We start from the raw sequence: 72,089 nt of genomic DNA on the forward strand, positions 1-72,089 counted from the left end.
GACTGCTGCCCTGGCCAGCACATTCTCCAGATCTCTCACCATTTGAAAACGTCTGGTCAATGGTGGCAGAGCAACAGACTCGTCACAATACACCAGTCACAACTCTTGATGAACTGTGGTATCGTGTTGAAGCTGCATGGGCAGCTGTACCTGTACACGCCATCCAAGTTGTGCCAAGTTTGCCATTCAATGCCCAGGCGTATCAAGGCCGTTATTGCGGCCAGAGGTGGTTGTTCTGGATACTGGTTTCTCAGGATCTATGCACCCAAACTGCGTGAAAATGTATTCGCATGTCAGTTCTAGTATAATATATTTGTCCAATGAATACCCGTTTATGATCTGCATTTCTTATTGGTGTAGCAATTTTAACGGCCAGTAGTGTACTTCCTTAAAACAGTGGCTTTGTGTGATACATTCACAATATAGCTTTCCAGAAATGTATAGTGTCCACTGTTCACATCCGATCGCGGTTCAGAAATTATACTATGCCCACACCAGTCCTATACAAAATGATCATTAGTAAACGAGAATACCTCTTACAAGGAGACAGATAAACACATAGCAGTGGTATCCGACATGTAAAATTACAAGTCATACCGCCACTAACTCTGTAAACAGCACATCTGTCAATACAGATGTCTACACAGGGATTGCAGAGTCTCACAAACATCTATCGCTAGAATGATATTTTCACTCTGCAGCGGAGTGTGCGCTGATATGAAACTTTCTGCCAGATTAAAACTGTGTGCCCGACCGAGACTCGAACTCGGAACCTTTGTCTTTCGCGGGCAAGTGCTCTACCATCTGAGCTACCGAAGCACGACTCACGCCCGGTCCGCACAGCTTTACTTCTCCCATTATCTCGTCTCCTACCTTCCAAACTTTACAGAAGCTCTCCTGCGAGGAGAGGTTCGCAGGAGAGCTTCTGTAAAGTTTGGAAGGTAGGAGACGAGATACTGGCAGAAGTAAAGCTGTGAGGACCGGGCGTGAGTTGTGCTTGGGTAGCTCAGATGGTAGAGCATTTGCCCGCGAAAGGCAAAGGCCCCGAGTTCGAGTCTCGGTCGGGCACACAGTTTTAATCTGCCAGGAAGTTTCGTTATCTATCGCTAACTTAGAATCATCTTAGTTATGAAACTGAAGTATCGATTTTTCACCCCAGATGCGACAGCGGAATGGAGTACATGGCACAAATCACGTTTCATCACACGTGAGATGGATGTCCTCTGATGACCAAGAGGTTTACTGCTAATGATCTCCAGTAGACACTGCTCTAAACCCACACAAAACAAGCGGTTGTATACGAGTCGAACGCAGGTTATGTCACACAACTGATGCATCCTGACGGAACATCAGGAGAAAGTGGCCAACTGATCAGCAGCAACTTCTCTCTCTCTCTCTCTCTCTCTCTCTCTCTCTCTCTCTCTCTCTCTCTCTCTTCCTCTCTAGAATGCATCATCAGTGTACCATTAAATCGTACGTCGTTACAAGTCCATGTGAACCGACCAGTCCATCCATCCATCCATTAGCGCAGATGCAAGTAAAATTAGAGGCAGATGGGTCTCTGTCTTCCTGAAAAGCGTCAAATACAGTAGCCAACTCTTGTGTATCATTGTTGCCTCAGTAGACATGTAGTAGAATGCTGCCTCGACGGAAAAAAGTGACTGTTTCCCTGGTTCCCTTCGCTTCCATGTCCACGTTTTCTCGAATTCCTCTTGCTGTCGCGTACTTGTTCCCATGTACAAATTGTTCCGCGCCGAGCAGAAGAAACGCAAATACTTCCTTAATTTCCCCGCATTTCAGTGTATATTCCATCAATATATACGTATTTTACGCAATTCTATCGATTTCTTGTGTCAGTTCTACCCATGCGATCTTGACACAACCGCTCGCCTGACAGTGTATAAAGCTTTTGATAAAATTTGCTATTAGTACGAAGAACAGTGTAGGTGAGCAACTGATTTTGCATGGCTCTTCAGTGTCTTGTGGATGCAATTTTACTCTTACTAACGCAGACGCTAGTGGACATGGTAACGGTTGGGTTACTCTGGCTGTACTACATGGTGGTAAAGTAGAGACTGTAGCAGGCCTGGAGACTTTTAACAGTCGAGAAATTATTGCTTAGCGGACATTTCAAAGTTGTGATGTGTACAACAGAGATAGGGATACATCTTATTATATGCCCACAATGCCTTTGGTTCTTAGACGGGGAACCATCTCCAAATTAGTGAGTCAGAGTTTGTGTCTGTGTGAATGAAAGGACCTCTTAATTGCAGCAAGATTAAACTATAAAATTACCAAATATGCAGCAACCACTCGCAAAATCATGCTTTATTTATTCGCTTTTGCAAATAGATTTCAACTGATTGACAGCCATCATCGGTGCTCCAAATACAAGAATAAAAATAATTGATAACAGTGACCAAATGAATAAATGTACATAAAGCAACATAAACCGGTTAAATGAATATAGACGTATGAAACCATTTAAAATGAACATACAAATTTACCTTTCAACCAATATATGCCCTGAGTAGTAAATCTGTCTTAAGCAGAGGTCAAACATAAAGTGATACATCGAGAATTGACTATGTCAACGAGAAACCACAATGGGGCGCTGCAAAGCAAACCCGCCCCCTATGCAAAAAGATACAGCTAAAATAAAAATGAGAAGAAGAAGAAAGAGGTATGACATGCAGAGTGAGGTAAAATGTAATGACAAAGATTTTGTCAGCCACATAGTACAGTTATATACGCCAAAAAGCGATTGTACAAATTGCACGGCTTGATGTAGCTCGCATGACCCATTAGGATGGCTGGGGAGAAAGCAGCCTGTGCTATTCTGGGAAGCAATGGAACGGATTTGTGCAGGGTCTCTGAGGGTGAGTAACTAGGCAGTTAGGTCTTCGCAGAGAGAGGGATCACGCCAGCAGTGGTGAACATGTGTGTGTGGTCCAGAGGATGACTTGGCGATTATTGTGACATCAGTATGACACTCGAAGAACTCTTAACGGTAGACGCGACTTTCACATGCCGTTGGCAGCAGTGCAGGAGCAAATGGCTAGCGTTCTGGCACTGGCTTGCATCTGGCTGGCCCTGCAAAGCACGTGCATCCGTTGGAGCCTATAATAGTTGCGGTCGATGATAGATCGCAGGCGTTTTATACACGCACTGAGTGTTTGTGCACTGGGTTATTTTCGGCTGTTTAAGGGTTGTGAGCATTACACATGAATTATCTTTTGACAATTTACGAGTTGTTTTGGTGTCTGTTGCACATTTTTGTGAACAGGTGTGCAGTGCGTGATTTCGACAGTTGACGATTAGCAAGCGTGTTTGCAGAGTCTTCTAGAAGCATTATTTTGAAAATTTACGAGTTGTTTGCCTCTCTGCACATCAATGTACTGACTGCATTATTTCGGTGATTTACGAGTAGTTTGCGGGTTTGTAGGCTGTGCAATGCATTATTTAGACAGTTTACAATTAGCAAGCCTTTTTGCAGAGTGTTCTACATGCATTATTTCGTTGACATAGCTATAGGGAGAGACGGGTAATATACAGTGTGTACAAGGGCGTAGAGGGAATAATAAGAGTGGACGACCAAGAACAAGAATTAGAGCACAGTTAGCTTAATAGCTCATGGATCCAAGTTGCTAACAAGGATAATATACAGAAGAATAGTAAAGAAAATTGAGGATGTGCTGAATGACGATCTGTTTGTCTTCAGAAAAGTTAAAGGCACCCGAGAGGCAATTGTGATGTTTTGACTGGTAATGAAAGCAAGACTACAGAAGAATCAAGACAGGTTCATAGGATTTGTCAACCTGCAAGGATCATTTGTCAGTGTAAAATGGAGCAAGCTGTTTGAAATCCAGAGTGAGCTATAGGGAGAGACAGGTAATATCCAATGTATACAAGGGCGTAGAGGGAATAATAAGAGTGGACGACCAAGAACGAAGTGGTCGGTTTAAAGAGGGTGTAAGACAGGAATGTAGTCTTTCGTATCTACTGTTCAACCTGTACATCGAAGAAGCAATGATGGAAACAATAGAAAGTTTCAAGAGTGGGATTAAAATTCAAGAAGAAATGATATCAATAGTACAATTTTACAATTTGCTGATAGCATTGCTATCCTCAGTGAAAGTGAAGAAGAATTACAGGATGTGCTGAATCGAGTGAACAGTCTAATTAGTACAGAATGTGGATTGTGAGTAAATCGAAGGAGGACGAGAGTAATGAGAAGTAGCAAAAACGAGAACAACGATTAACTTAACATCAGGACTGGTGGTCACGAAGTAGATGGAGTTAACGAATTCTGGTACCTAGGCAGCAAGGAGCAAGGAGGACATCAAAAGCAGACTAGCAGCGGCAAAAAGGCTGTCCCTGGCTGAGAGAAGTCTACTAGTATCAAACATGGGCGTTAATTTGAGGAAGAAATTTCTGAGACTGTACGTTTGGAGCACAGCATTATACATGTGATAATATCCTTTACCACGGTTGTATGATCACCACCCTAGAAATAATACCAAGCAACGGTAATCGAGTCTTTCTGGACAGCACAGCATCTCACTCTCTCTGACGGAGTAAAACCAAGAATTGTAAACGTCACCTGGTAGAGAAGTCAATAAGATTTTACCGATCAATAAGATTTTCCGATATGTCAGGAAATAAATACCGTCTGCATGTTAACATTGGCTATATATGATGATCCCATTAAATATAGATGGGAGTAGGCAGCCAGTGATCAATATTGCTTCCACGAGCCTGCACTGGAGGAAGATTATACTGAATATCAGTCACAAGGGTGGCGTTCTTCTGTTGTTGTTTGATACATTTTGTTTTTGCTATAACACACCCAAGCAGTGTATGACTGCAAATGTGTACATTCTGGTTTTCTACCATGGCTTCGAGGTCCATGTCAGCTGCTAAAATGACAATTAACACGTTTCGATCCACTGGCTTTGACTGAAAGCTGGTCATCACATGGAATAAATTATGCTGCTGCAGCTTTTACAACACCCAGAATGATTCAAATAAAAGACAGAGGCTGTGTTTCATAATGACAAAAAGTGTGCAAGACATCACACGATGTTGATGCTAGGAAAGTCTGCGGCATTGTGGAGCGTTTCCAGTCAGCTGTCCATAAGTCATGACCTCTACATTTAATGTCATCTTCGACAGTGATGGGGCAGCACATGTCTTGAGGTCCTGTTTCGATTGATTCCTCATATTGCAGTCATATACATGATCGCTGTCTGGTTGTTGGGCATCACCGGAAGGTATTGCTCCCACCGAGACTTTCTCTCCACCTCAAACAACAGAAGTCAATGAATCATTACACGGTAATCAACAGTGTACCAGTGGATGAATGGGATGCAAAACACAGCGTCGACATAGGGCGATGTACTGTATAAAGCACCTTAGAGGATAGTGCGATCAGTTTTAACAATTTTATTAGCTGACACGTCTGCATTTTTCCCAATTTCTATATCATCGCTTCTCCCTGCCAATTTGCGAGTAACATGTACTGGATTGCGAATGTAGACAGATGACTATGCAGTAATCCATTCATTGTTAATTCTCGAACATATACACTAAAATATACCAGACAGTTATGCAGTTATGAAACTGAAGTCTCAGTTTCTGGTTGGGCACTATGTAAATGATCTATTGCGTAGTTGTCATGGCTCCATGTCGGAGACCACAGAGATCGCGGAGTCACAGGACCTGACCGGTTCGTGGTAGCCCGGCAGCGGGCTGCGCCTTAATCCGGAAATGGCCTTTCATTCCGCTTGCGCCACGACTCAACCTCTATCGTCATCTTTAACGCACGTGGTAATGACCTTCATTCTACACTTATTATCAATCATTTCATACTGACCATTGTTCAACTACACAGACGTCACACTTAAAATAGTTCTTCAGACTCAGATTGTTACTACGATTCCAAATTCGCACGTGGTGTACGATGTTAACAATACGTCTCGTGGTCCCATCTGATCTGGCGAGTCGGCTGTGAGACACACTAGTCGTCTCAATATGTATGCCCCCTCAATGTAGGTGAAATTGTCTCGCAAACTCAGTAACTCAATAGTGTCGCCTGTAACGTCGCGGAATGATCTGACAGGACAACATGGAACAAGTGTCAGTACAATTGTACGCGAGTAATTCAATATAGATGGAAAACTGAGTGAATATAAACCACTACCTTTAAAACTACATAGACAATCTGTGCAATTAAGAGTCATCTAAACCTAGTTTCCTTAGTGATTATTCCCTCTCAACGTAGGAGGGAGTTTCTCACAAACTCTATCCACCGTAGACCACAAGTCCCTTACACGATAATACTCAGAAAATATCTCTCAACAGCTTCCGAAATTTTGTCGGTCAAGTTCTGATTCACCACGTATACATCGAAGTTCGTCAATCAAACCTCTTTATAGTACGTACTCCAACGTATAACCGCGTACAATGCTTATTAACAGTAAATGCCAGTATCTTACCACTCTGTTTAAAGCAATACATGGATCTTACTGGTATATCTGCAATAGCTTCTTCTCTTTCCAGTTTCTGGTCTATACGAGTATTCATTCGTAATGGCTGTTATTTTCACAATATACCACTGTTTTCGTTCCTTGCGCCGGCCGCGGTGGCCGTGCGGTTCTAGGCGCTCCAGTCCGGAGCCGCGCTGCTGCTACGGTCGCAGGTTCGAATCCTGCCTCGGGCATGGGTGTGTGTGATGTCCTTAGGTTAGTTAGGTTTAAGTAGTTCTAAGTTCTAGGGGACTGATGACCACAGCAGTTGAGTCCCATAGTGCTCAGAGCCTTTTTTTTTTTCGTTCCCTGACGTCAGCGTCATACATTTCCTGTTTTCTTTCTACGTGCACTTAAAGGATAGACAGTTTGCTTAATGGGCGATTATGGAGAACAGAATAGGAAAAAATATGTTTCTCCAGCTTTAATATAGCTCTTTTTGGTAACAGTGTTAAGAATCTCCATGTAGTTTACAGGTTGAAGTGGTATGCAGACAAAACGTAGCTTACAAGCTTTTATGAGTCGGGTGATGGTTTGATGGTTTGCACAGATATCATGCCTTGTAACCACCACATCTAGAAAGGGTAGTCGCCTACTCCTTTCAACCTCCTTTGTAAATTTTTATACAGGTGTAGCAGATGGTAACAGCTGATTCACAATGTGAAAGTATCGGTAAGAGAGCAACTAGAACTATGTCACTTTCTGAGTCGTAAATTTAATGTTCTGTCTCAAATCTTTGATTTCATAGTTCTTTTAAGTCGGGAATCAACACACCAACAATCACAGTTCCCGTGTCGACAGTGCTTAGTAGTTGTAGTACTAGGAGTGTTGTTGGTTTTGACTAGTATCACCCTTATCTACTATTAAACAGAGCAATGGAAAACGATGGTGGCATAATAGAAATATTTTCGATCGAGAGCTCGTCTGGGAAGATGTCAAAGCAGTTTTCTCATGTTACAGATATAAGTTTTCAGTACAATTGGCAATACAATTGTCCATTAGCTCCATTTTATTTCATTTACTGTACATTGCAAAGGATCTGACTGAACACATATCTAGCATAAAATAATTTTAATGAATTTCATCCGATGTCTGTCGATTCATATACTACTCTTCCATCATCATCATCCTCATAATAATAAAAAAATAAAAAAAATCATATGTCCCTGGGGTGTCGTTTCTTCTTCTATGTCTCACGAAATAAGCGTCAAACGAAAAAACTACAAAGAACGAAACTTGTCTATCTTGAAGGGGGAAACCAGATGGCGCTATGGTTGTCCCGCTAGATGGCGCTGCCACAGGCCAAACGGATCTCAACTGCGTTTTTTAAAATAGGAACCAACATTTTTTATTACATATTCGTTTAGTACGTAAAGAAATATGAATGTTTTAGTTGGAACACTTTTTCGCTTTGTGATAGGTGGCGCTGTAATAGTCACAAACATATGGCTCAGAATTTTAGATGAACAGTTGGTAACATGTAGGTTTTTTAAATTAAAATACAGAACGTAGGTACGTTTGAACATTTTATTTCGGTTGTTCCAATGTGATACATGTACCTTTGTGAACTTATTAGGTCTCAGACCGCATGCTGTTACAGCCTGATTACCTGTAAATACCACATTAATGCAATAAATGCTCAAAATGATGTCTGTCAACCTCAATGCATTTGGCAATACGTGTAACGATATTCCTCTCAACAGCGAGTAGTTCGCCTTCCGTAATGTTCGCACATGCACTGATAATGCGCTGACACAGGTTGTCAGGTGTTGTCGGTGGATCTTGATGGCAAATATCCTTCAACTTTCCCCACAGAAAGAAATCCAGGGACGTCAGATCCGGTGAACGTGCGGCCCAATTCACCTATCTTGAAATATAGTATTCAATACCCCTTCAACCGCACGCGAGCTATGTGCCGGACATCCATCATGTTGGAAGTACATCGCCATTCTGTCATGCAGTGAAACATCGTGTAGTAACATCGGTAGAACATTACATAGAAAATCAGCATACATTGCACCATTTAGATTGCTATCGATAAAATGGGGGCCAATTATCCTTCCTCCCATAATGCCGCACCATACATTAGCTGCGACAGTAGCTAAACCACCTACTTGGGCATCATAATTTGTTGCAGGTCGTGGTTGACGTTTCACATGTGGCTGAACACTTCTTGTTTCCTTAAATAACTATCCGGCGAACGGTCTGGACACTTGGATGATGTCTTCAGGATAACGAGCAGCATACATAGCATACGCCCGTTGGGCATTTTGATCACAGTAGCCATACATCAACACGATATTGACCTTTTCCGCAATTGGCAAAAGGTCTGTTTTAACATGGGTAATGTATCACGAAGCAAATATCGTCCGCACTAGCGGAATGTTACGTGATACCACATACTTATACGTTTGCGACTATTACAGCACCATCTAGCACAAAGCGAAAAAAGTGGTCCAACTAAAACAATCATATTTCTTTACGTACTACACTCCAATCTTTGTACTGAAGACCGCAGCAACAACAGTGGTTGTAATCATTAAAAGACTTCTCTACAGGATGCAACGCAGGTATGTGTTTGAATGGAAAGAGTTGATTCCAGATCATAGATAGCATTTTTACTGGAAAGCGTAGCACTAGAGATTTGAAAAGCTAGAGTACATTTCTTACGACCTTAATCAAGAAACCATCTACCACATGTGATCATTCTCAATCAACCGTCATCTATAACCCAGTGGATATATCGCAGAACCTCCAATGTGGCTTCGAGACAGAATGTATTACAAATACAGGAGAAATATCTAGTGGTGGCATGAGGGAGATGCAAATACCGGGTTCATACTGTGTTCCTTAGCCGAATCACTTTCTACATTTGGTGATTTTATTACCAGCTTACACAGTCGGTGACATGTAACCACGATGTTGGTCTGTTAATATACACTCAGCGTATCACTGTCTACATTCAGTGTCGCGGTATTTGTGTGGAAGAAGCACTTCATTCAGAGGTAACGCTGTACCTCGATTCATGAAGCCAGTATAGCTTTCAACATGGATACTTGTGTGCACCGGTACAATTAAGACCGATTGTGACATAGTCGTTGCGATCGTGTTTTTAACACTTGTCGGGTTGTAAGACGATTACGCCTCCCTTTCTAAGACACAGTGGTACAATTCACAGGAAAAAGTATGAGACATGTCCATCCAACACTGATTTTCGCTCAGTATTGTTTAGTATTGCCAGCAATGTTACTGGCGAAGTATTATACTTAGTAGTAGAGGATGTGTGATAGGTTCGTCTTGAGGATCAGGCTTGTAAAGTATTTGTGTGTGTGTGTATGTGTGTGTGTGTTCTGACATGTGCAAAGAAATTGATTATGTTCAGTCCTAAGGAAGGTATGGATTTGACGGAGAATACTGTGATAGAGGCAATGGGATTGAAAGATTTTTTTTTTACTTGGAAAAGTATATCAAGACATAACAATGGTACAGATATTTCTATTTCCAGAGCCACACCCATCAGCAGGGGCTATTTCCTATACTTCGCTTATTGTCAAATGTTGTCCAGTTGAGACCACAGTCGTAATATTTAATTATAAGTCTAGCGAGCAAATATATATGTGGTCGGTTTCCTAGGACGATTCTGTCTGGTGTGCGAGGAGTACGTGACAGCGGCGGCCTGTGGCGGGAATGGTTCACGTTTCCAGCTAACGGCAGGAGCAGTCCGTATCGAAAGACCAGTTGGGGTATAGGAATGTAGCTGACTTAACTGTGTCACTCTCTAGACGGCTGAATAGTGAACTAATACTCAGAATGTGGAGGACAGCCTTGGTGATCGCGTGTGTTCTCTGTAGAATATTGAGAAGTTTCAATATGGACGAATGTTTGTGCTGGAGCATTATTCTCTCCTATGTAAATTGTCCAGTTGACTGCTTCTGCACATTTTCCGCCTTTATTTGATTGAGAGAACATCGATTTTGGTGTGCACATCTAGCAGGTCAAAGACAGATGGAAGACACGTTTGCTGGTTCTCTAGACATGAGAAACACATTAGCTGAGTTTATAAGGATGATGTGGAGTCTGTTATATCACCTACATCAGTATTCACAAGTTTCCTCTTTGTTTTCTTCGAGTTTTCACTTAAAGGTCTTCGCAGACGTGGTAAGTTTTAGTTACTCAGTGGTTTACAGCATGCTGCACATAGCTAAAGTTTCAGGTTACTAGGCAAATAATTTCCAGTCTCTATCTTTGGAATTATACTGTGCAAGCGATACTGCTGTGCAAGTGACATTGCTGTGTGCTTGATATCGAGAAGTGTTGCGTAAATGGTGTGATATTCTGGCAAACCATGTGAAAATTCATATGTTCTTGTAATCCCAGAGTCTGGAGATGGCTGTAGAAAGCAACCAGAAACAGTAGCGCCTTTGTGCCAAGGGGAACCGACCTAGCCTTTATACAACAGTTCAGAGAGTGACCTCGGTCCGCTGAGGGTGCTCTGGTCACGCATCAGGCCAGTGTGTATGTGCAGGGGCAGATGACTTGTGGCCACTGGCTGTGGTGGATGACCTACCGAGCTCTCAGGAAATATCTAGTGCTGCGAGGACCATATATGGTCTATGTGCTTATGCTGCCTCTCTTCATGTTATACATATGAGTTTCTGAGGGTCGATAGCTGTACGGAGGATGCAGAAGTGGTGATTTTGTATTGTGCAGCATACAAATTGTGTGTGTACATCGATACGGTATTTGGTGATATGTAGCTGGATTGGAGATCGATTTCATACTGAAATATTCAAGCTTCCGTTGCCAGTGGCAGAGCAGTGTAATTGAGGAAGTGTCTTACTGTATTTGATATTCTGTAGACCACTTTTGCTGTGTTTAAAAGTCAGAGCAATATGGCGATCTGTACAAAATAGTTTTGTTGCTGAAAGTCGCATCTGCAAAAAAGAAAGACAGACAGTGGTGCCACACCAGCAGCAGTTTGGCAGGTAAATTCAGCAAGAGCCAATCAGAATGCTTCATTTAATCACAAGACTTCTGGTCAAAGACAAGTTGAAGCAGACCATGCATCTCTGTCCCTCATCTGCCATTGTAGCGTTAGGACATCTCCACACCAGCAGCGGTAGGACACCGAAAATTCCAGCCATTTTTCTCTTCTGCAGGACAGTGCTTCGAATTCTGTTTGCATAATTGTTCTTATTTTCCCGTCTGTGCTTAGACAGTGTTCTCTTTCCAAACTACAAGAAAGCATTGTTTCCAGGGCTCTCAGGTCCAGCCTGATGCGATCGTTGAAGTCCCACGATATTTCAGCGAATAACCTTTCCGCCATCATCAGGTAGTTCTGATGGAATGAGCACTACCCCTGCTAGCCTTAGCCGGACATTAGTGGACAGTATTCGCAAAGTACTAGCTCGGCCTAGCAGAGAGTGCTACGAGAAGAGTTAGTAGTGACCCATATCCATTGATTGATTTGTCATTATCTATCGGCAAGAATATTACTGTCTGCATGTCACCCATTGCATGCAACACTTGTTCTAAATACAAAGTTAAGTATTGTCAATCTGGTTTATTGAAATAAAACTATTAATATTATTTGCTTGAAATATTGCATAGCATTTCGAGAATGCAGCATCCTTTAGCCACCCTACAAGAGATGAGTGGGCAGGACTCCACAAAATCCATCTCTAGACAAATTGTTTCAACTTCCCAGTGAAAATAAATGAAGTACACTCCATCTTCTCCAGCAGCTGGACCCTGATTGAGTCCTTTTCCTGCCATTTTCCCCAGACAACCATCTTGAACTATGTCACTGCAGGGATGGCAGTGCCCACTGGTGGCGGTACTGTGTACTAGGCCAGTTGGACTCTAGACCTTGTGGTGATGCACTCGATGGAACTACTGCCTATGACAACACAAACTGTTTAAATAAACACTGCATGCAAAATAAAGACTTAGTGTATTCTATCCAGCAGCCCAGCACAGGCTAAGTTCCTTTGCCACCAACTTCAAAGAAGAGGTGGTGGATGGATGACTTAGGTTAGTGGAGGTAGTCCAATTGACCTTTCTTCCCTCTATAATTATCCCACCATTTTCTGAGGGAGAGCTGGGAGGGATGGTGGGATGGGAGGGGGTTAGGTTATTGAAGGTAGCCCGGTTGACCTATTTGGTAGCCCAATTGACCTATTTTACGGCCAAAATTTAAACTTCCAGCCACGACCTCGTTGCGACATTGCCAAATCTATCGCCGCGATCTGGGAACCGCCATCTTGAATAAATTGGGCAACAATGTAATGTGGGGCTGCAGCAACCTTACTCTACTACTCTTACCTTCAGTCCTTTCCAAAACTGTTGAATCCGCTGTAAATGATAGGGCACAGACTGTGCATCGCCCATATTCTCGTATGTGGAGTATCGATCCATGTAGAGGTTTTGCGTGTGCTTGTTGCACGACGAGGTACTACTGGCTTTATCCACGCTCTGTTCATTTGCACATTCAGATGAAGAATGATCATTGCCTGTAGCACTAGTCTAATGCAGTTTGTTGAAAACATGGGTAATGAGTCTGATTGTGAAATCCTCTGCCACAGTGGTCGTCAAACTGGACCTGAATCAAGTAGGGTCGCCTGCAATTCTCAGCTGTATTTTATACTGATATGTATACAGCAACCAACATCCAAATCGGAAATCGTCGACTAGTTTTCCCGTTTGGTAGCAAACAAAAATGCATAGAGGCAGTAGTTATTTGACCTTCAATGTTATTTAATATTCATATATTTGGCCATGGGCAAAGTGAAGCTTATCGCTTACCACAGAGGAAGAGGGGTAAGTATCACAGCCACTGTCACTTCAGAGGATGCGAGAGGTGGAATGCTTCATTGTTTATCAGTACTGACAACTCGGAGGCATGAGGGACTCTTATTGATGATATGGTATAAATGTTGACACAGAAGTAGCTTGAATTTGTAATGCGCAATACAGAGACGCTCATCAAGTGGGGCACATTTTTGTAGTAACAAGTGTGAAATTAAATCGAGTCCTTAGTAGTACAACGCAATGCATAGAAGACTGATGTTTGAAATATTTAGTAAACATTTCAGGTATTGTCTCATACTGCATAGTCAATTTAAATATAAGTATAACTACTGTTATTAATCAATTAATCATCGTCTCACACTACCACTTCGGCAGGCAATTACTGTGTCACAACTTTGGGGTTGCTGAAAGTGGCAGCAACCTGAAACAGAAGTGTTCCGATCTGTACTTCGAGGCAGCAGCAGCTTATCACGCCCTTACCTAATAATTCAATTCAATTTATTATCATCCATTTTATCATATACATGACATAGGAATTGTCACATAGAAAGAGAGAGAGGGAGAGAAAGAGAGACAGCATGATATATATTTTTAACAATTAAGGGAAATAACGTTTTCTTAATTACACTGTAACATTTTCTTGATTATGATTTACTTGTTTTGTCTTCTTTTTACATGCAAGATGAAAAAAATTACAAGGTTTATACAAAATGAATCCATTAAGGGAAATAACATTTCTTAATTTCACTTTAACATTTTCTTAATTACACTTTATATATTTTGTCTTCTTTTTACATGCAAGTTGAAAAAACGAAGGTTTATGCAGAAAAATCAGCAGATGATAGCTCTCTTTTGGAGCTCAAAACAAACTTTTTTAATGGCACCTAAATTCCCCCAAAATATACTACCATATCTTAGATTACTATGTATGTAAGAGTAGTAACCACATTGTACTGTTCCAAAATTGTAGTTTCCTTTAGGCATTCTTAATATATAACAGTATTTACTAAGCTTTTTATTCAATAGTTCAACATGTTTTTCCCATTTTAAGTTATTGTCCAGCCATACACCTAAAAATTTTGTAAAAGAAGTTTTATCTACCAGACATTTATAATTAAGTAATTGCCCTTGAACCATTCAGCTGCCTCATTCATTGTTGAAGTTCTTGTAGGTCAGCTTCGCTAACTTCCTTGATAAAAAGGCTCGTAGCATCTGCAGAAATAACAGATTCTTCTGTTGTTAGGTGGTTAGAAAAATCATAAATAAAAACTAAGAATGGCAGAGACCCTAGAACAGGACCCTGGGGTACACCACAGTTGACTTTCAGATATGTACTCCATAGCAATACAGTTTCTGTAGCAAAATATCATAGCCAATGCGGTCAAATGCCTTGGATAGATCTAAAAATATTCCACAGTTTAAGTCCTCATTATCCATTGCAGTTAAAACCTGTTCCAAGAAGTGATATACAGCTGTTTCTGTAAAGCTATTTTTACTGGACCCATTCTGTGCATTGGTTAGAATTTTAAATTTGTCTAGGAAACTCAACAGCCTCTCATATATAATCCTCTCAATTACTTCAGCAAAACTTGACAGTTGTGACAATGGTTTGTAATTTTGTATGGTATATGGACACTCTTTTTTATAAAGTGGCTTTATTGTTGATTTTTTTTATGTGCAGAAGGGAATTCACCAGTTATAAATGATGTACTAATAAAATCAACTAGTTCAGTTATTATTTTGTTTGCATTATGTTTTATGACTTTATCAGGAATACCATCACATCCATAGAACATATTATTTTTCAGCTCATTAATTGCATTTCTTACTTCTGAATGTGTAACTGGGTACAAAAACATTGTATTTTCATTAATGGGAACTTTTGGCTTACTACTTTTTGAGTTCCCCATGGTCCTGGTAAGATTTTGAGCACTGTTAATGTATATGTCATTGAATGTATTGACAACACATCAAGGGTCTTCAACACCTTTTCCTCCCTTTTTTATGATGAGATTATTGTTTGTCACTTTGGATGTACCAATGTCATGGTTTATGACCATCCAAACTGATTTGGTTTTATTGCTGCCTTTTCACATAATTAAATCATTATTCAGTTTTTTTGCTGCATGATTAACATTTCTATAGACTTTTTTGTAGCATCTAAGACATGGCTTTAATCTAAAAAGCTGGTACACTCCACATCGAAGTAGAATAGGAATCATAATGATACTCTATCATGAAAGGTCCAAGCACAATAATTCTCAGTAGAAAATGTACATGAAAGTGGAAAAGATTTACAGGTCTGAAATCAAGGCAGCTAAGAGCAAAGCAAGTGATACATATATACTGAACTCACTAAATAAACGCAAAGCTGCATGGGAAATTACTAAAAGAGAAACTAACTGTGATGATAAAATATACCAGACACCAATTCCACCTGATATTCTAATGCGCGTTTTGTCAGTCCTCAATCAGATAATAGCATAATGGAGAATGTGAGTAAGTCAGAGGCACTGTTGCCAGAAATGAAAAGTAAGGAGATTGACAGCTAGAGCGTTATTATGGTCTCTCAAATTATGATAATCAACAAAATTTTAAATGAGGGAAATTATCCAGAATCTTTAAAAAATCTGTAGTTAAACCAGTACATAAGAAAGGAGATGTAGCATCACCAGATAACTATCGACCAATATCACTTATACCCATAATATCAAAAATGATAGAATACCGCATGCGTAAACAGATGAGTCAATATTTTGAACATAATGATATACTCACCTCCTCACAATTTGGTTTCAGATCCAGCCTTTTTACAGCCAAAACAGTTGATAGTATGGTAGCAAAAATACACAATTGTTTTGAAAGCAAAGATATTATCTGTACAACACTATTGGATCTCAGGAAAGCTTTTGATATGGTCTCCCACAATATTCTCATAAAAAACACTATCACTATGGAGTGATAGAGAATGCTCCTTCCTTAATTCAGTCATATTTGGACAGTAGAAAACGATTAGTTAAGGTAGATAATCAAATGTCAGAATGTCTCTCAGTTGTAAAGGGTGTACCTCAAGGATCTGTTGTTGGACCTTTTCTTTTCATTATTTACATAAATGATTTACCTGCAGTTGTGTCATGTGATGCAGTGCTATATGCTGATGAGACAACACTCATCACATGTGATACAAATCTTGAAAATGTGCAAAACAGCATGGCGCTGGCATTGGAGAGGTGCACTACTTGGTTTGCAGGAAATGTGCTACAGAAGAATGATAGTAAAACTGAAGCTATTGTCAGTCATGATAACAAAACAGTAAAATTATTAGGATTTCTTATACATAAAAAGCTCATCTGAGATACCCACACAGGGAAGATATGTGGCAAATTGGACATGCTATATATATGCTGTACAATCTGAAAAGTAGTGTCAGTAAAGAACTTCTGTTATATGCATGTTTTGCATTCTGTCATTCGCACCTGAGTTCGGGAATACTATTATGTGGTAATTCCATAGGCTCAAAGTTACTGTTTAAATGGCAAAGGAAAGCCATAAGGTACATAGCAGAATGTAGCCCATATGAATCATGTAGAGATTATTTTAAGAAACTAAATATAATGACAATAGCTGACTTGTATATTTACAACTACCATGTCTTCGTTAAGGAGCATCTGAGTAAATTTCACTTAAGGAGAACAGTTGATGACCACAACGTAAGAAGTGGACATACAATTAATATGCCACATGCTATGCTTGCAGAAACATAAGAGCTACAAATATCTTGGTCTTATATACTTCAACAAATTACCTGAAAATGCATACACAGTGACAGCAAATAAATTTAAAACTAGTCTTTCGAGGTGGATCAAAAGTAAAGTAACTTACTCTGCTCAAGAGTTCCTTTGGTATGTGACAAATGGCCCAGTCTCCATATCAGAATGAACTATAAATAAAATGCAAACTATACATATGCCACACTGTGCAACTATTCTATTACTCTTCCAAGTACTTATTATTAATTATCTGTTTGATTATGTTTTTGTCATTCACTGAACTATGTGGTTTATTGATCTTGTAATTGATCTATTAGGAAACTTTTGACATTTGCACAAATACGTATTGTATCCATCTTGGACTATTATATTGTAGTTAATAATATTTGTCATGTTGAAGTTTATATTATTATTATTGTTATTATTATGATGTTAATACAGACGACACCAGTTGCATGTAAACATGCTCAACGGTGAAATAAAACATTTGTATTTGTATTTGAAATGTCATAGTGCTAGTGCGGTCGAATAGACCGAAACAACATGACGCTAAAAATGACAGTGAAAGTGTTGAGCGTGAAACGGTTCAAGTTCTTGCACATTGTCACTAGAAATAAATATGCTGTTTGTATCAATTCTGAAATATTTCGTCTCTCAGATTGCTGTTGTCATTCGAAATATCTCCATAAGTGATCCTAAATTTCTACAAAACAACATCTATTGTGACAGCTATTCCCTGCTAAACACATTAAGTAATTAATTAATAGTACCAATTAACTGTGGTTAAAGAGTTCTTGTCTAGATTCCAAAAGTACGTTACTGTTTTTAGGATTTTAAATGCTGACTATTAGACGTTCTTGGGCCATCAAACTGATTTTCCCTTGTATCAATATTTTATCCTCATATTTCAGTTCATTTACATGTTTATTGAGCCCATAGACAACATACATTGTACGTATCAAGCGAAATTCGTTTCAGAAGCATAACTGGGATATGTCAAATTATTATTTGTGCATCAATATTCTAGGCCTATACAATTTTAATTACGATTTTGCTTAAAGAATCTATGCAATACGTGTATAAATTCTGTATGGTGTAAGAATTTTTCACATTTTTATGAACAGGTTTTAGTTTTGTGTTAGTGGCATCTCAGTTTTGTACATAATATTAAATTGTAATTTGTCTTACGCTGTAGTATGGATAAAATCTTTTATACTGTAGTAACAGATTTGTATCATAGATGTTTTGAAAATATTTTTGTTGTTTATCTCTCACAAGTTTGAAAGGAGTTTTCCTAGGTCTTTTGGACATACATATGATGGCTTTTTGTAATGTTGTCTGTGGGCTCATGGAAAAAGTAACAATTCCTTGTGTCGTAGTTTTTTTTTTTTTTTTGGAGTTTTGAGAACATATTTTAATTTTGCCCAGCCTCAAAGTTCGAGTGTGTTCATGCTTCATAATATTTAAGAGCTGTAAATGCCGGCCTTTATGATTTTCTCTATTTAAGGCTGGCTGTCATTTCTATTGCTCTCTTTTACATTTTGAGTCTGTTAATGTTTGATTTGAAGGTGCCTCCCCATGAAATTGTTGTAAATTACTGTAGAATGAATTAGTTCATGGTATATCATTTTTATAATATTTGTGTCTAGGTACCTGAGTTTATGAGGGAGATACAGGTTAAAAATGAGTTATCCACATATATATTCTATGTGCTTATGGAATATAGTTTCATTTACAATGGAATTTTAAGCTCTTTGCTCATGCTTGTAGAATATAAGTAATGCTGGTTTAAAAGGACCTGCCTTTTTGCAAAAACAATTTTTTTTAATATTCAAACATGTCTCGCCTCAATTGTGACATTCTCAGTGATTTTTTTTTTCATGAAATACATACATTCAGATTTTAAGTAGGTTAGGAATATGTTACAGCAGAGTTTTGTTCTTTAAGTTACATTTGTATTGTGCCCTGTTTAATATTGTGTGCACCTGTGATTGCAAACAAAAGTCAATCACAAATCAAAATTAATATGCCATGACATCTGCAGTATGAGGTGTTAGGGCAAGGTCTGAACTGAATTTTTGTTTAGAATACAACCTGTAAACTATATTTTCCTATAATATAGTGCCATATGCCCCTGTTTTAGGCTTATCATTGTTGTATATGACTTATCCCAGGTGGCACTTACTTACTTTCACTCCTGCTAAAAAATGTACGGTACAAATGTAATTTAAAAAACAATCAAATTAATACTGAGGATGTTGCAGCTGTAGTGAAACATATTTTAGTATTAAAGAAAGTTGTTTTCTTGCAAAAAGGTGGACCCTCTTAATTCGTTATGAATACATGTTCACTGATTATTATATCACAGAATTTTGTGTTCTTGGTGTTGTCTGCTATGCATACATCTATACAAATGTTGCTATCATTGTTGCATTTATTTAGTCTGAAATTTAATTACAATTCACTGAAGGAAACACAGAAAGGTGAAAACTCGAGGCTGATCATATTAGCCAATGTTAAATCTATTTTCATTCTTTGTCAGTTAACTTAGGCATATTCTCAGCGAAAGGAAATGTAATAACACTAATATCAGGCTGGAGCTACATTCAGATATCTGTTAAGTTAAAATTGTCATAGGTTTCAGATGTTCACTTTTTTGGTTGGAGTTCTGTCACCACAACCAAGAATTTCAGTTGTAGTACACCTTTTGACTTATTGTCTGCTGAGTATAGTACCATTGTGCGCATTCCAGTAAAGAGTTGAGGCTGGCCCAATTGTGATGTGAACTTCCCTAACTTGCCCTGTTAATCAAACTGACATGGTTTGTAAGGAGGGAACAGCTTTTTTATAATTTGCATTTTATTCATTATTATTTTATATTCTTTTCCTTCAGTAGGTCCTAATTCCATTAACAAGCTAATTTTTGACCCATTGTTTCATAACTGTTCTTGAGCATATCCAAGTGCTTTTCTGGTTTATACTATTTACTGTACTGGTATTTATTTACAAGAAGCCCCATTACATTTTTTGCAATACTGTGAGTGTGTGGAGGGTGAAACCTAGTGCCAGCACATAGCCTACTCCTTGCGAATAACAGCAAGGCGGCCGCCAAACTAAACATCCCCATCGATGGATAGATCATCGTCAACACATGCCCTCACTTCATACTGTGGAGAGGTTTGGTATTTAAACCAGACATTGACACAAACTCTGGTGATCAGGAGCTGTATTCCACCACGTCTCCTCTCCTTGCCAGCCCAGTACTGATAATGAAATGTTTTCCACCATCAGGATTCAAACTGGCTTACCCCTGGGTCGAATGCCACCTCACAAGCATGTGTTAGCGACCTCGGCCACAGAGGTGGGTTCCGTACCATCCCCACTCTCATCTCTCTCTCTCTCTCTCTCTCTCTCTCTCTCTCTCTCTCTCTCTCTCTCTCTCTCTCTCTCTCTCTCATTAATGAATAAAACAGCTTCTGCGTTTACTAATTTAGTAGACTCTTAAACAAGTGACCTTACAGTTCCAGGAAGGAGAAGACATGGAATAACGGAACCGTGGGCTAGCAGTTTGCGACAATATGGAGAACTCCAAATGGGGTGCTCAAAGAGTAAGTTACTAAGTTAGTTTTTAGGTAATGACTGAGCACCAAATTGGTTTCCAGGAACCTCTGCCAAACACTCTTTCCCAGATTACACATGTGCCCTCTAGCAATCTTGAATGCATATTGCGCGAAAGCTTTATGACACCTGGTGTTCACATTTTGCAGTTACAATGTACCTCCTGTTTTGACCACAAAATATTTATTATATTTCTTCCTCACATGTTTTGGCATTTTGCAATTGACTGAGGAAAAGGACACCCAGTACTAAATATCGCGTCCCACTAAGCACCAGGTAAGAGTAAGTTGGACACATTACTTTTTATTGCCAGTGTTCTGTTCGTCTGACAGTGGCAAAATGCTGAAACGTGTAAGGAAGAAATAAAATGTATATTTTGTAGTCGAGACAAGAATTTCATGGTATGTGCCTCTTGGTGCGTTTATACCAACATGGTCTCCCTTCCCCACCGACGCAATTAATAATGATGATTTCAAAACTTTTTCCATTGCATAATGATTGTTTTTTGTTCATTTATTTATCGCTGCAAGTTGTTTTTCTTTCATGTTGAGTTGCGTATCGTCTTTCAGCCAAAGAGAAAGTTCTTGTATTGAATGGGAATACTAGAAACTAATTAATTAAACGCTTTTTCAGTCAATTTGTTACAAAAATAAAATGCATGTCAGTAATTACGTATCATGCTGTACATCATTTATGTTATATGCCACATATGACATGGAATGAGACAGTTTGCTGATTGTTAAACAGAAGCTTTATTTAGATATGGCAACAGGCTGAGTATTTACATGCTTTTTTGTTACATATATTCAGCTGATTTGAGGTTGTACAAAACAGTTCCCTCTCCTCTGCCAACTTCTTCATCTCAGAGTAGCATTTGCAGCCAGTGCGATGAAGTATTTGTTGTGTGTATTACTGTGTCTGTCTTACCTGAAAATTTTGGGGGTTTGAAGAATATGTGCCATCGTATTCTTTGAAGTGTGATGACTTACGTTATGTGGATGGTATTTGGGAAATTTTGGTTTGGGTACATCATTTGTAAATGTCAGTCATGGTCTCCCCCCCCCCCGGCCTCCCAAGAAAATAGTGTGCGATTCTGATAGTGGATCTCATCTGAAATTTTGGCTCTGGTGCCAGACTTAGCTGTAGTGTATCCCAAGACATAGGTTAGGTTGGCAGGCAATAATTTGCTTGCGAGTTGGCGAAGCCAATAAATATGAATGTGAAATAATGGTTGTGGTAACAGATTGAGCTGTAGCTTAACCTGGTATTTATTTTTGCACCATATTACATGCACTTTTTATTATAAAAACAAAAACTGCAGGGCGAAGGGAGTAAATGGGAATATGGAAGTGTCCGATTCTACCCCTGTGCTTTGACTCATGACATCGTCAATATGGCGGAAATGGCTATTCTAAACATCTCCAATATGGCGCCTATGATATGACTACATACACATAGCAATAAACACGAAAATACAATAAAACTAACAGGACAACCACGGGAAAATGGGGGCTTTAGGGAGGCCGACAAGGTAAATATAACATTAAAAAAACACACCACGATCCCAAAACACACAAGATCACGAACAAAAAAAAATTGCAGAATCTATGGGTTTCGGACACTTCCCTTGACCTATATAGGCTAACAGCAGCTGACGAACAAAACACCAACACCTAAAGCAAAAACTATGGAAATTGGAATCAGACATTTCTCTTGACCACAACTGACGATACCAAAACACCTATAGCTACATATAAAAATAGGAAAATAGGAATCGATCATTTCCCTCGACCTATATAGGTCAACTATAACAACTGATACGAAAAAACTAATACCTACAAATACGAAAACCAAAACCACAGATCCTCAATATTTAAAAACTCAACAGCCCTACGTAAATTAAAACACATTCAATACACAAAACATTACAACTCGAGAAAAAAACAATTACTTACCACCAACAAATTTTGGCCAGCCATCGCACACACACACACACACACACACACACACACACACACACACACACAGACGACGCCATCAAACACAACAATACAACATCTGCAAACACAACCAACTCAAATTCCACGCCATAATGACGTCACACAGCTGACGTCACACAGCACAACACACTTACGTCATGGGTCAAAGCTGATGGGTGGAATCGGACGCTTCCGTTAACCTGAGAAAACCTATACTACATATGGGACAAGTATCCAATGATTTATGTAGTTCATATTATGAACATATAGTAATAATTTTTATTTGTCCATATTAACTTTTAGGTCTTGGACAGCATCGATATCATACCATACATGTAATATACTATTATTTATAGATTTACCACCACTAATATACTGCAGTATGCAAAAGTGCAACTGTTTGTAATGGAGCTCAGAAAGATTTGAGTGAGTGTAAACATCTGTTAGTTGACAACTGTTTCAACTCACCCTTAAGATGATTTCCATGGAGTTGCTTTATATTTTTGGTAACCTATTACAGAATTGACTTTCAGCTTTAAGTGCACTGTATTTGAAGCTCTTTTACTACTAAGTACCATATGATGAGCCCCTCTATTTTGTGTTTTGTAATTATGAATGTCTATATTCAGTACACTTATTTCATCAGCCTCTGTTACAAACATAACAATGTTCAAGATGTACAAGGAATACGCAATCAGTAAATTATAATTGTTGAAGTACCGTGGAACCTCACTTAACTTGCACCTCCCATAACATGTAATTTGTATAACAAGCAAAACAAATTGTAAAATACTGACTCGCTTAATCAACGATGCCACTCTTTGGCAAGTTCGTGCTCGGCTACCACGGGGTCCAGCCTTTGCAGCGTCTTTTACCTTCCATCTGCATGTCTATCCTCTTGGTGTTCCTTTTCCCCTTCCTTGGGGAACAAGTCTGGCCTATTTTTAGACATTTATTCTGAATTTTTGGTAGTTAATATTAAAATACGGTCCACTGTTTTTCATTCCATTTTTCTTTCTTCATTCACCTTCTCCTGTCCTTCCTCTGCTTAGGTTTTTAAGATTCCTCTTTTTCTTCTGATTCCCTGTGCGCTCCTGAAGGCTGGCGCACAGGTCTGATGCGTAGCAGGTGACTGTGTAACACATAATTTCCAGCCTCGATTCAAGAGGTAGGGTTCGCACGTATCCCCCGTACAGGCCACGTTCAGGGAGGGGTGATTGCGTGAGCTGCTACCTGCCAAAATTGCCGATCAGTCCATCGGTTAGGTGCTCAGGAGGTGTGACCTGTGGTGTGAACAGTCACCTAAGGTGGGTGCGCCCCCTTCTAATGGGGCCTCCAGTTGGAAGGCGCATGCCATGGCAATCAGGGGGGATTGTCTGGCATTGAGCCAATCATCTTCACGGTCAACGTCTACGAAATATAAACAGAATCAGGCTAACAATTCAAACACCCTCCTAGCTGGACCACGGTTCCTCGTAGTTTTACATACTGAAGATGGTCAATCTTTCGCTGTGGTGAATCTGTTTATTGTTCAGAAAGGTGTTCATAAAGGTGTTGATGCAATTTCTGGCCCTGTAAAATCCTGCTCTCGTTTATGCTGTGGCACTATGCTTTTGGACACTATTTCTTATTCTCAAGCACAACTGTTTGCAGCTTCGCTCCTCCATGGCCATCCTGTTCGTGTTGAGGCCTATCGAAACCTGAATTCTTCTGATGGTGTTATTAATCTAGGCTGCTCGATGGTCTGACTGAGGCAGAACTCCAAATGTACCTCTGTGATCAGGGTATCATCGCAGTCCATCAGGTGATGAAAAAAGTAGATACCTCCTTAGTGCCCACACGCTCTCTCTCTCTCTCACTTTTGATACAGCGATTCTTCTGTCAAAGATCAAAGCAGGTTATGATGTTATCACAGTCAGAACGTATGTTGTGAACCTGATGCGCTGCTACCAATGTCATCGTTACAACCTCTATTGCGAGTCCTATTGACATGCAGGAAAATGTGTAACCTGTGATAGGGATACTCACGACAGCGTTTGTCTGCCGCCTCCTCCCCCCTGTACCAACGACAGTGCCGACCATGTTGCCTCCTCCCGCGATTGTCCCTTGTATCTTGATGAATGGGCTTTCCAAGAGATCCAAGTGAAGGAAAAAGTGCCATATCCAGTTGCTCGCAAGTTGTTGGCCAGTCAGAAACCCTGCGTTCTACTATCTGGCACCTACGGTACTGTTCTTGATACGTCTCAGTCCACGAAGGACATGGCCACACAGACATGTGACCTCAAATTCAACACCATGATTGTAAAATTACCCAGTGTCATGGTAGCTGTCTCCTCCTGCAGTTCGCAACTCACCACCAAACTTTCGCCTCATGGGGCAAAGACACCAGCTACACAACCAGCGGGCCGAAAAGACCTGAAGGAAGACTCCCATGAGAACTTTCTACGTCCATCCAGCCAACCAACATGTGAGTCTTCATCTGCCAACTGGAAAGGCTCCAAGAAGACCAACAAGGGCAAGCGGTATTCTCCTAAGACGAGTGGGAGAGCCTCTTCAACGGTGTCGTCAGGTGATACCCTCACCCGTCCGACCACCGAGTCGCCGGTGCGCACCACCTACAATTTCTCTGCCCTGGAGTCTGCAGGCCTACAGAAGAATGCTGACGCTACTGTAGACACCATGGAGCAGGATCCTCCTGCCTCTGTGCCCTGCAGCAGTGAGTCATTGAAGGCTGGCATACGGCAGCTGCCGAAATGACGCCCTTTCATTTTTTCTCGGCATGACTCTCCTCTAATGGAACGTTCACAGTCTTTGATCCAACAAAGAGGATTTACTGCTGTTCTTAGAATCGCAGTGTCAACCCGTTCTCTGCCTTCAGGAACCAAAATTGCATCCTCATGACTGCTTTGAGCTCTCGCATTTCTTCCCGATCGGCTTTGATCTTCCCTCTGATGACGGCGTTCCATCTCATGGGGAGTAATGCTTCTCATATTGTATGATGTTCATAGTCAACCCATTTCCCTGACTACCCGGCTTCAAGCTGTTGCAGTTCACCTTTTCCTCCCTCACTTGACCTTTTCCCTTTGTACCGTTTCCATCCCGTCCGTCATTTGATGTCACCAGGGCAGACTTCCTCCAGCTTTTTGGGCAGCTACCTCACCCCCTTCTGCATCTCAGTGACTGTAATGTGCACCATTGCTTTCAGGTTTCTCCCAGAACTTGTCTGAGAGGTGCCCCGTTAGCTGACCTCTCAATCAACGTAACCTCTTCTGTCTTAACTCAGGAGCACTCACGTTCCTTTCAGACATCACACACACACACACACACACACACACACACACACACACACACACACACACCTATTCCCATTTGGACCTATCCTTCTGCACTGCTTAGCTTGCCCATCGTCTCGAGTGGTCCGTTATCTCAGACACATACTCGAGCGATTAATTCCTGTATGGTATCCGTTTGCTGACACCCAAATGGCAGCTTATCAAGGTCTCCAGTCGGGAGGCTTTACTTCTCCCTGGTGACCTTCGATAAACAACATTTTCCCAGTTTTGATGACCAGGTAGAATATCTTACAAACGTTATCCTTACCACCGCAGAACATTCCATTCCTCGCTTTCCTCTTTACCACGCCGTGTTGTCCTTGGTGGACTGAGGAATGCCGTGACGCAATTGGTGCTTGGAGACGTGCTCTCTGTGTTTTTAACTATCATCATACGATGGCAAAGTGCATTCATTATTAACAGTTGAATGCACAGTGTGTTGCATTCTTCAGGATAGCAAAAAAGCTAGGTGGATTTCATTCAATAGTTCATTTAACAGTTCCACTCCCTCTTCTGTTGTTTGGGCCATTCTCCGATGGCTCTCTGGGACCGAGATCCATTCCCCGTAGCAGACGATGTCATCATGGACCCTACTGCTATCTCCAACATCTTGGGCCTCCATTTTGCGGGCATTTCGAGTTCTTCTCACTATCACCCTGCCTTCCTCCATCGGAAACGAGTGGAAGGAGGCTCCGACGATACCCTTCTCTTCTCAGAATCATGAGTGCTAAAATGTTGCCTTTACTATGAGGGAGCCAGGTCATGCTCTCATTTCATCCCGATCCTCAACCCCAGGGTCAGATGATGTTCACATTCACATGTCGTACCATCTTTCTCATGCAGCCAGGCACTTTCTGCTTGATACATACAACCACATCAAGAAAGAGGGCATGTTTCACAGATGCTGGTCTGAAACCACTATCATACCCATACATAAGCCTGATAAGGACAAACACATTCCTTCTAGCTACTGCTCGATTTCTCTCACCAGCTGTGTTTGCAAGATGATGGAACGTATGATTGATGCCTGGCTGGTATGATGGTTCGAGTCTTGCAATTTACTAACCACTGCACAGTGTGGATTTTGAATGTGGCGTTCTGCAGTTGACTGTCTCGCCACTTTGTCTACCCATATCATGAATGGTTTTCTGCAGAAATCCCAGACTGTGTCAGCGTTTTTCGATTTGCATAAAACCTATGACACCTGCTGGAGGACTGGCATCCTCTGTACTCTCTACAAGTGGGGCTTCAGAGGCTGCATGCCTTGTTTCCTTCAGGGTTTTTTAAAAAGACAAAGCTTTTCAGGTACATTTGTGTTCTGCCTTGTCGGACACCTTTATTCAGGAAAACGGTGCACCTCAGTTTTCCCTCTTCACTATTGCCATTAATTGTATAATGGCCTGTCTTCCGCTGGGCATCACTGGATCCCTTTTAGTTCACAATTTTGCCATCTATTGAAGTTCTCCACGGACTTGCCTCATAGCGCAACATTTTCAGCGATGTCTCGATCATATTTATTCATGGAGGATCGACAATGGCTTCCTTTCTTTCACTGACAAAACCATTTATATGAATTTCTGGAGGCACAATTGGTTTCTTCCACCATCTTCTGTTTATTAAAACTATGAGATTCCTGGGGCTCATGCTTCAGAGGAAACTGTTTTAATCCTCCCAAGTGTCTTCCCTGGCAGCCCACTGTATGTGGTCCCTCAATGTCCTACGTGTCCTCAATGGTACTTCCTGGAGAGCAGATCGAACCACCCTCCTCCGTTTGTACCGGTCCTTTCTCCGTTGGAAACTAGACTATAGGTGTTTAGTTTACCCATCTGCACATCAGTCTCTCTTACCCCGTCTCAATACTATACCCACACATGGCATCCGTTTGGCCACTGCCACCTTTCACACCAGCCCAGAGTCTGTATGCAGAACGTGCCGAACCACCACTGTCGTATCTCCGTGACTCTCTCCTCAGCAGATACGCGTGCCGTTTGTCTGCCATGAGTGGCCACCCATCCTACGCCTCCTTCTTCGATACCCCTTTGGTCGCCAGTGTGGGGTGTGTCCCTCTTCTCTGTTACCTCCTGGAGTTCGCTTTTGGCTCTTGCTCTTGCAACTTACCTTCACTCTACCTGCAACTTTCCCATTGAGTGTGAACCCTTTACCACCTTGGATTCGTACGGCGGCCCGTGTTCACCTTGGCTTTCATTCGCTTCCTGAGGACACTACTTCAGCCTCGCTCTATTGCCTTCAGTTACTTGACCTTCGCATGGAATTTCATGATAGTACCTTTGTGTACACTGATGGCTCTCGGATTGACTGTGGTATCGGGTGTGCCTTCATCATTGGTGCCGACCTATTTTGGTATCAGCTTCCTGAACACTGCTCAGTATTTACAGCAGAGCTCTTTGCCCTTTATCAGGCCACGCTGCACATCCGTCAACACAGGCTTTTCAATTGCGTCATCTGCTCATACACTCTTAGTGCCATTCAGAGCCTCTGTGTGCTGTACAGCGTCCATCCCTTAGTGCAACGGGTCCGTGGTAGCTGTCATTTGTTCACACATGATGGAGCCACTGTGATGTTTATGTGGGTTCAAAAATGGTTCAAATGGCTCTGAGCACTATTCGACTTAACTTCTGAGGTCATCAGTCGCCTAGAACTTAGAACTAATTAAACCTAACTAACCTAAGGACATCACACACATCCATTCCCGAGGCAGGATTCGAACCTGTGACCGTAGCGGTCGTTCGGTTCCAGACTGTAGCGCCCAGAGGGATTTGGAAATATCACTTCAACATCATTGCCTACATCAAGATGATTGAAAAGGCATGGGATGGAGTTACCAAGAGAACTCTCACTTCTGCTTGGAAGAAGATTTGGCTGTAATGCATTGTTGAATGTGACTTTGGGGCATTTGAGTTAGTACCTGTGGACTTTGTAGTCAACAAGATTGTGTCTTTGGCCAAGAGCATGGGACTAGAAGTGGATAACAATGATACCAGTGAGCTTGTGGAACATCACAGCCGAGATTTGACCACCAAAGAGTTTGTGGAGTTGCAGTGTGTTTCACAGCAGGACGTTTTGGAGAGAAGTTCTTTCAGAGGAGGAGGAGGAGGAGGATGCAGTCACAGCAAAGCAGCAATATTCTGACGCAATGAGGGAAATATTGAAAGCTCGGAAATCGGTTGCATCATACAATGAAAATCATCACCCCAATAAAGCAATGGCTACACGTGCTAAAAATTTATTTGACAATAATGTTGTGTCGCGTTTTTGCCAAGTGTTGGAAGTGTCGGCAGAAATAAATTATATAGCAGGGTGTATACGACCCGGGACAACAGGGGAATCCGGGAAAATCCCGGGAATTTTTTCATCCGGGAGAAAACTGGGAAAAACCCGGGAATCTTTTACAATTCCGGGAATTTTTCATTGTTTTAGTTTTCAGTTAAATTTTTGTAATTTTGACTGGTAAGAACCGATTATCTAAAAAAGGATATTACTGTATCCCACTACTGCAGAATAATACTTCAACAGTAAAACATAAACGAGAGAAAAAAACGAAAATAACTTATATTGCAAAAGAAATGAGCCATATACAACGACGACACACAGTGCTCACGCAAGCACCACCTTCAATGCTGGGTCTGGTGCCACCTCCTGTGCGACCCCGTAGGAGGTCACCAGAATGCCTTCCAAAAGTCGGATTTTGTTTGAACCAATATGATGATAGGAATCCTCAGAGGAATCAAAATGCAGCATCGGAGCCAGTAAGAAACCTTGACAGGAGGTTGGCTTTGGTCTGTTTGGTAGTGGGTCGATATGACAACACAACTTGTACTGGTAATCGGACAAGAGAGGGGCCTGCCGTTATAACTTCTGGCTGTACGTGCTGGGGCAGGCTGGGAGGACCCAAACAGAGCCATCAGTGGTCTGGTGTACATTACTAGAGAAAATCTGTGGCCATACAGGTACTGACGGAAGTACATGACCCCATAAAAGATAGCCCTCAGGTTGACTGTAACTGCATTGGTCCTCAGTCAATGTCATTGACGCATATGCAATTGGCCTGTCACTGGGGCTCACTCAGTGTGACAACACAGCACCAATGCCATAACATGAGCATCTACTGCAAGAATGACAGGCTTGCAGGGGTCGATGTGGACCAAACGCAAACACTTAGTAGTGCGTCTTTCAGTCACAGGAAATCTTTCAGTCGCAGGAAAGTGGTCAGACGTTAGGCCAACAATACGAATGGAACACCCTAGCGACACAATCGATCAAAGGCACCACAATCTGAGTGGCATTTGGGATACAATGGATGTAACAGGTTAGCTTCTCCATTACAGCTTGCAATTTTGATACGTTGGTAGTTACAGGCAAGTTACGAATAGCCACTGAATGTGACTAACAGGTGGATGCTGTGTACATTAATCACTTGGTCAAGTTACTCCATTTCAGTGAGAAAGAAGGAACACTTAGAATTGTAGCATGTCAGTCCCATTTCGGACAACAGTTGAAACAATGCCTTTAAATTTTGTGTTTTCTCTTGCCATACGATGAGAGACAACTACATAATCTCAACAGAACAAGAAGGTACTTGTGACGTCAGTTGCTAGAGGTACGTTTGGAAAGTAGCTGGGGCGGAAGTGCTACCGAATGGTATCTGCTGAAACTGGATTAATCCCCCGTGTGTGTCAATCACAAATATCTTCTTTGATTTTTCATCTAAAGGCAATTGCAGGTAGGCCTCCTGCAGATTAATTTTGGATAGAAATGACCCTGACCTAATTTGTTCATGAAATTCTCAGGATGGGCAATGGAAATGAATCAACAACAGTTTGTGGGTTGACGGTTAGTTGAAAGTCTGCTCAGAGTCTCAACCCACCCGATAATTTAGAAAGGACATCCATGGCTGACACACTTTGGCTGGCTGACATTGTTTTGATGACGTCACTGTCCTGCAGCCGTTGCAACACTGCGGCAGCCCAGTGCTGTAAAGGGATGGGACAAGCATGAAATAACTTGGGCTGTGTATTGTCTTTAAATGTTGTGTGGGCTTCAAAATCTTGGCCCTTGCCTAAACTGCTGTGGAACAGTGAACTGTACATGCCACATAATGCATTAATATTGGTCGGAGACCAAGATGAATTAATTTGTAATGTTTCCCATGAACTGACAATCCGAAAAGGTCAAAGCTATCCATTTAAAAAGGATTTCTAGACTCATAAGACAACAATGCATGAAATAACACTGTTTTGGTAGTACCACGGAACTGACCAGTAAACTGCCCACTCCAAGCAATGGAATAGATTGTCCAGTATACGCTGACAACGAGTTACACGGTTGCTCAAGCTGTGGGCTAGCTAACCATTCATACCTAGAACAGTGTGTAACTGAACAGGATGTAACTGAAATTAACACACTCGTCATCTCTTGCTGATGACTGTACGGCACCAGCAGTCTACAAGAAGGGAAAGATCAAATACAGTGCCGACAGGTATGACCCTATATTGTTTCCCTCCCTCGCTACACAATGGGAGGAATGTAGGTCTACAGAACGGAGAGAGAGCCTTATTCTCCTCCGTTTTTAGTCTGTAGTAGAACTGATTGAGACTCATTTCTATCTACGAAGCCTCAGTTTTTCGCTGAACACCTTGAGGATACGTTTGGAGAAGCGACAGCTCTATCCAAGATGCGAAACGGCACAGTCTTGATTCAGACAGCATCCCCAGCCCAATCCTGAGCATTACTCACCAGTGACAAGCTGGGTGATTTCCTGTTTCCGTCACTCCCCATAAAAGCCAGGGTATCATTTTCCATCGTTATCTCCTCTTGCAGTCTGATGACGAGCTTCACGACAATTTAGAATGGCAGGGTGTTCATTTCGTCCAGCACGTTTACAGGGGACCCAAAGACAACAGGGTTGCTACCGGTGACTTCATCTTGGCCATTGACGGTGATTAATTTGCCTGAAAAGGTCAAGGTGATGGTTTACCACAGTGACGTTAAACCATATGTCTCTCCCCCTATGCGGTGCTAAAGTGCTGGAAGTTCGGGCGCATGTCTTCCCACTGCACTTCCAGCGCCACATTTCGAGACTGCGGATGTCCACTGCATCCAGATACTCCATGTGTGCCTCCTCCCACTTGCATCAACTGTGGAGAGCACCACTCCCCCTGCTCGAAAGACTGCCCAGTACAAAGGAAAATCGTGGAGTACAAGACCACGGACTGGTTGACTTACACAGAGGCTAAACGTTAATTTGAAAGATTACACCCCATTCAGTTGGCGTCTACATATGCTGTAGCTATGTCACCATCGCTGTCCTCTGGGCCACCAGAATCTACCCGCCTCCTTAGTTGTAGGAAGCAAATCTTCCTCCATTGCTCCCAAAGCACCTACTTCAGGAGCAAGGCCCCTCAAATGCAGGGGACATCGGTTCCCTACCCCCTGCTGGAGAGACAACAGTCTCCTCTGGCTCCTCTGAAGAAGGGGTCCCTTGGGGCCCTCTCTTCCAAGATCTCCACTGATGTCACGGTGGACACTCACCAGTGGCTCAAGGAGCCAAAAGTTGCTGGACGAAGGGCTTCACCATCTTCCTCCTTACCTGAAGCTGCTTTGGAGGAATCTTCCCAGCAAGCCCCTAAAGACAAGAGAGAGAGAGAGCAAGCAAGCTAAGTAGTAGTCTGCTAAGAAACAGGACCCTCTGGTGGCCCCAACACCACCACTCCCTATCAGTTCTGCATCTGAGGATGCAGTGGAGATCTTAGCGTCCCCTGTGGACCTGGATCTCATGGATGCTTCATCCACCATAGAAAAGACTACAAAAGCTCAATCAGTGGCAGCAGTTGACCTTGAGGCATAACCTGGCTTCTTGCGCGCTTCATGCCTTCCCAGCCTCATGATAACGTCACCCTCGTAGAATTACAGCGGTTTTTTACACAACCTGGCAACTCAAACTTTACACCTACTTTCTGCATTGCCCTTCAGGAAACCTGGTTCCCGGAAATGCGGATCCCTGCCCTCCACGGCTATAGGGGATATAACAAAAACCGTAGTGATTATAATAGAGTGTCAGGTGGAGTTTGTGTCTGTCCTGAACTCAGTATGCAGTGAACCTGTGCCCCTTCAAACCCCTCTTGAAGCAGTGGCTGTCAGGATAAGGACGACGCAGGAAATAACTGTCTGCTACGTATATCTTCCTCCAGATGGTGCGGTACCCCTGAATGCATTGGCTGCACTGATCGATCAGCTCCAGATTTGAACACTTGTGGGGTGGCACCGTGCTTTCTGGCCTAGGCACAGATATCGAAAATTTACTGTCACAACGCTATCTCAACCTGTGCCTCTTAAGTACAGGTGCACCCACACATTTCAGTGTGGCACATGGTACATATTAGGCTACTGATCTCTCTGTTTGCAGTCCTGGCCTTCTCACAACTATACGCTGGAGAGAACATGACGACCTGTGTGGTAGTGACCACTTCCCCATCTTCCTGTCATTGCCCCGGCGTCGGGTACATGGACGCCCACCCAGATGGGCTTTAAACGAGGCGGGCTGGAAAACCTCCACGTCTGCTGTCACTATTGAATCTCCCACACATGATGTGGTGGTTGAACAGGTAACTACAATGATCGTTTCTGCGGCGGAAAACGCCATCCCTCGTTCTTTAAGGTGACCCTGGCGAAAGGCAGTCCCTTTGTGGTCGCCGGAAGTCTCTGAGGCAACTAAGGAGCGTCGGCGAGCTCTACAGCAGCATAAGCGGCACCCTTCCCTGGAGAACCTCATAGCCTTTAAACAGCTCCGAGCCCGCATTCGCCATCTTATCGAAAGACGGATACAGGAGTGTTGGGAGAGATATGTATTAAGCATTGGGTGCCATATGTTACCTTCCAAAGTCTGGGCAAAGGTCAAACGAGTTTTTGGGTACCAGACCCCAACAGGTGTTCTCGGTATTAATGTAAATGGCGTGTTATCTACCGACGCAAACGCGTATGCCTAGCACTTTGCCGAGCATTATGCTCGAGCCTCTGCATCGAAGAATTACCCACCAGCCTTTCGCACTCTCAAACAGTGGATGGAAAGCAAAGTTCTCTCGTTCACTACACACCACAGTGAACCCTATAACGCCCCATTCACAGAGTGGCAGCTTCTCAGTGCCCTTGCACGTTATCCCAACACAGCTCCTGAGCCAGATCGGATCCACAGTCAGGTGAATAAACATCTCTCGTCTGACTACAAACAACATCTCCTCGTGATGTTCAACCAGATCCGGTGCGATGACGTCTTTCCATCGCACTGGCAGGAGAGCACCATCATACCGCTGCTCAGACCTAGCAAAAACCCGCTTGATGTGGATAGCTATCGACCCATCACCGTCACCAACGTTTTTTGTAAGCTGCTTGAATATTTGAATATATGGAATGTTGGCAGTTGGGTTGGGTCCTGGAGTCACGTGGCCTACCGGTTCCGAGCGAGGGTAGTTTCCTTCTGGGTCGCGGTACCACTGATAATCTTGTGTCCCTCGAGTCTGCCATGCAAACAGTATTTTCCGGCCACCAACACTATGTTGCTGTCTTTTTGATTTACGAAAAGCGCATGACACCACCTGGCGACAACACATCCTTGCCACATTATACAAATGGGGTCTCCGAGGCCAGCTCCCAAGTTTTATCCAGAATTTCCTGTCGCTTTGTACTTTCCGCGTCCAAGTTGGTGCCTCCCATAGCCCCCCCCCCCTCTCCAGGAGAATGGGATCCTGCAGGGCTGTGTATTGAGTGTCTCTATTTTTAGTGGCCGTTAACGGTCTAATAGCAGCTGTAGGGCTGTCTGTCCCAGCCTCTGTATGCAGACGACTTCTGTATTTTGTACTGTTCGACTAGTACTAGTGTCGCTGAGCGGCGCCTACAGCGAGCCATCCACAAGGCCAGTCATGGGATCTAGCCCACGACTGCCGCAAAGTCGTGTGTTATGCACTTCATCCGGATCCAGAACTTTGCCTTATTGATGATCCCCTCACTGTAGTGGAGACATATCGATCTTTAGGACTGGTTTTCGATACCCGATTGGCTTGGCCTCCTGACCTCAGTTTAAACAGGAGTGCTGGTAGCACCTCAATGCTCTATGCTGCCTGAGCAACACCAACTGGGCTGCAGATCACTCTACACAGCTGCAGATCTACAGAGCTCTTTGTTGCGGGCACATCTAGTAAGCATTGCTTCATGCAGTGGAGAATGGCAAAACAGAGGCACGCCAGCGACCGAGGCATTGCGAAGTAAGCATGCACAGATAGCCTTGCTGACAGCAGCAGTCTACCAGCAGGCTGACTGAAGCAAGGACGCACAAAGACTGAGCGCCCAGCGAAGCGTGGAGAGTGCTGAGTAAGGGGAAGTGAGGCCAGCACGCTAAGTTACGCTGCAATATACTGCGGGAGTAGTAACAAAACGCTACCACTGAGGGTAAAAAACGTCCTCTTGCCGGATATAAATAGTGGAGCACAGGCAGCAACAGACAGAAGCCATTAGGAAGCAGTTCGGATCTGAGGATGGACGTGGTCCGTGTCCGAATGTTCAACCTTCGTAGGTGACGATTCCGGAAGTCTGTTCCAGCTCGCAGGTGTCATCCATTCGCCGCCAGATGTCAACTTCAGCTCTGGAGGTCGGCCCGAGTTCGGTCGGCACCACACCGAGAACTTCCAGCAGGACCGGCCGCAGCGCGGTCTCGGTCACAGGCGCCGTGAGGGACTGACGCCCGGACTTCACGACAACCCAGACCCACGGCACGTGGTCCGTCCATGACAGGATCTCGCGGACATCGCGACTGGTGGCTTCGCAGCCGCCGGTGCTGCAGGCGTCGGCAGCTGACCTCACAGCGATGCGGCTCCGTACTGGGGCTGCTAAGCGGCGACGAGTTCATCTCAACCATAGGGCATCCTGGCTTGACCGGAGCACTGGTGGTCTGAGGCTCCCAAGTGCCATCAGCGGCACGCGTTGTGCTCATTCTCGATGAATCTACACAGCAGCAGCCAGGTGGAGGGATCCGCAGGGCTGGGCAGTGACGACGAGGGTGAAATTGTAAACAAAATTCAATAAATAATTGTAAAACTCCACGCCGTCTCAGTCTTTGGCAAAGCCACTGTGTCTGCTGCTAACAAGTGGTGCAGAAGTCGTAACAAGTTACGTCAGGCGCACCCACGCTACGACGCTGACTAGCACCATGCGGAGCAACTGAGAAACACCGAATAGGGTGAGTCCAGCAACTGCCTTCTCTCTATGTTTTCTGTGTAGCTAGACATGTCGTGGGTAACGTTAAGGGATGTGAGAGTGTCATTTGAAAGGCCTAGCAGCCCTGTAGACTTATCGCAGTTTCGTGGGAATGATAGTCACGTTAACTTAATACCATCTAAATGTGTTGTGTGTGGATTAACAGGTCACCTCGCTCCTTGCGATAAATTTGTACCAAGCACTTGTGATGCGTGTGGCTTCTATGGTCATGTAACGGGGCAATGTGGTAAGTCTAGATGGCCTGCCATTAGACGTGGTAGGAATTAACTTGCTTCTGGATAATACAATTTTATTTTTGTGAGGTGAGGTATACCACACGGAAAATGCCAGAGACACGTGCAACCGGGACAAGTGACGCTGTAGTCGCATTGATAGAGCAAGTTAAGAAACTGACTGAAGAAAATAAGTTGATAAAGCAGCACATGCGGGGGATGGAGCAACAATTGCTGCAAAATAGTCAATCAGGCTCAGGAAGCGATAGTGTAGAATGCAAGGGTACTGCATTCCGGTGAGGCAGATTGTTCAGTGGATAATTTAATACCTCCCTTCTCGGGTAGAACATCAGAGGATGTGAATGTTTTCATTGGTGACGTATGTAGTATGGCTAGACTGTGTGGCTGGTCGAATGAAATGTGTTTGCAAATAGCGAGGTTACAGTTAGTAGGTGACGCAAAGACTTATGTGGCATACCACAAAGGGTTAAAGGGTGCTACTACGTTCACAGAGTTGGCCGAGGGATTATTGAAAAGGTTTAGGAAGCAAAACACTGCCAGATTTTTTAGAGAAAAATTGGAGTGGGTGATGCAAAAAACGGGTGAAACGGTAGAGGAAATTTCAGACAGAATTAGGAGAATTAATGCGCACACGTATGAGTTAACACAAGATGCGAGTGCAAATGAAGTTCTATAGAAAGAAGCAGAGAATAGAGCTTTAGACGCATTTTTGCGAGGGGTCTCGCCGGATTTTTCACACCGGATACAGATGGAAAATCGAAGTGACTTAGCAGCAGCACTGCGCGTAGCTACACATTTGCAGGAAGTGGATAGCGCACACTAGAAGCCGCAATGACAAGAAAATTATTTCGTCTTCCGAAGAGTGTTACCATTGTGGGAAGCAAGGTGAGTTTAAGGGACAATGTCGGGAACCGCAGTGTTTCAATTGTCAGAAAATAGGGCATAAGGCACAGCAGTGGAAAGCCAAAAAAAGGGTTAATGGTACAGCAGGTAAAAAACTGTTAAAAGAAAAAGGGAGCGTTCCTGCCGTCAGGAAGCATTCCCAGTAAACAGAGGTACTCAGAGAGTGCACGAAGAGGCGGATTGTAGTTTGATGGTTTGGATAAAAGAAAAGTGGCGAAGAGTTTTAGTGGATAGTGGAGCGCATGTATCAGTTGTCAGTGTGGACCTCGTGGGCAAGAAAGGATTGGAAGTTCTGAGATACAGATTGCGTGCAGTAGGTGATGAAAAATTAGATGCCCTAGGGACAGCACAGCTCAAGTTTAAGATAGGGAACATGTGGTTCCAGGAGCAAATGGAGGTGTTGTCAACTGTGGGACAGGGATTTTCAGCGATACTTGGCTTGGACCTTCTGATTAAACATCACGCCAAAATTGACCTTTCGCAACATACGCTGGAACTCGATGGGAACTTGTTCTCAATGGGTACAGCTGTTGTAAATGTTTCAGAGTTGCAAGTGCACCGATAGCTAAGGTGATACCAACTAAACTGCGTACAAGTGCATTAAAGGTGATTTTGTGTGACAAAGTACGAACAGGTACAGGGAAGTTGATCTGGGTACCGGTGGATGTCGATGTGCCACAGCAGAGGTTATTCTTGGTAGAGCCACTACCGAGTAATGAGGTTTTAGACGAAAAGCATTGCTTTATTCGTAGGGGTGTATCACAGGTAACGGACATAGACGGCAGTTTATGGTTCCGGTGAGTTTAGATAACTTTGGGCGGGACGATGTCGATCTGCCGAAGAGATTAGTAATAGCCACAGTAGAGTTAATGGATGAAGAGGACATCGATAGATCGAGGCTAGACTATGATGTAAAGCAAACAGCCAGCACATCTGCACTTCGCGACAAGGTAAATCATTTGAGAGGAAATTATCGTTTGCGTATGGAAGCATTACTACTAAAGTATAAAGCAGAGTTTGAAGCACAGGGTACGTTACGTGCTACACCGATAACACAGCATCGTATTCGGACAGGGAATCACGCTCTGGTGTATCGTAAGCCATACAGACGAACGAAACAATTACAACCAGTAGTAGAGCAATTAATAGAGCAACAACTGGAAGATGGGATAATCCAGCACAGTCCTTGGTCTAGTAGCGTGGTCCTAGTTCCGAAGAAGACACCGGACGGGTCGAAAAAATTTCGCTTTTGTAGCGATTACAGACATTTGAATGAACGGACAGTAGCGGACGTATATCCTATTCCGAATATCACAGATACGTTAGACAACCTAGGGCAGTGTAAATTTTTCTCCACTACGAATTTGCGAAACGGTTATCACTAGATTGAAGTATGTCCGGAGGACAGGCCAAAAACAGCATTTACGACGCATTGTGGGCACTTCGAGTATAAAAGAATGCCGTGTGGACTAAAAAACGCTCCAGCAACATTTGAGAGGTTGTTGGATGGAGTCCTTCGCGGGTTGAAACCGAAAAAATGCATTGTGTATCTGGATGACATTATAGTTTTTTCAAGAGATATAGAGGAGCATGTGGAATGGTTAGAGGCGGTGTTTAAAAGATTAGAGGCAGCACGGCTAATATTAAGTTTGGACAAATGCCATTTTGCGCAAGCACAAGTAAATTATCTCGGGCATATCAGTCAGGACAGGGTACAGACAGATCCTCGTCTCACTTCTGCAGTACGAGATTTTCCGGTTCTGCAAACGGTTAAACAGCTGCAATAGTATATTGGTCTTGTGAGCTATTATCGCAAATTCGTACAGGGGTTCGCAGAAATAGCGAGACCACTTGCTAAGTTGCTAAGAAAAGGTGCTACCTTCCAGTGGACGTCAGAGTGCGAGAAAGCATTTCAAGAGTTGAAACAGATACTGACATCAGATCCAGTTTTGAAGTTTCCAGACTTGTCGAGGGAGTTTATACTATAATGTGACGTGTCTAATCACGCTCTTGTGGTTGTACTTGGGCAGGAAATTGATGGGAAAGAACATCCGATTGCGTTCGCGTCTCGTCAGCTTAACAAGTTAGAACAAAATTACTCCACAACGGAGAGGAATATACAGGATTTCGTACTTCCGATGGTATCTGTACGGTAGAAGGTTTAAGTTTGTGACGGGTCATTCAGCTCTGAAATGGTTATTAGGCCTGAAAGACCCAGCGAGTAGGCTAGTGAGATGGGCGCTGAAACTCAGTGAGTTCGATTATGAGGTGATACACAAGCCAGGTGTGAAATATGCCAATGCTGACGCATTGAGCAGGAAAGTGGCCGTATTACAAGTAACAGTGGTGACTGAAGATGAATGGAAAGGGGCACAAGCTGTGGATAGCGATTGCCAATTGTTCAGAAAGCAACCTTAGTTCCTAGTACAGGACGGGTTACTTTGCAGGTCGACGAAATGCGGCCCGCGCGTCGTCGTACCAGCGGCGTTAAGATCTGAAGTTTTGCAACAGGCGCATGACCATTTTCTTTCAGGACATGGCAGGAGAAGAGCTACGGATAGGCGGAGAGCGGAGAAGTTTTGGTGGAGGACACGACGTCAAGACGTGGACGAGTACGTCAGGAATTGTGTGCCATGCGCACAGTGTGCCGACTTGAGCCATCAAAAGATTCAGCTTCACAGATTACCAGAGGCAGACAGAGCTTCCCAACAAATCGGAATTGATGTGTTAGGCCCATTTAATAGGAGTGCAGCAGGGAATAAGTATGTGTTAACAGTGATTGAGCACTTTTCTAGGTATTTAGTCAGGGTCGCATTACCAGATCTGAAAGCAAGTACGGTGGCACAAGCTTTAGTTATTAATTGGTTACTCAGGCGTGGGATACCTCAGTCCTTAATCTCGGATCAAGGTACTAACTTCACGTCTGATCTGATGAAGCAACTGTGTAAGTTACTGAAGGTAAAGAAACTACGGACAAGTCCATTCCATGCGCAAGCAAACGGACGAACGGAGAGAGGGCATCACACGATCGCTAAGATGTTGAGTCACTATGTTAATGGTCAACACACCGACTGGGATGTGTACTTGCAATTCATAACCAGTGCATACAATAGTAAGGTCCATTCGTCGATAGGATTGTCGCCGTACGGAGTGGTGTATGGGCGGAACATGCCATCACCTTCTGACACGCTTCATCCAAGGCTGGGACTGGAGGGCGAGCATGTAAGGCAATTTGCGAAAACCGTTAGGGAAGTATGGTAGAAAGTTAGACGAGCTAACATGAAAGCGTTGGAACGAGAAGAAAGGCTGGGAGGTACAACGAGGAAGTTGCCACAGTACAGAGTAGGCCAATGGGTGCTACTAGCTAATCCGTATGTTCCAAAAGGGAGAGCCAAGAAGTTCACAAACAAGTTCCAGGGAACAAACCAGGTAGTGGAAATGACATCACCTGTCAATGTCAAATTACAATTGCTACCAAGGCAACGGTGGTTTACGTTGGTACAGTTAAGCCATTCCAGGGGGTAGTAGATCTGTGTATATACACTTCTCCTACTGGCATAAAGCGAAAAGAAGCGCCAGAAGCAGACAGTAAACTGGTTATTAAGTATAAGTTGCGTTCGAGGGATGTGTAGTTAGCAGTAATTATCATTTGTGTAATAGCACAGACTACGGTTATTTTATTGGTATTAAGGGGTAGTAATGGGAGTTTTTTCCTTCTGTCTCCATTCTGTAGTTGACGCAGGATGGGGTACAAGTGGATAGTATGGGGCGTAGTTCTCTGGCAGCTGACACAAGCTGGCCAGGTACAGGATATGCCGTTGCGAAGTGGGGTGTTGTTCAGGAAACAACCGGATGTGGTCCTCATGAGTCACGAGTGGACACTTCGGCTCGCACTCAACATCCTGCAGGTAAGGAACGAGATGCGGCCGCTACAGGAGGTGGTATCGAGTGTGCAAACGGTTGCATCTAAGAACGGAATATGACGGGATGTGCAAGAAGAGTATGAGGCTTTGGATAAGTCATGTAAGGAACTAAGGGAACAACTGCGCCAAGTCGTGAGCATGATTCCAAGGAGGAGAAAAAGAATAAAGAGGGGTTGGTTGAATGCAGGTGGGAAGTTTCTGAAAACAATTTTTCGAAAAGCCGATGGAGACGATATTGAGGGTTTGAACAATTCTTTAACAGTTATTCGCGACAGGGAGGAAAGCACAGGGAAGTTAGTGGATATACACGCAACAGAGATATGGGGATTAGGTACAGAGTTGTTGAATTTGACACGCGTGGTGCATGGAATGGCTACAGGGTTACGAGCATATATAGAACAAACACAGAAATTAATGAATACGGATCTGGAACAGGTACAAATGTGATTGGATATAGTGGAAATGAAGCTGGGAATGGCTAAATTGCTGCGGGAAATGGTTAACAGCATTGGAAATGCACGAGTGAGGATGGATGAATTGCAACAGGCAGTACATCACGCATTGCATTGGCAGGTGAGTGTGACGTTGATGTCACTAGAAAAATTCAGACGGAGTCTGAAGCAGGCAGAGGGAGAGTTTCCAGAGGGGGTAGAGCATGTAGTGCCGATAATTGAAGCGAGTATGTCACTTTTTTATCATATGTGTAGGATTAAGGTAACAACAGATCTAGTTAAGATGTATATAGAGATTAGATTTCCAGTAACTAGTGTGGGGAGATAGTATCACTGTTACACAGTGCATCCTTATCCGGTCAGGTGGGAGCGCATGGGGAAGGGCGTACAGTTCAGGTCACAGGAGGTTTTCATTAATTTCTAAGGAGGGGGATACCCATGCTACGATGTCGAGTTTAGAGTAGAGTAGATGTCTAACGGAGTCAGTTTCCATTTGTCCATCACGGGTTGTTTTCATGGGCAAGGGGTCGTGTGAGATCCAGCTATTTAGCGCAGAAGCAGAAGCTTCAGAGTGTCAGAGAATAATAGTGAAGCCTACGGCACAATTTCAGCAAGTTGGGAGGCATTGGTTGTATTCAGTATTCGCAACGGGAAGGATATCAGCCAAGTGCTATGGCAATGAGAATTGGACAGCAACCACGAAGATGGAATTACGGGACAATGGTTTGCTCATCAATGGGACAAATTGTGAAATAGTAGGGGATCGTTTCAGCTTACCAGCGACAGTCACGGGAATCACCAAGGTTACAGATACTCATCTGACGTTGTACTGGCCAGATGTATCATTCAGCGTCACTCCAGGAGAAAATATGACGTATATTAACAACACCTTGGATGCTACACTATTGCAAACGATAGATAAACTAGTAGATTCGGAGAAAGGTCATATTGCAATGCATCAATTATTAAGGCATGTGGACGAGTACGATACCAGGCGGAAATGTAGCATAGTGACCATTGGTATTTCAACCATTACTATTACCGTGTCGATTGTACCTATCGGTGTGGTATATCTCTTATTAAAACGGAGCATTCAGCATCTTAATGCAAGACCGCTCCATGAGATTTCTGTAGAATGAATTATCATGACTCAGGCCAACCTGGATGTATATAGGGAAGAAACAGAATATAGGATAGAAGTAGAGTTAACATATAGGCTAAATTCGGAGACGAATTTAATTTTTAGGTGGAGGCAATGTGGCGGCCGCATGTAGTAACTATTGCTTCACGCAGTGGAGAATAACAAAAAAGAGGCACGCCAGCGACCGAGGCATTGCGAAGTAAGCACGCACAGATAGCCTTGCTGACAGCAGCAGTCTACCAGCAGGCTGACTGAAGCAAGGACGCACAAAGACTGAGCGCCCAGCGAAGCGTGGAGAGTGCTGAGTAAGGGGAAGCGAAGCCTGCACGCTAAGTTACGCTGCAATATACTGCGGGAGTAGTAACAAAAAGCTACCACCGAGGGTAAAAAAACGTCCTCCTGCCGGATATAAATAGTGGAGTGCAGACAGCAACAGACAGAAGCCATTAGGAAGCAGTTCTGATCTGAGGACAGACGTGGTGCGTGTCCGAATGTTCAACCTTCGTAGGTGACGATTCCGGAAGTGTGTTTCAGCTTGCAGGAGTCAACCGTTCGCCGCCAGATGTCAACTTCAGCTCTGGAGGTCGGGCCGAGTTCGGTCGACACCATGGCTAACTACAGCGAGAACTTCCAGCAGGACCGGCCGCACTGTGGTCTCGGTCACAGGCGCCGCGGGGGACTGACGCCCGGACTTGACGACAACCCAGCCCCACGGCGCGTGGTTCGTCCATGACGGGACCTCGTGGACATCGCGACTGATGGCTTCGCAGCCGCCGGTGCAGCAGGCGGCGGGTCTCAGTCTTTGGCGCAGCCACTGTGTCTACTGCAAACAGGTGGTGCAGAAGTTGTAAGACCTTGTTCAATCCCGTCTTGATTATGGGAGTCTGGTTTATGGTTTGCAGCACCCTGAGTGTTGCGTTTGCTCGACCCAGTGCACCACTGTGGTGTTCAACTAGCGACAGGAGCTTTTAGGATGAGTCAGGTGACCAGCGTCCTGGCGGAGGCTGGAGTCCCTCCATTGCAGGTCAGGCGAGCGTAAGTGCTGGCCAGTTACATTGCACACATTCGTAGTTCTTGTACGCATTCATGTTACCGTCATCTTTTCCCACCCACGGCGGTTCATCTCCCGCATAGGCGGCCCTGGTCAGGGCTTACAATTGCAGTTTGAGTCCAATCTCTTCTGTCGGAAGTGGACTCCTTGCCTTTACCACCTATACTCGAGGTCCATTCGTGTCACATCCATGGTTTACACCTACGTTGCGGCTTCACCTGGACCTCTCACATGGCCCTAAGGACTCAATTAACCCCACGGCTCGCCGCTGTCACTTCCTCTCGATTCTTGACATGTACCGAGGCCATGAAGTAGTTTACACCGTCGGCTCGATTGCTGATGGTCACGTCGGCTTTGCCTATATCTGTGGAGGCCATATTGAACATCATTCCTTGCCCGATGGCTGCAGTATTTTCACTGCAGAGCTTGTGGCTAATCTCGTGCTCTTGAGCACATCCATTCATGCCCTGGGGAGTCGTTTCTTCTGTGTGTTGACTCCTTAAGCAGCTTACAAGCTGTCGACCAGTGCTACCATCGCCATCTCTTGGTAATGACCATCCAGGAGTTGATCTATGCCCTGTAACGGTCCAGTCGTTCAGTGGTATTTGTATGGACGCCAGGACATGTCGGAATACCAGGCAACGAACTTGCCGACAGGCTACATGGAAACCGCTTATGGAGATCGACATTCCGATAACTGACCTGCATTCGTTTTCACACCGCCAGGTTTTTCAGCTCTGGAAGACGGAATGGCCTAGTCTCAGTACAAACAACAAACTGCGTGCCATTAAGGAGACTACAAATGTGTGGCAGCCCTCCATGTGGGCCTATCGCAGGGACTCTGTGGTTCGCAGCCAGCTCCACATTGGCCATGCTCGGATGACCCACAGCTGCCTCCTGCACCATGAAGGCCCACCACAGTGTTGATACGGCGCCCGGTTGACAGTTGCCCATAATCTGGTGCACTTTGACTGCCCCGCAACGAAATCTTCGGTTACCGGACTTGTTGCCGCTAATTTTATCTGACCACGCTTCATCGGCCGATTTAGTTTTGTGTTTTATTTGTGAGTGTGGGTTTTATTATTTGATCTAAGTTTTAGCACATGTCCTTTGTCCACCTGTGTCCTCCACCACAATGCTTTTAAGGTGGAAGCTTCAATGTGACGCAGAGTGGCTGGCTTCTTTTTTTTCTCACGGTCAGCCAGCCATGGTAATCTGTTTTGTCGTTTTAATCTCTTCTACCTGTTTCTTGCGTTTCTGTGGTTTTCTTCTCAGCTTTTGTCCATTTAAGTGTTGGTTGCCCTTCCGTCATTCTTGTGGTTTTTCCTTTCTCTCCGTTTTATGTTATCAGTCTCGCTTGTTTTATTCTCACCCTTGTGGCATTGTTGTATTCGGAACAAGGGACCGACGACCTAGCAGTTTGGTCCCTTGCCCCCTCTATTAAACCAGCCAACCAACCAGGCAGGACTTCCGCAGTTGTGTGGACTGTGCGGCAGCGTGACAGTGCGACTGGTTCGCAGCTGACCTAGACGTCGGGCGACGTCGGGTCTGAGTGATCTGTCTTACTCTTGACGAGAGATATTTCAGGTGCTTGAAAATCATACTCAAAGACATTGGCAATGTCTTGTACCTCTATAATTAACGATACTGTAGCAAGGAGAGGGTTTGGATGTATTAGTATGGCAGCACGAATGCTGGAATAAGACATGATGTAAGTAATCGCATCTCTTATAAAAATATCACTGTAACTTATCCCACGTGAACACTGAAAGTGACATTGTCTACTAACGCTGCAAAGTTCTATTACCCACTGTTTGTAGGATTGTGCTTATAACGAGCAGCCGCTACGTGCACTTGTGATTTAAAATGATTTGACAGTTTGTCACTTAACTTGTCATAGAGGACGTCTTGAGGTTGATGATCTGGAAACAGTTTTACTACTAACTGGAATACATCTGAGGATCCAGTGGAGAGAAAATGATAAATACGCTCGCTGCCTTTTATGCTGTAGGTGTCGTAATGTGCCGCCAGGTATGCACCATAATCACCCCAGTTTTCGCTCTTCCCCAGGAATACTTTGAATTTAGGCTCTCAAACTTACTGTTCAGTTGTTCACAGTCGAACAGGCTGGGGTGGCAGTCACGGTGCCACCACATTTCCTTTCAGAGCTTGTAATAATTATTCAGTTCTTTGTCCCTGCAACAGTATAGATTGCATTGAAGACACATCTGGAAGAGACATCGTGAAAACTCATTTTAGCTACACACACAAACAGGAAAACAGCACTACTGTAAGTGAGAGTCAGTCACACGAGATGCCACAGTGAGCTGATTGCGAGTGGCATACTCGGCTTCACTTTACTTGTCGTGTCAGACTTCTCGCACACTGAGTTGACTAGTAATAATACAGTTCGATAAAAAAAACTATAAGTAATACTTTATTAATTACTACAAAACTTATCTTTGCTCACCAGACTCAGCTATAGCTTTGAAACTGCAAATGTGGACTTGCGGTTCAGAACACACTAAATGTGTGGCTGAACTGATACACGTTCAGAATGGCTGTACTGTGGCTCACTACAGTCATTTTAAAAACTGGAATTTGTAGACATTTGTCGACACAGTTCCGATAGTGTTGACGCGTAGACACAGTTCACGGAAGACTGAAGTTTCGTCACTCCCTGACTGTCGACACAGGCTGTCTCGTGGTTAGTAAGCGGCACAGCGACATTACTCCGACACGAACTTCGCGGGAGTGAGCAGGATCCGACCCCGAACAGAATTGACCTCCTGGGCTCTAGCGACACTATTTCAGATCAGAAGCGGGGCGGTGGCATCTCGGAACTGCGGGAGTCATGGCTTCTTCCTAGTGTCTCATTGGTACTTCGTGATACTACATTGCTATGCAATATCTCTGTGGTAATCAATACTTTTTATGCCGCTCTCAATACTTGACAATGCCGCACGTTGTGTAAGTCAGACGCAAACGACTGCTCGTCTGATTTTTCTAGTAGACGGATAAATAGTCTCCTAGCCTTCTTGATATACTTAATAACCGTCATCACTATTGTGACATCTTTATCAGTAATCCCTGCCTCTGTACTGACAGCGGCGTGGTCACGCCTGTTTGCAGCTACAGCATCTAAAGTATTTACAATGCACGTGGGTTGTTGCACCAGTTGTTCAAAGCAGCTTTTGAAAAAGTGTGCGAAAGTGTTTCACAAAATTGTCTGTCTGTGCTGACTGTAGTGAATCTGTAGATGTCCCAGTCTACGCTCAGTAGATTAAAGTCGACTCCAACTAAAACTGCACGGGTATTTCCACACTACTGAGCGTGGATTTTCCTCGAATGAGTCGACGTCTGTTATAGTGGAATCAGCTTGACAGTAAAAAAATCTGACAGTTGAGTTCGCCTAGGCTTGTTACTTATGCCCAGATAACTTCACAGTCACTCAATTCTGAGCTCGTTAGACGTAATATTTTTGTCTACCTATGGTGTTTAAATTGTCGTTTCTGCATACGTTCCACATCTCGCTACATATTGCGGAGCTTTCTAATTTGTATTTCAGCCAGCTCTCCATTCTGAGAATAATTTGAGTAGGGCGGCTTTCCTGGAGGGCAGGTAGTTCAGGAACTCTGTCACAAATACTTCGACAGTTTACTTTAAATATTTTTACAGTTGAACTATCTCTACTCCGTATGTGATCTGATATCGCTCTCTGCGTATTGACTGGCGAGCATTCGTCAGAGGACCTCAAACTGTTGCCTAGCGTGGGGGGTTCTACTATTCTCCGTCCCGCATCTCAGGCACAGGAACCTGCGGCCCAAAAATTTGGAGCCGAGACAGTTAGAGTCGACGAAGTCTTCAGTCGAGAGCCTCCACTCGGCTGCGAGCCTGAAGACCACAGTCGACTAGGGGTTGATGTTGTAAACTGTTTGCAGCGTGTGAGTGGGGCCAGCAACTGGCACCAGTGGCGACTCGCAGACTGCTGCTCCCTGCACCCTCGATAGCGGCAGGCGCGGCCTCCTCCGCACCTCGGATGAGGCCCCCGGCAGGTACACTGAGTCTACGTTGGAAATATTTCCTGCCCAGACTGTTTCCATAAGGAATTTCGAGACCTTCGTAATATCGAAGCTCACGATAACTAGTGAACCACTCCCCCCCGTGTGCCAGCTCAGACTCTGCCGAAAGAGCCACAACTGGTCCACTTGCAGACGAATGGCTGAGGCCAGACTGACTCTCTGCTTCGTGTGAGGTGACCGCGTAGTGACCCGCCACTCACCATGCAGTGTACCCCACGTCACGTACAACAGCAGGTGCTTCGACAGCCGAGCCCTCAGGTGAAATGAGCGACCCCTGAGGTATCCCATGTGTCACACTGACTTCTCCTCTACCACCACACCCAGAGGCAGCAGCCTGCAGACAGCTGACTATGGACGTAAATGCCTTCAGCTGTTCACAAACTGCGGTATCCTCCTCCTCTGTCCCCATATAGCTCGCACACTGACTGGAGAATTAAAGCTCAAAAACAAACAGCAAAGCTAAATATGTGACTTATGGGTCTGCTGGTGCTCCACTAACTGAGGTTGGCAGCTGAGGGAGGTGTTGTCAACAGTCACTGGCTGTCCAAAACAAACAAATAAACAAATCATTACTGTGCAAATGTACATGTTAGTATTACTAAAATGCTATGCTACACCCACCTCTAGAATAAACAAAATTGTGAATTTAACAATCAAACAATGCAAGAACACAAAAAATTCACAAAGAATGTAATAATTAAGCAATGAAAACAAATAGAAAAGGTAAATATGTCACGACCTAGTCTTTCACCAGTGAAGCTGACGGGTCTCCTTGATGTCCCCCCACCCCAGAGGACTCACCACTCTATGGTGAGTATGTGCTTGGCGACCACAGGGCCCCAGACCTCGCAGCACCACTTCTCTTTCTGCGCTGCTCGTCTCCTCGTCGCCTGTCTTTTTCCCCTCTCTTGGGGAGACGTCTTGTGCCTCCGTAGGCTCTTGAAGCTCATTTGCGTTGGTTTGCTTGTAGGAAAATTCTCTCTTCTCCTGCTCTTTCCCTGCACTGCTCTTTCCCAGCACCACTCTTTCCCAGCACCGCTCTTTCCCAGCACTGCTCTTTCCTGGCACTGCTCTTTCGCAGCACCTCTCTGTCCCTGCACCGTTCTATGCCTGCACCGATCTGTCCCAGCACTGCTCTTTCCCAGCACCGCTCTTTCCTGGCACTGCTCTTTCCCTGCACCACTCTGTCCCAGGACCACTCTTTTCTGGCACTGCTCTTTCCCAGCACCGCTCTTTCCTGGCACTGCTCTTTCGCAGCACCTCTCTGTCCCTGCACCGCTCTATGCCTGCACCGATCTCTCCCAGCACTGCTCTTTCCCAGCACCACTATTTCCCGGCACCGCTCTTTCCCAGCACTGCTCTTTCCTGGCACTGCTCTTTCGCAGCACCTCTCTGTCCCTGCACCGCTCTATGCCTGCACCGATCTCTCCCAGCACTGCTCTTTCCCAGCACCACTCTTTCCCGGCACCGCTCTTTCCCAGCACTGCTCTTTCCTGGCACTGCTCTTTCACAGCACCTCTCTGTCCCTGCACCGCTCTATGCCTGCACCGATCTGTCCCAGCACTGCTCTTTCCCAGCACCACTCTTTCCCGGCACCGCTCTTTCCCAGCACTGCTCTTTCCTGGCACTGCTCTTTCGCAGCACCTCTCTGTCCCTGCACCGCTCTATGCCTGCACCGATCTGTCCCAGCACTGTTCTTTCCCAGCACCACTCTTTCCCGGCACCGCTCTTTCCCAGCACTGCTCTTTCCTGGCACTGCTCTTTCGCAGCACCTCTCTGTCCCTGCACCGCTCTATGCCTGCACCGATCTCTCCCAGCACTGCTCTTTCCCAGCACCACTCTTTCCCGGCACCGCTCTTTCCCAGCACTGCTCTTTCCTGGCACTGCTCTTTCGCAGCACCTCTCTGTCCCTGCACCGCTCTATGCCTGCACCGATCTGTCCCAGCACTGCTCTTTCCCAGCACCACTCTTTCCCGGCACCGCTCTTTCCCAGCACTGCTCTTTCCTGGCACTGCTCTTTCGCAGCACCTCTCTGTCCCTGCACCGCTCTATGCCTGCACCGATCTGTCCCAGCACTGTTCTTTCCCAGCACCACTCTTTCCCGGCACCGCTCTTTCCCAGCACTGCTCTTTCCTGGCACTGCTCTTTCGCAGCACCTCTATGTCCCTGCACCGCTCTATGCCTGCACCGATCTGTCCCAGCACTGCTCTTTCCCAGCACCACTCTTTCCCGGCACCGCTCTTTCCCAGCACTGCTCTTTCCTGGCACTGCTCTTTCGCAGCACCTCTCTGTCCCTGCACCGCTCTACGCCTGCACCGATCTGTCCCAGCACTGCTCTTTCCCAGCACCACTCTTTCCCGGCACCGCTCTTTCCCAGCACTGCTCTTTCCTGGCACTGCTCTTTCGCAGCACCTCTCTGTCTCTGCACCGCTCTATGCCTGCACCGATCTGTCCCAGCACTGCTCTTTCCCAGCACCACTCTTTCCCGGCACCGCTCTTTCCCAGCACTGCTCTTTCCTGGCACTGCTCTTTCGCAGCACCTCTCTGTCCCTGCACCGCTCTATGCCTGCACCGATCTGTCCCAGCACTGCTCTTTCCCAGCACCACTCTCTCCCGGCACCGCTCTTTCCCAGCACTGCTCTTTCCTGGCACTGCTCTTTCGCAGCACCTCTCTGTCCCTGCACCGCTCTATGCCTGCACCGATCTGTCCCAGCACTGCTCTTTCCCAGCACCACTCTTTCCCGGCACCACTCTTTCCCAGCACTGCTCTTTCCTGGAACTGCTCTTTCGCAGCACCTCTCTGTCCCTGCACCGCTCTATGCCTGCACCGATCTGTCCCAGCACTGCTCTTTCCCAGCACCACTCTTTCCCGGCACCGCTCTTTCCCAGCACTGCTCTTTCCTGGCACTGCTCTTTCGCAGCACCTCTCTGTCCCTGCACCGCTCTATGCCTGCACCGATCTGTCCCAGCACTGCTCTTTCCCAGCACCACTCTTTCCCGGCACCGCTCTTTCCCAGCACTGCTCTTTCCTGGCACTGCTCTTTCGCAGCACCTCTCTGTCCCTGCACCGCTCTATGCCTGCACCGATCTGTTCCAGCACTGCTCTTTCCCAGCACCACTCTTTCCCGGCACCGCTCTTTCCCAGCACTGCTCTTTCCTGGCACTGCTCTTTCGCAGCACCTCTCTGTCCCTGCACCGCTCTATGCCTGCACCGATCTGTCCCAGCACTGCTCTTTCCCAGCACCACTCTTTCCCGGCACCGCTCTTTCCCAGCACTGCTCTTTCCTGGCACTGCTCTTTCGCAGCACCTCTCTGTCCCTGCACCGCTCTATGCCTGCACCGATCTGTCCCAGCACTGCTGTTTCCCAGCACCACTCTTTCCCGGCACCGCTCTTTCCCAGCACTGCTCTTTCCTGGCACTGCTCTTTCGCAGCACCTCTCTGTCCCTGCACCGCTCTATGCCTGCACCGATCTGTCCCAGCACTGCTGTTTCCCAGCACCACTCTTTCCCGGCACCGCTCTTTCCCAGCACTGCTCTTTCCTGGCACTGCTCTTTCGCAGCACCTCTCTGTCCCTGCACCGCTCTATGCCTGCACCGATCTGTCCCAGCACTGCTCTTTCCCAGCACCACTCTTTCCCAGCACCGCTCTTTCCCAGCACTGCTCTTTCCTGGCACTGCTCTTTCGCAGCACCTCTCTGTCCCTGCACCGCTCTATGCCTGCACCGATCTGTCCCAGCACTGCTCTTTCCCAGCACCACTCTTTCCCGGCACCGCTCTTTCCCAGCACTGCTCTTTCCTGGCACTGCTCTTTCGCAGCACCTCTCTGTCCCTGCACCGCTCTATGCCTGCACCGATCTGTCCCAGCACTGCTCTTTCCCAGCACCACTCTTTCCTGGCACCGCTCTTTCCCAGCACTGCTCTTTCCTGGCACTGCTCTTTCGCAGCACCTCTCTGTCCCTGCACCGCTCTATGCCTGCACCGATCTGTCCCAGCACTGCTCTTTCCCAGCACCACTCTTTCCCGGCACTGCTCTTTCCCAGCACTGCTCTTTCCCGACACCACTCTTTCCTGGCACCACTCTTTCCCGGCACTGCCCCTTCCCTGCACTGCACCTTCCCTGCACCGCCCTTTCCCCATTCACTATTTTCCCTATTCAGTTTTTTCCTTGTTCTGCTCTCCTTTTCCTCCGCTGCGGCGTTTGAGGCCATTCTTTCTTTCCTCCTTTCCTTCTTATCTTTTCTTCTCCTCCCTATGTGTGCCTGATGGCCACCTACACGTTTGACACATAGCAGGAGACTGGGTAATGGGTAATTCCCAGCCCCAGATTGGCATATAGGGCCCGCACATAACTCCTGATATAGGCCAGGCCCAGGGAGGGGTGATTGCCTGAGCTGTTACCTTCCTTCTCTGCCGATTTATCCCTCCGTCTGTCGTTTGGGAGGTACAAACTAAGGTGAGGACAATTACCTAAGACGGGGGCTCCCCTTTGGAGGGCCCCTGGCTGGAAGGAGCACGCCATTGGAGACGCTGGCAATCATGGGGGACTTCTTTCCAATGACTGATTTTCCTTCTCTTTCTCTGAGTGTTTCATGTAAAAGAAAGTAGAATGAGGCTCCTGCCTCAATGTCTCTTCATGTTGCGCCTCGATATCCAGTAGTCTCATGTTTGGACGGAAACCAGAAATTTGCTACTGTTAATCCTTTTGTTATACAGAAAGGCGTGGATGGCATCGCTGGCCCTGTGAAGTCATGCTCTCGTCTCCGCAATGTAACTCTGGTTTTGGAAACTGATAGTGCTCTCCAGGCCCAGAAACTACCCAAGACCAAAATCCTCCACTAATATCCTATAAAAGTGGAGGCTCACATAACACTTATCTCGTCCTGGTTTGACGGAGAATGAAATAACTAATTATGTATCGGTTCAGGGCGTTACTGCTGTTCGAGTTGTGAAGAAGGAAGCTGCTGACTTGGTGCCCATTCGCACATTATTCCTGTCTTTCGATCGGTTAATGCTTCCTACCCAGCTAAGGGCAGACTATGAAGTCATCTCTGTGCACCTTTACATTCCCAATCCGTTGAGGTGTTATAAATGCCACCAGTCCAATCATACCAGCACGTCACGTAAAAACGCATCCAAATGTGTCTCTCGGAGCAGGGATGCCTGTCCACCTCCTCCCACCCCCCCTCCCCACCGCTGCGTCAATTGTCATGAAGAACAAGCTACTTCTTCTCGTTTTTGTCCTGTCTAACAAGACAGGTCTAGGGGTAGCATCTTTGATTCATAATCAAAACGTCTCCGGTCCCGAGTTCGATCCCCGCCACTGCCTAAAATATGATAAATAATCAGCATTGGCGGCCGAAGACTTCCGGCATAAGAAGTCAGCCTCATTCTGCCAACGGCCTTGTCAAAGAGGACGGAGGAGCGGATAGAGCAGGGGCGGGCAGGAATTCTGGACGTGTGCGGTGCACATGCACGCGTGCAGTTAACAGGTGTTCTGCGTGCACACAGGGGCAAGCTGGCCACCCGCTTCTCTCCCCTCTCCACCATGCCGTCTCTCCGCTTCTTCCTCTGTATGCGTTTTGTTTCCTGGCCTGCTTTATTGAATGAAGGAATAAGGGTAGTAGGAGTGCTTGAAAGTAATCATCGTTTGAAGGAGTACCTATTACCTACGATACGTTTTATTTCATTATCACAGGTGGAGTTTACAATACGTTTAATGTCTGGAACAAAATTTCTACATACAGACAAACGCAAACAGTTACGCAAATTTTCATTACTGATGTTTTTTTTCCTTTTTTTTAAAAAAAATTCTTTATTAAGATAACCATTACAAATTAATACAAGTTAACCCACTTCCTTAGCTCATTAGTGGGTCCTAACAGTTATACATTTTTTATTAAATTGTGCAGCTAGTTTTTTAGTTTTGTAGTGAGCTACAGTTACTAACAACAATGGGAATTTAATATCTACATCTACTGTTTATACCTAAATCCTATAACTAATTGAATTTGTATATATATTCTGCAGCGTCACATGTGTGCCAGTAAGAATATAAACCTACTATGATATGCCTTGTTCTTTGAGCTAATCTCGAAGAACATGCCCCTGGCACTGGGCAGGCCTCGACGTTATAATTCGCTGCAGTACCTATTCTAATTTCCTATATCTAAGTCCTACAAACTAACTTATCCTACGTCATGTCCGGTGTGTGTCATAATCGGTGGTTGATCCCTACTCCCCCTAGTACTCCACATGGCGGATTCCAACTCGGAAAGAAGTCGGCCAGTCCACGCACAGGCGGCATGGGAATAGGGCTCTTGTTCGAAATCGGTGATTATTGTCCTTGTTATTTACTGTATCTCTCTTAGATATTCAATTAGAACTTTTCGTGATACCTCGTTTGCCAAGGTGTTTAGGGTCTGAAAAGTTTCCTCTCGTCTGAGCAGTTGATACGTGTCATGGTTGGGAAGTCTGTCTCGTAGTGTGTTTGCGACATCATTGAAGAGGGGACATTCGTAAACAACATGCTCGGGTGTACCCTCCGGATCGCCTCAGTCACACGCTGATGTTGCCCTTTTCCCAAATCGACATAAGTACGTCGGGTAGGGTCCATGGCCAGTGAGAAAGTGAATCAGATCTCGTGTGGGCTCGAAGTACTTCATTCCCAGGCGTTCCCTCACATCAGGTAGAAACTGGATGGTTCGTCGTCCAGCCTCTTCTATCACCCAAGTCTCCTGCCAGAGCTCCTCCCCTCTTTTCCTTATTTCTCTTTTATCCCCCACCCTAATACCCATAATATCTACAATCTTCTCGTAATTACCCTTTTTGGCCCAATACCAGGCCGCCTGTTCCCTTATCTTTATGTCCAGAGGGCAAAGCCCCATTATGACTAATAGGGCCCCCCCTGGAGATGTTCTGTAGGCACCCACAGCTCTTAGTATCATGCTTCTCTGGACCCTTCTCACTGCCATGGCGGGCACCACCCTCGTGAGCCTGTGCGCCCAGACTCCCGAGCCGTACCCCACAACTGAGGTTAGGATGCTGTTATGATAAAGTCTAATTAGGTGTGGAGGAAGATGGAATCTTTTATGGCCTATTGATGTTTGCTCTTAACCGAGACTTATTAATTTTCATAACAGAAAAAATTCTCTCACAAACGTATGTTGAACCAAACATTGCTATTATTTTCGCGGCTTCACGATGGAGACGAGGAAACTTGCTGTGGAAAGTCGTGATAAAAATCTATCACACGTTTTGCCTAAAGGAACCTGTCTCTCAGACGAGAATTACGCTGTAGACCTATTAATTCCATTTGCAAACTGGGATGAATATCATCTACAGAAACAGCAGATTGTCTCGAGAACTATTCAAAACCTTGGGATAAGTAAGATATATCCCCAAATCGCTTGAGAAATTCCTCTTTTATTGCACTAAGAACGGCAACATACTGAAATTTATTATAATGGCGTTCAATATCAATCTTCCGCTGACCAGCGAGAATACTGTCACATATTATACATTTCCAATTTTCACGTTTTTGCACAGAGAAAAAATGATTCTCCCATTCCTTTTTAAAAGATAGCAAATCTCCAATTCTCCGTTTCCTTGATTCACTCTGCATTTTCCGGTTACTGAAATTCACTACGTAGTGGTCGCTTCGCTTCAACGTCCGCAGCTTGGCCTGGAACTACACTGAGGCAACCTGCCGGCTGTCACCACTGCTCCGTTCGACGATTGCACGCGAGCAGCACACGTGCAGCGCTGTGTGCTCATGAGCCGCGAGCAACGTTTGCCCACCCCTGGGATAGAGGTTCAGGGCACTCTCTTGTCCTAGGGGCGGGAAATTGCCCCTAAAGGCGGAAGAATCAGCAATGATCAACGACATGAGGATGCAGAAGGCAATGGAAACCACTGCATTAAAGATACGTAACGTGTATCCACAGGACATGTGGCCTGTAATTGAAGAAGTGTCACGATGATCTCTCCATTGGCAAAAGATTCCGCAAAAGTCCCCCATTCGGATCTCCGGGAGGGGACTGCCAAGGGGGAAGTTACCATGAGAAAAAGACTGAATAATCAACGAAAGGATAACGTTCTCCGAGTCGGGGCGTGGAATGTCAGAAGCTTGAACGTGGTAGGGAAACTAGAAAATCTGAAAAGGGAAATGCAAAGGCTCAATCTAGATATGGTAGGGGTCAGTGAAGTGAAGTGGAAGGAAGACAAGGATTTCGGGGCAGATGAGTATCGGGTAATATCAACAGCAGCAGAAAATGGTATAACAGGTGTAGGATTCGTTATGAATAGGAAGGTAGGTCAGAGGGTGTGTTACTGTGAACAGTTCAGTGACCGGGTTGTTCTAATCAGAATCGACAGCAGACCAACACCGACAACGATAGTTCAGGTATACATGCCGACGTCGCAAGCTGAAGATGAACAGACAGAGGAAGTGTATGAGGATGTTGAAAGGGTAATGCAGTATGTAAAGGGGGACGAAAATCTAATAGTCATGGGCAGCTGGAATGCAGTTGTAGGGGAAGGAGTAGAAGAAAAGGTTACAGGAGAATATGGGCTTGGGACAAGGAATGAAAGAGGAAAAGACTAATTGAGATCTGTAGCAAGTTTCAGCTAGTAACAGCGAATACCCTGTTCAAGAATCACAAGAGGAGGAGGTATACTTGGAAAAGGCCGGGAGATACGGGAAGAATTCAATTAGATTACATCATGGTTAGACAGAGATTCCGAAATCAGATACTGGATTGTAAGGCGTACCCAGGAGCAGATGTAGACTCAGATCACAATATAGTAGTGATGAAGAGTAGGCTGAAGTTCAAGACATTAGTCAGGAAGAATCAATACGCAAAGAAGTGGGATACGGAAGTACTAAGGAATGGCGAGATACGTTTGAAGTTCTCTAACGCTATAGATGCAGCAATAAGGAATAGCGCAGTAGGCAGTACAGTTGAAGAGGAATGGACATCTCTAAAAAGGGCCATCACAGAAGTTGGGAAGGAAAATATAGGTACAAAGAAGGTAGCTGCGAAGAAACCATGGGTAACAGAAGAAATACTTCAGTTGATTGATGAAAGGAGGAAGTACAAACATGTTCCGGAAAATCAGGAATACAGAAATACATGTCGCTGAGAAATGAAATAAATAGAAAGTCCAGGGAAGCTAAGACGAAATGGCTGCAGGAAAAATGTAAAGACATCGAAAAAGATATGATTGTCGGAAGGACAGACTCAGCATACAGGAAAGGCAAAACAACCTTTGGTGACACTAAAAGCAACGGTGGTAACATTAAGAGTGCAACGTGAATTCCACTGTTAAATGCAGAGGAGAGAGCAGATAGGTGGAAAGAGTACATTGAAAGCCTCCATGAGGGTGAAGATTTGTCTGATGTGATAGAAGAAGAAACAGGAGTCGATTTAGAAGAGATAGGGGATCCAGTCTTAGAATCGGAATTTAAAAGAGCTTTGGAGGACCTACGGTCAGATAAGGCAGAAGGGATAGATAACATTCCATCAGAATTTCTAAAATCATTGGGGGAAGTGGAAACAAAACGACTATTCACGTTGGTGTGTAGAATATATGAGTCTGGCGACATACCATCTGACTTTCGGAAAAGCATCATCCACACAATTCCGAAGACGGCAAGAGCTGACAAGTGCGAGAATTATCGCACAATCAGCTTAACAGCTCATGCATCGAAGCTGCTTACAAGAATAATATACAGAAGAATGGAAAAGAAAATTGAGAATGCGCTAGGTGACGATCAGTTTCGCTTTAGGAAAAGTAAAGGGACGAGAGAGGCAATTCTGACGTTACGGCTAATAATGGAAGCAAGCCTAAAGAAAAATCAAGACCCTTTCATAGGATTTGTCGACCTGGAAAAAGCGTTCGACAATATAAAATGGTGCAAGCTGTTCGAGATTCTGAAAAAAGTAGGGGTAAGCTATAGGGAGAGACGGGTCGTATACAATATGTACAACAACCAAGAGGGAATAATAAGAGTGGACGATCAAGAACGAAGTGCTCGTATTAAGAAGGGTGTAAGACAAGGCTGTAGCCTTTCGCCCCTACTCTTCAATCTGTACATCGAGGAAGCAATGATGGAAATAAAAGAAAGGTTCAGGAATGGAATTAAAATACAAGATGAAAGGATATCAATGATACGATTCGCTGATGACATTGCTATCCTGAGTGAAAGTGAAGAAGAATTAAATGATCTGCTGAATGGAATGAACAGTCTAATGAGTACACAGTATGGTTTGAGAGTAAATCGGAGAAAGACGAAGGTAATGAGAAGTAGTAGAAATGAGAACAGCGAGAAACTTAACATCAGGATTGATGGTCACGAAGTCAATGAAGTTAAGGAATTCTGCTACCTAGGCAGTAAAATAACCAATGACGGACGGAGCAAGGAGGACATCAAAAGCAGACTCGCTATGGCAAAAAAGGCATTTCTCGCCAAGAGAAGTCTACTAATATCAAATACCGGACTTAATTTGAGGAAGAAATTTCTGTGGATGTACGTCTGGAGTACAGCATTGTATGGTAGTGAAACCTGGACTGTATTAAAACCGGAACAGAAGAGAATCGAAGCATTTGAGATGTGGTGCTATAGACGAATGTTGAAAATTAGGTGGACTGATAAGGTAAGGAATGAGGAGGTTCTATGCAGAATCGGAGAGGAAAGAAATATGTGGAAAACACTGATAAGGAGAAGGGACAGGATGATAGGACGTCTGCTAAGACATGAGGGAATGACTTCCATGGTACTAGAAGGAGCTGTAAAGGGCAAAAACTGTAGAGGAAGACAGAGATTGGACTACGTCAAGCAAATAATTGAGGACGTAGGTTGCAAGTGCTACTCTGAGATGAAGAGTTTAGCACAGGAAAGGAATTCGTGGCGGGCCGCATCAAACCAGTCAGTAGCCTGATGAAAAAAAAAAAAAGACGTGTGGGCTGTTTAGGGGATAATGGTGAAGGAAAAGGTACCTTGTACTGTTGAGCTGAAACTGTTGGCGAACCGTAAACCAAATATCCCCTCATCTGGAAGCTACAGCACCGTGTTAGCCTCTCCCCATCACACAATAAACCTGGCTACGCGAACTTGTGACTTACAGTTCAGTTCGTTGGTGGCAAAGTCGCCTCGCCTTAAAGCTGACACTACGTCTCCCACTTCCTGAGCTGTAGATTCTGCTATCTGTTCTTTGCCCTCAGCGGCGAAGACGGTTGCAACGCAGCTAGCGAACCGTCAATTCAAAGAGGATTGTTCCCAGGATGATTTCTCGTGTACCTCAAGTTCGCAGCCATCTAGCTCTTCTGCAAATCGTCAAAAGTCAAAACAATCATCCAATGGCAAACAGTCTTCCCCCTCTCCGTTTCGTCGGCCCTCTTCAACTCTTTGGTCCTTTTCAACTGACCAACACCGGGGAAGCTCCGTTGAACCAGCTGAGTTGATGGTCGAAGATCCTCCACCTGTGGATTCCAGTGGCCGTCCTCCCTCGACAGCTCGCCCGAAGCATCCTTCGAGGTGAGTGTTTCTTATTCATTCTCCGGTGGTCCTAACCAAGCTATGTCCTCAAGACCATTTTGCTCTTTCCCGTTTTACTTCGCTATGGATGGATCTTCCCCTTACGATTCCTGCTCATGGTGGAGTCATGCTGCTTCTACGAGATGATGTTTGTCATCGTTCTATCCCCTTGCACACCCACCTGCAAGCAGTTGCTGCCCGTGTTTTCCTTCCCGAATTTACCTTTTCTCTCTTTACCATTTATATCCCTTCATCATCTACTGTCATTATGGCGGACCTGATGCAGCTTGTTGCTCAGCTTCCTCCACCCTTTCTGCTCCTCGGTGACACCAATGCCCATCAACCTCTTTGGGGCTTGCCTGTCGCCTGTCCGAGAGGTTTCCTATTGGCGGATCTTCTTAATTATCTTAATCTTGTGTGCCTTAACACCAGCGAAGCCACATTTCTCTCTGATTCTACGCACACTTATTCCTACTTAGACCTCTCGATCTGCTCTGCCCAGCTCACTCGACGTCTCGAGTGGTGTGCTCTTTCCGATACTTACTCGAGTGACTCGCCTGTACAGTCATACCTCGCCACAGTGGCCCGCTCATTGAAAATTCTCCCTTGCTGACTGGAGGCTCTATTCCTCCTTGGCAGTCTTTGACGAACGGCAGTTTTCCCAGCTCTGATGATCAGGTCGAGTACGTCGTGGACGTTACCCTCTCAGCTGCCGAATCCTCTATCCCTCGTACTCCTACTTTTCCACGTCAGGTCCCGGCCCCTTGGCGGACTGTGGAGTGAGGCAATGCAATTCGTGCCCGACGACGCGCGCTTCGTGTCTTTCAGCGTCATCCTACGTTAACAAACTGCATCAGCTACAGCAACTACGTGCGCAGTGCTGTCGCACTATCGAGGAAAGCAAGAAAGCGTGCTGGGTTTCCTTCATCTGCTCTTTCAACAGTTTTACTCCATCCTCTCTCGTTTGGGGTGGCCTGCGCCGGCTTTCCGGGACTACTGCCCACTCCCCAGTCCCTGGTCTGACTGTGGCGGGAAGTAGTGGGACAAAGTATGTTGCCAAATTTATTCAAGATGGTGGAGATGAAGTCATCCAAGATGGCGGTATGTAGACTTGGCAACATCGCATGACGTCATTTAAGATGGCGGATTTTGGCGGGAAAATAGGCCAATTAAGGTACGTCCAATAACCTAACCTTCAGAAAAAATGGCGGGAAGCTTGAATTTTGGCGGGAAAATAGCCCAATTGTGCTATGTCCACTAACCTAAGCGTCCAGAAGAAAAACAAATGGCGGGAAGTTTGAATTCCAACAGGATAATGCATGCAAAGACCGTATTTGTCTTTATTATTATTATTGATTATCACTCATTAACATTCATTATCATTCTTTATCATTTATTAACATTCATTATCATTCATTGTCCCAGGACCCGGTCCCATCGGCTGGTGGACCAAATTTCGAGCATAGAATACTTCTCCGGATGCAATGGGTGCTTGGTCCACCCGCGAACCCTATCACGGATGCTGCGTATGGTGGATCCGCCTCTCGGACACAGCTCCGGATATATAGTACGCAGCAGATCTACACTCTAACGCTAACTCGGGTATTGAATACTGTGGATCTGCATTCAAATACAGCTTCCTACCGTGTGCGAGGCGGATCCACCTTCAAACACTACCCCGTGCGCGGCGTAATGTGGATCCACATCTGAACACAGCTCTCCATATAACTCGCGGCGGATCCACATTCGAACGTTAACCCTACTCTACCGCCGGTCCTGGGAGCCTTCCGGAGGGCATGCATGTGCAAAGAGATACAGAAAACAGAGCAAGCGCTCTCCGAATGTGGAAGTGACTGGTTACGCCTTGGTTACATTTAGAGACAATTTTAGAACACAGAACGATAACTTATGTCGCGGTCGCATGGGTGATTCTGACATAAAATCGAAAGAAATCCGAAAACTGATTAGCGCATAGATATAAACTAACCTAATATACACCGAAATGCGGTGAAAATGAGAACGTACTTGCTTATCTTCTGGTTCGCAGGGGAGAATTTGTACATGGAGTCAAGTATGCTGCAACAAGAGGAATGCAGGAAAACGACGACATCGAAGGGAGCGGACTAAGGAAGGTAGTCAATTTTTTCTCGTTGAGTTCGTATTATAGTGTATGTCTACTGAGGTAGCAGTGACACAGGCAAGTTGATATTTGATGCTTTTGAGGAGGACAGAAAATCATTCACGTCTAAACTTACTCACCTCTGTGTTAAAGGATAACAGAGAGTGTACGGGATGGTCGATTGAGACAGAGCTGTAAGTAGGTAGGATTTAAACGTTGACTCATTTATTCTGGAGAAAGACAAGTTGCTGAAGGTCGATTTTTTTTTCCAGTGTTCTATCTGGATGCTTTAGTCACGTGATATAGCCTACGTTCTGGCTATGTGCAGCTACAGTGCTTTACACATGATATATTGGATGATTTACGTAAATATGTGTCGACTTACGTTGTGTATAAATATCACTCTGTTCTTGTTCTTCTTAACTGTATGCTATTAAATTAAGGCACATTGAGATCTGTTACTATAGATCGATATGGAGTGCTAAGCTCCAATACTTGGGTACATCTCCAGAAATGTGGTGCACTTGGAGGGGTTAGGACTAAGAAGGCTCTATTCAGTCAAGATAGTGAAGTGTAGCTACATTCGTCTGCTCGGTTGAGGATTAATTGGGTGGCGATGTTGCAGGATAGGCTGGTCAATGCCGAGGTGAGGATGGTCTTTTAACATAGGAGGGCGAGATTGCTCTGTGATCGCCATAGGCAGAGAGATTGATCGAGTACTATGCGCGAGGTCTTAGATATATGTATATCGTTGTCTGGCATACTTTGGTCGTTTTTATGTGTTCGAGAATTAAGTGTGAATAGACATACTGAGCAGTCATCTATCAATGCTCACAATGATACTTGCAAAGTAGATGAGGTATGGTTTAGCTATGACATTGAAATTAGGAAAACATGATGTCACATGATAGGCCAGTGTGCTTTATTACGAGGACAAGGTGCGCGTCGGAATATGGTTATCATTGGTTTGTGTTTAAGTATATAATATTAAATGCCCTTTCCTCAGTGAGAAGGGTGTGTGTGTCGGCAAAAGTATTTGCTTATTTGATTACATGTATGCGTAATTTAGTACATTTATGTGTTCACCGAATATGGCTGTCTGTGGAAAAAGGAATTATTATGTTCTATTGAGCTGGGTTGTATGTGGGGGGGGGGGGGGGGGCGGGCTAACTGCTTGTTCAAAATTGTTATAACACGGTGGGTGGCATATAAGTAGAACAAGTTCTGTGAAAGCGTGTGTAGAAGGAGTGAGCGAGTGGATGACACGACTCATATACGACTGTATCATTAGGACATGTAAATAAATGTTGGATAATCTAAATTGAGGTCATTTTTTTCCTTTTAATCCTATGTATAACTTCTGCTTGGAGTTATGTTTGTCTATTTGTTCTAAATGAATACTCATCTTTGCTTAGAAAGTGAGTTTTGACAGAATTGTCGGCGCAACGTGAATGATGACGGGTTCGCTGGCTGGGGGAGACACTGTTTACATGTCGAGTTGGAGATGCAGGGGAGGATAGAGATCTGCGCTATTCAGGAAGACGTCTGTGCAATGTATGTCGTTAGACAATAACCGGAGAGCAGGTGTATAGAGAGAGTCCACTATGGCATGCTGGTCCTGGGACTTAGTGGACGACTGTTTAGACGGATAGATATGTGGCTTCGACATGCCGCCGCCGGCGCTTGAATTTCAGGCGAATGGTCAAAACAAGGTCCTGTTGCAGTAACTGAGGTCATTCTGCTTGTAGACAGGCTGCAGAAGGTAACTGATACGTCTTCCTCCGACTTAAATTGCATATATCAGATGTGCAAAGATCTGGAAATGGGATCAGCTGAACGATGTGTAGGGTGTGACTAAAGCCAAGTTGGAATTTTAATGTAGCATGCAGTTTCGGGAAAGGTGACACGTTTCACACTGTGTGCAGCTGTCTTGAATGATGGTAATTGCGTAATCAACTGAAGTGATGACAGAGCGCTCTGGTGTTTGTCATAGGAGCTAAACACAGTTGAACTTGGAGCCATTTTTGTTAGGCAACATGATATAAATAATAAAAAATCATAAATCATAATAAATAATAATAAATGATCATAAATGATAATAAATAACTGGAGCAGCTGTCCGAATGCAGAGACCTGTTGGGGTGTATGGATCTGCAAGAGTGAACTTTGATGTCCTCTAGACGACCGAATAGCGAAGTAATATTATGTGTTGGGCGGCTTTGGTGATCAAGTCAGAATTTGAGAAGATGATTGATTTGGGTTGGAGTGTTATTAGATGGGATGTAGATTGTTCCGTTGACTATATCTGCACATTTGTTTTCTTTATTTACCTGAGTGAAGATCGATTGTGGTGTGTTGGATACACGCTTGTCTGTTCTCTAGACCTGGGACAGACCTTAGTTGACGTGTCAATTATAGCCAAGATCTCGAAAATGTTACATGACTGAGACTGGTATTCGAGAGTGGAAATATCATTTTGCGTATGTTTGTTTCTAGTTAGTCAGTGGTTTACAGCATGCTACACATAGACAAAGTTCGGCGTTTGTACGTTTGTAGAGAATTAATTTGAAGTCTATATCTTGGGAATTATGATGAACTAGTGATCGGTAGGGTGTAGCCTAGTGCATGATATTGAGAAGCATAGCTAAAATCGTGTAATATTATGGAGAAAGTACAAATGTTCTTGCAGTCTGTGAGTCTCAGGTTGTTTGTAGAAAAGCAAACAGACAAGGAAGGAGAGACAGTAAGGCGTTTGTGCTGAGGAGGGGACGATACCGAATTTGTAAAAAAGGGTTCTGAGGGTGACTTAGGTCCGCTGATGTAACAGGGAAGACTAGCTCTGAGTGTCGGGTCTGTAGAGAAAAAGAACGGGTTGACGTTGCTTTCCTAGGGTTGGAGAGCATTGGGGTATATAGACGCTGTAGGAATAGGAAATTGTTTTTCGCATGCTGTAGAGATATACTGGATAAGTGCACTGTTTTGTGTCAAATGTGTATATAGTGTATTGTGAAGTTAATGTGGTTTACATTGTGTAGCGTTTGTATATACTGCACTGTAAAGTTAATATTGATTATGTTATGTGATGAGTAGAGAGGAAGTCGTAAGGACGGTAGAGATATTTCCAGAGTAACAGGGGTCAAGAGAGTGTATTTCCGATACCTAGTTCATTGTGGAATGCCAATCAAATGAGACCGCGATCGTAAGATTTAACTGTATAATGAGATCAACGACTTCGGTATTCGAGAGTGCGATTATAATTTTTTGGTCTGTTTGTTTATAGTTATTCAGTGGTTTAAAGGATGCTGTACTTAGAAAAAAAATTGGTGTGTTCTTGTAGTCTATGAGTCTGGATAAGTTTGTAGAAAAAAATCGAGCAGGCAAGGGAGAAGAAGAGAGAGTAACGCATTTGTGTTGAGGGGAAGCGATCGCAGAATTTGTGGAACAGTTCTGAGAGGGACCTCCGTCCGTTGATGCAGAAAGGCTGATTACCGCTGGGTGTGGCGTGTGTACAAAGAAAGAGCAGGTCCACAGTGCTTCCTTAGGGATGGAGAGAATGGGGGCATGTAGTGGGTATTGTAAAGTTAATGTGGCTTACATTGTGTAGGGTTTGTATATAATGGATTGTGAAATTACTGTTGCTTATGTTATGGGATGAGTAGAGAGGATGACCGTATGTGTGTGTGTGTGTGTGTGTGTGTGTGTGTGTGTGTGTGTGTGTGTGTAGATTGATGGGGGCTGTGGAGGTAATTTAGCGATCTCTGTAAAAGTAAGCACTGGAAGCATCAAAATGAAAAGCAGGATGGTACTTCGATAACGGGTCTTTAGGAAATTAGGCCTGTAAATTCAATAAGAAGGAATAAGAATGATTAATTGGTTGTGCTGGGATATAGGAGGGTTGAGAACATTTGCGTATGTTGTGAGCTGGAAAGGTAGGACGTGGGGAGCGCATTCAGTATTATTTTGGTGAACAAGTTCTGTTAGGGTAAGAATTTGAATTTACAAATAAGCTTAGAAAACACGAAAGCGAGCGTTAACTATTTTTGGGGGCACTATACAATTTCGGAGAGGTTGACTGGGTTCTTACTTTTTTTTTAAATTTTCAAATTATCGTTTTAGATTGAGAGGGGAGAGAAGCGCTGAGATGTGTGCGGACGGTGTGTGTGTGTGTGAACTCGCTCTCGGCTTTTCTGACAACAGACGTGAAGGTGGAGATGTGTCGCAAACAGGCCGGCAAGCAATGGAATGCGGCCTTAACATGTGCGTTGGACCGCACTGAGTTAGGTCGGTGACAGACAACTAGCGTGGCCTGGCTTGGATAATCATGTTCGGCGTGTAGGTGATATGAATTTCTCAGGTGTTAGGTGTGAATGAGGCTGTCATCAAGTCATGTTTGAAGGGTCGAACAGAGGCCTTTGAGCGAATTGAGAGCTGACGGACGTGTGACAGTGTGTGGGACAGGTTGATTGCGCGCGTCTGTTGAGTTATTTTGCTACGCGTTATTTGGACAGATTAAGAGTACTGGTGGTGTTTACAGATATGTGTACTGGATTATTTAGGAGCAGTTTGATTTTGTGCACTGAAATTAGGAGCTGTCTGCGCGTCTGCCGACTGTGCAACATGACACCAGGTACATCAGGGCGAGTGTTTTTTGTATGAGAGTGATAGATATACTCGATGCCTAAATAAAATGGACGTTAAGTATTTGTGGGACGATTAGGAATATGAGAGAGTTCGAGTTGTTTATTATTTTTTCTACTTGGAGATTTTGTTAGATTGAATTGTTGAGGCAAGTAGCTAAGAGAGCGCGAGGAATGTGATTGCAGCATATCTCCGTCTCTCAGCGGTTAACTACAGATGGGGCGAGCGATGTTCTCGGCTTAGGTACTGGGGGTGTGCTTTGGCGATGTCCTAGACCGTGTGGATTCGGGTCATAGTTTAGCTAGAATATTTACAGAGGAGTATGTCTGACGCGAGTATAAAGGTCCAGGCTGTGACGTGGGCTGTCTCGCGCTCGTAGTGTGTGAGAAAGGCAAAGCAGACGATTTTGAGCCATCACAGGTGACTTAGATTAGTGGCTTCGTTTGCCACAATTTTCTTGTGTTGGTAGCGAAACACCAACTGACCATCAGAATTGAAACTTGGCTTATTTGTATAGACAGAATGTGATATAGGTTAATGTAGGTTAGTACACGTTAGTGCACGTTAGCAAACGGAAGCATGCATTAGTACATGTTAGCCATCGAACATGGGTCGGTAAAAGGACGTGGTGGTCGGCAGGGACTTTAACTATTTCTTTTCAAGTCCATGTGGGTGTGGCAGTGGCGAAAATTGATTCCAAGTCTAGGTGGGCGTGGCAGTTTTCCGCATCAGAGAAGTTAATTAATTGATCAGATTAATTAAAAGGTATTGCGGGCTTTGTTACATTCACTTGCGCTCGATGGCTCATGTGTACGGACGTGTGTTTTCGCCAAGATCCTGGATTAGATAATCGAAGCATGTGGGCTGAGTAATGAGAATCAGGTGATCAGTTAACTTAGTGAGAGCGTTCTTTGTCTGACAGAGCCACGTGGTCGATCGCACGTTGTGACGTCAAGGAAATTTCAAACTCGGTAGAAAAAACATTCCGTTTACCAGAAACGTGTAGGAAGAGGTTGAGTGCTGGTGGCTTAGTTTGAAACAATTTTCTTAGGTTGGTGGCGGAAGCGCAAGTGAGCTTTGTTTACTGGCAGATTTCAAACTTGGCGCAGGTTCCTAGGAGGAGGCGGAGGTGGCTGTCTGGTCCTCGAAAAGTAGTTGATATTAGGGAGTTGAACACGTTTGAATATGTATATGAAATGGTAAATGGAATTATTTAATATAGCAGGGGGGTGAGAGTGAATTAGCGAGCGTTCTCGCGACGAGCAAACACGCTGTTATATGGTCATGGTGGATTCCACTGTCGGTCCAACTCTGGCGCCAAATGTATCCCTTGTACGGAATGCGGTCGACAGGAAACATCGTGTCCGGTGTTAAGTACTCATGGGCGCAGCTGACCATTTGTGGCGGGACCCTGAGGCGCCGCTCGACGCACCCTACCTGTCACGCTGGCCGCGGGGGTGTGCTTGACGTCAGCGGGCCAGGGAGCGGGCTCAGCCGGCTGCACGTACGTCAGCGGCGCTCTGGAGTTTCGCTGTGTGAGCATGGAGAAGTCAGTTGGGACACACTTGCATGACCGTAATGTCTGAAATAAAGAGTCATTTTCCAGGTATTTACAGAAGGCTATGTCCGTCGCGTGTATAGAGGGTGTGTGACGTAAGCGGGTCGGCGGTGCAGTGACTGTACAGTTATTACGCGTGTGCGAGGGCGAGTCGATAAGCGGACGTTCTAGTGTAGTCCAAAGGTGCTGTTATACAGTCATGGCGGATTCCACTGTCGAGCAGACTTTGCCGCCAAAGGTGTAGCACTGCGTTCTCGCTCACACAGGGACACGTGGCGAATGGCTGTGTGAGGTCGTCATCGGCAGGTTTGAACGTGGTACCGGAAGTGTTGCAGGGAAACAGCCGACCGTTGTGTGATTCAGTTCCGAGGGAGACAATTTTGGCTGGAAACGTGTGGAGGTGACGAATGCACGTGGTGAGCGGACAAGGTGCCACTGTGACGTCAAACTTGACGAGTTCCAGCGTGTCCAGCGAAAACATGTTTACGACGTGGGAGCGATCGCTGGGCTCGCCCCCCGCGTTAGTGGCCGGCCGCCTCACGTGACAGGCGTAGGCAGTGTCTCCGCGCACTGGCCAGGGGGTGGCGTGGATTTGAAATAATTCAGTTGGAGCATGGACGTTGTGGTGACTGCACTGATATCAAAGATGTGTGTGCTGACTGCGTTGGAGAACAAGTGATGACCGTACTGCTTGAAATAAAGTCTTCAGTCCCTTCCACCCTGCAAAATGAAAGGACGTGAATTACGTTACTATAAGTGCAGTTTATTATTTGACGCGATTATGATAGGCTACCAGTGAAAAAAAAAGATAAGTGATGGAGAAAGCTCGTACACGTGATCAATTATGGTGTTGGGGATTTGAACTTGTGATAGATTTTGTTATGGATGTAAGGAGAATGGCTTCCTAACCGAGAAAATCGGGCATCTTGAATAAATAATAAATGATAATAATACATAGAAGTACAGTTTTCGAGAGAGTATCGTGTTGGAATTTGAATTGACGCAATTTTTGAGTAGAGGTAGGCCTATAATAATAAATGATAATGAATGATAACAAATGATAATAAATGACAATGAATGATAATGAATGTTAATAAATGATAATGAATAATAATGAACAAAAGTAAGGTTTTGCAGCCATTATCATGTAGGAATTTGAATTTGGAGGGAATTTTCTAGTGGAAGCAGGTCAATAATAAATAATAATAAATGATAATAAATAATAATAAATGATAACGAATGATAATGAATGATAATGAACGACAATGAATGATAATGAATGTTAGTAAATGATAATGAATGTTAATGAATGATAATCAATAATAATAATAATAAAGACAAGTACGGTCTTTGCATGCATTATCCTGTTGGAATTCAAACTTTCTGCAATTTTTTTTTCTTCTGGACGCTTAGGTTAGTGGACATAGCACAATTGGCCTATTTTCCCGCCAAAATCCGCCATCTTGGATGACGTCATGCAATGTTGCCAAGTCTACATGCACCATCTTGGATGACGCCATCGCCGCCATCTTGAATAAATTTGGCAACAATGGAGAGTGGGGTGGCACATACTTTGTCCCACTACTGCGAGAAACGTCATAATCGACCTGTAGATGTTTCCGACACTTTGGGCCAGTCCTTTGCTGAGGTTTCACACTCCACTCACTACCATCGTGCCTTCCTTCCTCGGACACTGGCGGAGGAGTCTCGTGAAATCTCTTTTCTCTCTCTGAATCGAGAATGCTACAATACTTTCACTATGTGGGAGCTCGAGCGTGCTCTCTCCTCATCCAGGTCCTCTGCTCCTGGGCCTGATACAATCCACGTCCTCATGTTGCAGAATCTTCCTGCTGCGGGAAAACGCTTTCTCCTCGATACCTACAACTGTATTTGGTGTATTTCCCACGCTTTGATGTGAAGCTACTATTGTTCCCCTACATAAGCCTGGTAAAAAACCTTTTCCTTCGAGCTATCGTCCAGTTTCCTTGACCAGCAGCGCTAGTAAGGTGATGGAACGAATGACCAATGGTCGATAAGTGTGGTGGCTGGAGTCACGCCATCTTCTCACTAATGCTCAGTGTGGGTACGGAAAGTGCCGCTCAGCAGTTGGTAATGTCATCACCCTGTCGAAGTTCATCATGAATAATTTTCTGCAGAAGCGTCAAACAGTGGCCATGTTCTTTGATTCGTAGAAAGCCTATGATACCTGTTGGTGGACAGGCATTCTACGTAATATGCATACATGGTGCTTTTGAGATCGTCTTCCCACTTTCATTCAGGAATTTTTAACACACTGAGTTTTCCAGGTACATGTGGGTTCCTCCTTATCCCACACCTTTTCACAGGAGAATGTGGTGCCTCAGAGCTCCATAATGAGTGCCGTCCTCTTCGCCATAGCCATCAACCCAGTTTTGGACTGCCTTCCCGCTGGCATTTACGGCTCTCTTTTCGTTGACGATTTTGATATTTATTGCAGCTCCCAGCAGACGTGTCTCCTGCAACAATGTCTTCAACGTTGCCTGGACCATCTCTATTCGTGGGGTGTCACAAATGGTCTCCGCTTTTCTGCTACCAAATCAGTTTGCATCAACTTCTGGCGGTACAAGGCGTTTCTTCCACCATCCTTACGACTGGGCCTAAATGCTCTCCCATTTGTAGATGCAATGAAGTTCTTAGGGCTTACATTTGATAGGAAACTCAGTTGGTCTCCCCACGTGTCCTACCTGGCTGCACGCTGCACCCGATCTCTCAATGTCCGTCGTGTATTGAGTGGTACCTCTTGGGGAGCTGACCGGACTGTCCTCCTCTGGCTCTGTCGATCTCTTGTCCGCTCCAAGTTTGATTATGGATGCATTTTCTACTCTTCTGCACGGCTGTCTATCTTGCGCCATCTAAATACAATCCAACATTTGGGGATCCATCTCACCACTGGTGCCTTCTGTACTAGCCCAACTGAGAGTCTACATGCAGAAGCCAGTGAACTACCACTGTCATACCAGCGCCACATCCTACTCAGTAGGTATGTGTGTCACCTTTCTTCCATGCCAAGCACCCAACATTTGACCCTTTCTTTGATGACTTTCTTGACTGCCAATACGAGATGTACGTTTCTTCTCTGCAGCCTCCCGACGCCCGCTTTCGTCCCCTGCTTCAGCAACTGCAGTTCACACTTCCTGCCACTTTCTGAATGGGTGAGAGCCCTTCACTACCTTGGCTTCAGGCACAGGTTTGTGTTCATTTTGACCTCAGCTCAGTCCCGAAAAATTCAACTCCCGAGCTGACCTATCGCTGCAAATTTCTGGAACTTCACTCACAACTTGCTGATAGCATATTTTTATACACTGATAGTTCCAAGTCCGCCGACGTTGTTGACTGTGCTTTTCTCATCGGGTATAATAAGTTTCAATACTGGCTTATAGAGCACTGCACAATTTTTACTGCAGAGGTTTTTGCCCTCTATCAGGCTGTTCACTACATCCGGAGGCACCAGATCACTTGCTGTGTAATGAGCTCTGACTTACTCAGAGTCCGGATGATACAGATCCAGTCCACCACATTGTTCGACAGACCCAGGACTGCCTCCATTTGTCCCCGGATGGGGGAACCCAAGTGATGCTCATGTGGGTTCCTGGCCATGTTGGTGTGCCTGGGAATGACGCTGCTGATGCTGCAGCCATGGCCGCAGTCCATCTCAGTCAGCCCGCCTCTTACTCTGTTCTCTCGCAAGATATTCGTCATTTTCCCTATCGGCGTATCACGTCACTTTGGCATGACCATTGGTGCTCCCTTCTTAGGAACAAACTCAGACAATTAAAACCTCTCCCAAGAGCCTGGTCGATTTCCTCCCAGATGTCTCGCTGTGAGGAAGTAATATTAGCTCGGTTGCGAATAGTGCACTGCCGCTTTAGTCACCGCCACTTCTTGGGTGGCGACCCTGCACCCAGCTGTCCTTTCTGTAGCCAGCCATTAACAGTCAGACATTTCCTGATCCTCTGCCCCTATTTAAGCCACTTATGTCTCAGGATCGGGCTGCCACCCGCTTTGCCAGACGTTTTAGTGGATGACGTGTGAGCTGTGGCTCGCATTTTAAGTTTTTTAAAAGAGCAGTAGTATGACAAGAGATTTGATTTCT

Source organism: Schistocerca piceifrons, chromosome 5 (assembly GCF_021461385.2).
Source record: "Schistocerca piceifrons isolate TAMUIC-IGC-003096 chromosome 5, iqSchPice1.1, whole genome shotgun sequence".
Taxonomy (NCBI): domain Eukaryota; kingdom Metazoa; phylum Arthropoda; class Insecta; order Orthoptera; family Acrididae; genus Schistocerca; species Schistocerca piceifrons.